The sequence below is a fragment of the Vicia villosa genome, linkage group LG2, assembly GCF_029867415.1.
Source record: "Vicia villosa cultivar HV-30 ecotype Madison, WI linkage group LG2, Vvil1.0, whole genome shotgun sequence".
Classification (NCBI taxonomy): Eukaryota; Viridiplantae; Streptophyta; class Magnoliopsida; order Fabales; family Fabaceae; genus Vicia; species Vicia villosa.
The window spans coordinates 204115900-204187988 of NC_081181.1; the positions used below are offsets into that span (position 1 = coordinate 204115900).

Below are 72089 nucleotides of genomic sequence, written 5' to 3' on the forward strand. Positions count from 1 at the left end.
GACTTCGTGGGCAATTCATGCTTGGATGCTTTCCTAGCTTGCTTTGCTCTACAGCATTCCTCACACACCTGACTTGGCTCTTTCACTTGAGATAATCCATACACTATCTTCTTCAGGTTGAGCATACCCGGACCTCTGAAGTTTATATGTCCATACATGTGGTGTCATAGCCAGTTCTTGTCTTCTATAGAAGTCAAAGCAAGACATTGATGATCAATTGTGTTGATATTAATCTTGGAGGTTTTGTTATCTACCAATGGTGCTTTCAGGATCATCCTTCCTTCCCTATTATACATCTTCATTTGATTCTCTTCCAACTTCAGTTTATACCTTTTTGCAAGTAATTGACCTATACTTGTCGAATTACTTGTCATCGAAGGTTCAAATAATACATCAGTGATACTGACTTTTCGACCATCCTTTCTAACCACAGCTATGTTTCCTTTCCCCCTTGATGTGACATGCCTGCCATTTGCAAACCTGGTCACTTTCTTAATCGATTCATCTAACTTGGTGATCCAATTTTATTTATCAGTAATGTGATTACTGCATATTGAATCCAAATACCATATATTGGTTTGTTCATTACTTGACTGGAGTATTTTCCATGAGTAGCATATCATCATAGTCACTTTCTCCAGCATGTGCATATTGCACTTCTTCATTATCTTTTGCTCTTGATTCCTTCTTTCTTCGATAATCCCTAACAGTTGTAACATTGTACCTCCTTCATGTCAACTTTCTTCCCCCAAACACTTGTTGCATGGGCCTTTCTTATTTAAATCATAGTGATTCTTTGAAGTCTTGCTTGACTTCTCATCATTAGCAATATTCTTTCTTTGCTTCATCTTTTCTTTTCCAAAATTCTTAATGAATATTGCTTGCAGTGCCTATTACGTCACTTTCTCCCTTTCTAAGTTCCTTTGCTTCAGTTTCATCTCACGAGTCTCTAATAAATCTTGAAGTTCTTATAAATTCATCTCAATCAGGTTCCTGGACTCTTCAATAGACATAACAATGTAATCAAAATTTGCAGTAAAAAATCTTAACACTTTCTCAATCTTCTGCAAATTGTTGATCGATTAACCGTACACCTTCATTTGGTTGGTGAGTAACACTAATCTTGAGAAAAAATTAGCAGCTAATTCATCTTCTTTCATATGTGTTATCCCAAACTGTTTTCTCAGTGTCTGCAACATCACCCTCCTTTGGACGTTTCTTTAACTTGTTTCACACTCCTTTGGATGTTTCTTCTTCAATGATCTTCTTGAACACACTTGGATCCACACACTAATGAATCAAGAACATAGTTTTTCCATCTTTCTTTCTTTATTCATCGCTCATCTCCTTCTGAATATCATATGTATTCACTTCTAATGCATGTACTCCATCACTCACGATTTCAGCCACAATTTGAAATCTGAAGATGATCTTCATCTACACAATCCACCACTCGCACTTCTCACCTTTGAAAATCGGTAGATTCATTGGAAATTGCATTGATGTTGTGTTTCTATTTTTCATTACAGATTCTCTTTGAACCGCAACCGACTCGTTGATACTAGTTTGTTAGAACAATTAGAGTTTTCAAGAAAAATGAAGAAAAAGATAGAGAAATTATATTGAGAAGAGGACAATTATTATTGTGAAGTTACTTCTTTAATTCACATCATAATATGCATATTTATATGCAACAAACAAACAATTGACAAACTGCAGTATTCAACTCTGTCAAATACTTGCTTACACACTTCGATACATATGTTGTATTCGACTCATTCGAATATAGCTTAATCCTACTTCAACTATTTTGTCTACAACAATTATGTCGAATACATATTTTCTATTAAAACAATGAATTACATCTTCTAACACACCTCTTTATTTGTGTTTTCAAGGCTTTAACCTAGATGCTTCTTTTCAACTCATCGAACATGACTTTGTTCAAGGGTTTGGTGAGTATATCATATAGTTACCATTCTATCTTGCAGTTCTCAAGTTCAAGCTTTCCTTCATTTACTTAATCTCTAAGGAAATGATACCTCCTCTTTATGTGTTTACTTTGACTGTGACACATAGGGTGATTTACCAGGTCGATAGTTGACTTGTTATCGATAAACAAATTCATTTTCTTAGATTATATGATCTTGAGCTCTTCTAGCAGCATCTCTATCCATACGGCTTGACATGTTGCATATGATGTAGCTACATACTCAACTCCACAAAATGACAAAGTTGCAATGCTTTGATTTCTTGAGCTCCATGAGATTAGAGCATCTCCAATCATGAATAGATAGCCTGCAATACTCTTCTTCTCGTATTGATCTCCACTAAAATCTGAATCTCTCTAGCCATGTACCTCTACATCTACACTGCTATTCTTTTTCCTTGACATCAACACACCATGATCAATAGTACCTTTTATGTATGTCAATATCCTTTTAACTGCAGTTAGATGACATTCTTGAGGTTTCTCCATGAATCTGTTCAACAACCCGACACTTTGACAAATATATGTCCTGGTGTTGCATATATATATTAAGGATCCAATGATTTGCTTGTACAATGTTGCACTTACAAACTCATCATTTGTTTCTCTTTTCAAATTTGCTTCAGTCTCCAATGGTGTGACAGTTGCATTACAGTTTCTCATCTTGAATCTTTTCAAAATATCTTGGGCATACTTCTTCTAGTGCAGAAACACTCCTTCACTTGTGTCTTTAAACTCCATCCTTAGGAAATATGACAAGTTTCCTAGGTCGAACATTTCAAACTCCTGCATCAATTTTGAAATTCTGGTATGACAGAACCCAGATGTCATATACGATGCCGTGACATCTGGTCTGTTATAAACGCAGCAATGGTAGGATAGGATGATCTTTAATTTTGGTTCAACACCTGTATGCTAAACTATCATAATAATACTGGAACCATTTATGCATAATGATAACTCAGTTATCACAACCAGATTTTGATCTGAGGTGGTTCTGTAAAAGAACAAGCTTTGGAAGTATTCCCTGATGTCATATTGGATGTTACGACATCTTATACCAGATTAATAAACCAGTGCAGAAAATAAAGAACAACATACAAACAGTAACGAACACACAAAATTGTTCACCCAGTTCGGTCTAACCAACCTACTCTGGGGGCATACCAAGCCAGGGATGAAGTCCACTATTAGCAGTATCAATTCAGAGCTAAACTCCCAGTTTACAACTCCTCACTTAATCACTACCCAATGACCCTTCTACCTAGGTTCTCCCTAGATATGGAATATCTCCATTCCACTCCCAATCATAGCAACGATGTCTAGCAGTCAACAACTCAGCCACTGCATCGACGGATTAATCACCAACAATTTAAATATACATAATGGAGTAGTTCCAAGAACACAATCTTCACTCATTGCTTCACAGCTTCTGAGTGAATATAATAAACCTCTTACCTACAGGCTTCGAGGCACAAATCAGTGACCATCCCACAACCTGGGTGGTTCACTTACACGGCTAACCCTAAAAACTACATCTTGTCAATACTCGGCTAGCTTCTTAAACTAGGTTACAAAGTTTCCTATTTATAACCTATTCCCAACTGGACTTGGGCTTACAATCACAACATTATTTGCTGTTACAAATCACAGAAAACTTTCTGCTAAAAACAAGGTCTTCAATCATAAGTTTCCTAATTTATCTTCATAATTAGAAACTGCATAATTCTCGAATATTCTAATCTTGATTCTCTTGACCTTTAAACCTGCGCCACATAGGATTGCATAATATTCCATAGAATATTCTGCATCTTTTGAGTACTTACTGAATCTTTATATTCCAGCTCAGCAGGCGCGTGACAGCTAAATATAACAGTAACTGTTGTCAAATACTGATGTCACAGAGCATGTCGTGACATTCCATAGAACATCTTGATGTTGTACCTGTTCTGCATAAATCACAGCAAACAGTATTCTTCACTTCAATTCTCTGCTTCTCACATATCAAGGTGCCAAAAAGACAGCCCATGATTTGTTCTATTACTGATGTACAATCAGCACAATCTTTAGTTTCCCAAAATAAAGACTGAGATAAATAAGGAAACATAATAGAAATAGAATAGAAAATGTAGCAGCTACTGCTGTCAAACACTGATGTCATGACGTCGAGCATGACATCCAACTCACAGCATGTATTAGCTTACACAACCAGAACCTGCATAACCTTTAACACTACACACCACATGTCATGACCTTAGTCAAGACAACAGAATACACATGAATGTTTTACCACAAAATGCAGCCAATCAAAACATCTACAATCTCCCCCTTTGGCAAATTTTTGGCTAAAACATTCTGTCACCACATTAGAGAAACATAGTAGAAAAACAACTAGCAAACTACTAGTTATGCAAAGCACATCAAAACATCAGTCGTGCTGAACAAGTTCCACAAGCTACACTATCACATAACATGAACAGAACCAACCTGTTCAATATGATCTGGGGTGACACTCTCTTCTCCCCCTGTTTGGCCATAAATGTTGCCAAAGCAACGGACATCTCCCCCTTAAAAGTTACTCTTCATGACATGACTACCTTGAGACTGTATATTGCAACTGTGAAGAGCCTTCCAACACTTGTTGACATGCAGCCACTAGACGAGTTCAAGATTTGTGGATACCAGACGCACATGATTAGATTCAACCATTCCCAGAAAAGCTGACTGTAATGATACATCTTGTTAAATAAACCTTTTCATAAGAAACTTCCTCCAACTAAGTTGAAAAAGCTCCTGCTGACTTGGACCACCTTCATTATGATGATAGAGTATAACAGACCAAGATAGTTTTCTAGAATTATATCTTGAACTAAGAAGACACTCCCCCTATCTGAGATAATTTGTGCTTCATACAGGAAAACTTGTAATGATGAATGGAAAATATAAGACGCATCTTCATATCTTCAAGAGCGCACCCTCTGCCCAACTAACTAGCTGACACACTTCACTATTACAAAGTAACTCCTTTACAAAATATACTCACATCAGAATTTAGATGTTATAACATCTGGTATAACATTAAGATACAGTTGAACAGCTCAGTACATTCAACTAACTCCACTTCTCTTTCTTCAACAGATTCAAGTCTACCACCTTATCTCCACCTGAAATAATTAACAAATAACCTTTTGACACTTGATGCTTCCATAGAAAGGTTGCCACAGACTCAACATAAAGAACTGCCACTTCTTCCACTTGTTGATCATAACCCTACCGAGTTGCACTCTGATCATGGTCTGCCAAGATAATTTGAAATCCTCCTTGATATGATGTTTCTCATAATGATTAACATACTCTCGAATTAGAATTAGAAGAATCCTTTTTATCTACAGCTATGTTGATCATCTCACCAAACTTCTGTCTTCATAGTTATACTCACTACTGAAGTCTTCATCATGAAAGTAAACACGAATTGCCAGAACATGTTACCATCACCTACACTGATTGATGTCTTGTCATACTTCATACTCCCCCTGAGAATTACAACATAAGGATGTTTTGAATAATTGTCCTTAACCTGAAGCATTCTTCATTTGGAACTGCCACACTTTCCAAATTTGGAATCCTTAGTTTGCTTGCTACACAAGATCCAGACTGCCACTTCATGTACCTTGAAGTAGAAGAAACTTCTAAATAGCTCTTGAACATGTCTTCAACAGATAGGTCTGAACCTAATCTTTACTGGTGTCTTCAAGTGTTGTGATGTAACATACAAAACAAAGCATCACATACATCTTCTTCTTCTTCCACATAGTTGATGTAAATATCCAGCTCCCATCAAGACACTCACCATCTCCTATATGTTTCTTCTTCTTGAATCAACTCACCAGCCAACCATTGCCTTTCTTAATGCTTAATTGAAGATAACACAGAACTATAATTGATGCATAGTTCAAATCGGACCATGGACACTTCATACACATACTTAGCTCCCGACAGAGTATATGAATCTGTATTCAGGCTGTACATCCAATAAGTACTAAGTCTCCCGTCAAAGCACCTATTAGTCACTCAGATAGAATTTGATGCTCACACCAGGTCCTTCTAAATGATCTCTTCTTCATACATGAAAGCATTGACAATAATGTTACAACATCTGTTATGACATCATTCATTTAGACTCTTTGGATTTCTTATTCAACATCTCCTGTATGACACATGGGGAAAGACAAATAAAGCACGACCAACACCATCAGCTCAGCTACACATCAGTCATGATTAAGGGATAATATATGCCATATCTCAATAAGCTTTTCTTCAGACTTCTCTTTTGACTTTGAGATAATGGATGCCACAATCTGTACCCCATGAGGAGATTCCCTCAACAAGGTTTCTGGAACAGATTCACTTATGACATAACTCCTGGAAATACCTCAGATTCCACACAGTAATCTGACTCCCTTAAATCATCACACAATATTCAAAACCATATTTCACTATGCACGATACACAGTATTCAGTTTTCACCACTAATTGTTCTATGGTTAAGAAAACAATTCACACATCTGGTTCCTTTGATCAAAAGAACATACCAGATATAAGCTCATCTTGAATTTTCATAGAGGTCTTGAAAAGAAAACCTGAATGAATCCTTTCACTTGCACTGAGCTCTACTTCCAACTCCCATAAGTTTATGCCTGAACTAAACTGACATTTGGGATGGAAGGTTCAGTTGATTGTATTCTGACCAATCAACACAAAAAGCAGATGTCTCCTCTTCCAGATCAGGAGTAGGTTCCAAACAAATGTACTCACACTACATAAGTTTAGCACCAGAACATCTGTTCTTCAACTGGTAGCTGCATACCAGTATGCCATCAGTTCCTTCTTCTGCCACTTGAAAGGACTTCCTCCCTTTATAGAACAAGAGTTCAATGCTCTTACAGACCTGGTTGTGAAACCAAGTTTGAGTAAGCAACCTCCATCCCGCAGTTATGCAGTTATGTCATCCAAGCTCACACTTTGATGAATCCCTGCTTCTTTTCCAACGACATCAGACACTCTGATGCATGAGTCATCAGAAGGACTAGTTAGAGACTAATCCTCTAGCTGTACCCAGGATGCCACTTCCTTGAGCAAAGCTGTTTCCATAATGTCAAGAATACTGCCACTTGTTCTTGACTTCACAGTGTGCATTAGCCAATGCACTTCCTTATCTAGATCAGAAATAAACTGATCCAAGTAACCACCATCAAGATTATGATGTCTTCTTCTTCTTGTGCACTCCAAAGCTGAGCATGTTTCTTGCCAAGAAACCTTTTTCAGAGATCATATGCTTCTGCTGCCACCAAAGAGATAGATCTTAGAACAAATGCACTATCCTTCCTGTACATGGTCTTGAAGAAGAGATGTTCCAACCTCTTTAAGAACATCAGTTATCTTGAACTTCCAAGGATAATCAATTAAATACTTGTACTTTGCACAAATAACAATTGATCTTAAATCCTTTCCCAGTTAGATTCACCCTTAGAAAAGAGAGAGATGAATCTTTCCTTACAAATGTGTCACACAACAATCAGAACCCATGTGACACCGTTCAATAGCCAACTAAACACAAGGCTGAATCAGACCTGGGGAGGTTAACCAAATCTCCCCCTCAAACTAACAATCATGGAAATTCCACACCGCTTATCCATGCATTGTACATAAAAGTCTCATCATACAACATCCCTACTAGAGGCAACTAAATCCATGAGTTATACCTATACATACTTCATACCCCAGTTGAGGGGACTATACTTATATAAACCATGGTTAACAAAAATACCGTGCAGCGGAAAGCAACTAAAATTTAACCTCAACAAACCTCAGGCCTAACACAATAACCTTTGCACAAACATATCAATCCAGGTGCACTAGGTTGGGTTTGAAAGTAAATCAATATCCAAACAACAATAACCTACTAACATAGTTGCTCCCTTGGCATACAACAACATGTAGGTTTCATTCTTACCCTGTCATGAATGGTCCATCCTCCAACTTCAAGGGACCATTCAACCAATCATGTGAACCCTCCTTGCTCAGCAGGTTTTTCAGCTACGTCGGCTTCTTTCATACCACACGGATCTCCTTTTAAACCTTCTTGAAGAACACAACGATCATGAGAAATACGCTCAAGCATTTTATAGACCAGAATAAGATTAATACCCTAATCTTTCATCATCCCCAGCTTCATAGAACATAGCTCCAGTGATACTTCATAGCACCTTCAACCTGACAAGTCTTGACTGATCATATATAATAAATTGGTGAAGTGTCTTACGATGTCATGACATTACCGGTGACATTTCACCTTCAGCTTCTCTCTTGATAAGGATTCTTCAGTTTAGAGAAAATTTTCACAAGGTTCATCTTCAGATATCTCAGGATTATATTGGACGCCATAATCATGAAGATTCTCTTAATTAGGTCACCACATATAAGTTTAAAAGATAATTTATCAAGATCCTCACTCCCGCATGAAGAATTTGATATTAACACCTATAGCTTCACCTTCTTCCTTTAAAAAGAATACGAATCCTGGACAACTTGATCTTCAATACCAGATTTGCAGAAAAATCTTCTTCTGAGAAGAAAATAAACCATGTGTTTTCTTTAAATCTGCTGAAACTTCCATGTCATACAACCTCTAGTAAAAACCAGTCGTCTCCTCATCACTTCTTTAACACAGAGATCAAACCGGTCAGACTTTACATCTTAATCAAGTGCTCTTCTTCTCCTTTACCATTGCACCAGAAAGTATCATCCCTTGATCTCATCCTGAAACAGAATAGGATGCCTGCTCTGATACCAATTGAAATTCTGGTATGACAGAACCCAGATGTCATATACGATGTCGTGACATCTGGTCTGTTATAAACGCAGCAATGGTAGGATAGGATGATCTTTAATTTTGGTTCAACACCTGTATGCTAAACTATCATAATAATACTGGAACTATTTATGCATAATGATAACTCAGTTATCACAACCAGATTTTGATCTGAGGTGGTTCTGTAAAAGAACAAGCTTTGGAAGTATTCCCTGATGTCATATTGGATGTTACGACATCTTATACCAGATTAATAAACCAGTGCAGAAAATAAAGAACAACATACAAACAGTAACGAACACACAGAATTGTTCACCCAGTTCGGTCTAACCAACCTACTCTGGGGGCATACCAAGCCAGGGATGAAGTCCACTATTAGCAGTATCAATTTAGAGCTAAACTCCCAGTTTACAACTCCTCACTTAATCACTACCCAATGACCCTTCTACCTAGGTTCTCCCTAGATATGGAATATCTCCATTCCACTCCCAATCATAGCAACGATGTCTAGCAGTCAACAACTCAGCCACTGCATCGACGGCTTAATCACCAACAATTTAAATATACATAATGGAGTAGTTCCAAGAACACAATCTTCACTCATTGCTTCACAGCTTCTGAGTGAATATAATAAACCTCTTACCTACAGGCTTCGAGGCACAAATCAGTGACCATCCCACAACCTGGGTGGTTCACTTACACGGCTAACCCTAAAAACTACATCTTGTCAATACTCGGCTAGCTTCTTAAACTAGGTTACAAAGTTTCCTATTTATAACCTATTCCCAACTGGACTTGGGCTTACAATCACAACATTATTTGCTGTTACAAATCACAGAAAACTTTCTGCTAAAAACAAGGTCTTCAATCATAAGTTTCCTAATTTATCTTCATAATTAGAAACTGCATAATTCTCGAATATTCTAATCTTGATTCTCTTGACCTTTAAACCTGCGCCACATAGGATTGCATAATATTCCATAGAATATTCTGCATCTTTTGAGTACTTACTGAATCTTTATATTCCAGCTCAGCAGGCGCGTGACAGCTAAATATAACAGTAACTGCTGTCAAATACTGATGTCACAGAGCATGTCGTGACATTCCATAGAACATCTTGATGTTGTACCTGTTCTGCATAAATCACAGCAAACAGTATTCTTCACTTCAATTCTCTGCTTCTCACATATCAAGGTGCCAAAAAGACAACCCATGATTTGTTCTATTACTGATGTACAATCAGCACATTCTTTAGTTTCCCAAAATAAAGACTGAGATAAATAAGGAAACATAATAGAAATAGAATAGAAAATGTAGCAGCTACTGCTGTCAAACACTGATGTCATGACGTCGAGCATGACATCCAACTCACAGCATGTATTAGCTTACACAACCAGAACCTGCATAACCTTTAACACTACACACCACATGTCATGACCTTAGTCAAGACAACAGAATACACATGAATGTTTTACCACAAAATGCAGCCAATCAAAACATCTACAAATTTTGACTTGACCCTTTTTATTTATGTTTTGTCTACATCTTTAATCAGCAATCCATCCATATATAAACATAGAATGCTTTGACTATCCTTATATGTATCATTGATATACACTACATGTTTTGAGACACACTTTATAAAACATACCTTGATCAGGAAGTTGTGTTTTCTTCTATTCCAAGCCATTCGGGCTTGCTTCAATCCATATATAGCCTTCCTCAATTTGTACACCTTCTACTTTTGCCCTTTAATTTCGAATCCTGGTGGTTGACTGACGTAGATCTCTTCTTCCACCGGTCCATTCAAAAATGTTGACTTTGCATCTAATTGATATATCTTTCATCCTTTGTATGTTTCAGCCGACACAATATTCTTGATTGTCTCCAACCTTGCAATAAGGGCATGGATTTCTTTGAAGTCGATACCATGTTGTTGTAGAAAACCTCTTGCCACTAGTCTTGCCTTATGCATGGCAATTTCACCATTTGTCCTTAGTTTCAACTGATAGACCCGCTTCACATAAATTGGCTTCTTAATTGACTCATCGATAAACTTTCATGTCTTGTTCTTCTATATTGCCATGAGTTCTTCTTGCATGAATATCAGCCAATTTGAATCATTCATCGCTTAATTCACGTCAATTGGTTTTGATTCAGCCATCATCACCACTTCTTCTATAAGATCACCATATGCATCAATTGCTTGATCTGGAAATATTTCATATCCAGCTAGCCTTGTCGACTCAGTTCTTGTTCTAGCAGACCTTCTAACATTATGCTCAAGTAGTTCTTCATTTCGAGTGGTTGTGGCTTCAGCTTACTGGTCTCCTTCAAGCATAATTGTGATGTTATATTGCTCATGTTGAACTGACCCATGATTCAAATTCCTCGCTTTTCTTTTGTCCACCAGAACATCCCTTTGCTTTTGACGTTGTATTTTCATTTGTCATTACAGATTCTCTTTGAATCACATCCAGCTCGTTGATACCAATTTGTTAGAATAATTAGGATTTTCAAGAAGAAAAAGAAAAAGAAAGAGAAATTATATTGCGAAGAGGAAAATTATTATTGTGAAGTTGCTTCTTTGATTTAGAGCATAACATGCCTATTTATAGGCAACAAACATACAATCTACAAATTGCAGTATTCGACTCTATCAAATACTTGCTTACACACTTTGATGCATAAGTTATATTCGACTCAGTCGAATACAACTTACTCCTACTTCGACTATGTTGTCTATAACAACTATGTCGAACACACCTTTCCTATTAAAATACTAAATTAACAATTCTAACCATTGTTATTGTTATTATTATTATTATTATTATTATTATTATTATTATTATTATTATTATTATTATTATTATTATTATTATTATTATTATTATTATTATTATTATTCAATGCATTATGTTGAAATGAGAGAGTAGGTGGTGGCAATTAGAGCTCTCAAAATGAGCTCGGCCATCAGGTCGATTTATAAGCTCAACAATTTAACGCGAGTCAGGTCGTAAAATATCTTTAAAAAATGCGACCTTACCTTTTTGGGTCAACTTATTAGATCTATATTTTTTATGGACCGGATGATAAATGTGTTTTCAAGTAATAAAGAAGGGTTAAAAAAGGAAAAAGATGAAGATATATTTTCAAAATTATTATTATTATTATTATTCAACGATGATTATGATGAAATGAGAGAGTAGGTGGTGGCAATGGGTTGTATGATAAGATCCAAACAGAATAATAACTAAGGGTGTGTTTGTTTCAAGGTTGTAAAAAAGATTCCCAGGAATATGGCCATGGGAATGCAACATTCCCATGTTTGATTCAAGTTTAAAAAAATTATTCCAAGGCATTTTTTATTCCCAGGATTCTTATTTACACATGACTTTTTTATTTTTATTCCAAGGCTTAAAGGGTGGGAATATAATATTCCCATGGGAATAAGTTCAACCAACTTTAACTTCCCACTATCACTCACACTTATTATTATTTTTTATTTTTTAATATTTTTAAATTAAACAAATTTTATCATTATTCCTAAGAAACAAAATTCTTACCAAACACATGAGTTGGAATAATATTCCAAGGAATACTAATCCTGGGAATATCATTCCAAGGAATAATTTTTCTAACCTTGAAACAAACACACCCTAAGGTCATAGTTTTCCAAACATAATCCAATGTGCCCAACCAACAATTAGCCAACTAACCTTTCCATATGGGATTTAGCTGTAAACCGCATTTTGTGAACAAAAACCTATCAATCTTAGACAACAAAAAAGATAGTTATAACATGTGGAAGTTAATTCTCCTTCATTCTAACAAAAAATTTAAATCAAAACAAATTCATAACACTCATGTGGTTCCATCAATGCCAAGTGGGCTTCATGGCCCATTCCGAACGTTCTTCTCTTCCGACCAACTCTACCTCCAAAACGTGACAAACAAGATTTTCCAAATAAAAAATACTAAGAAACCAATCCTCAAACGTTCGAATTTCAAATTTGTGTTTCTAGCACTATAAAATTGACCAAACCAAAAAGTTAGTCCTTTACTAATACAAAGTCTTGTTGCCAAGTCCTCAATTTGGTCAATCATTCAAACAACCCAAAAACAATTCATGAACCTTCCTCTTCCTCATCTTTCTTAACCTTAACAAACAACCTCAACTTTTTCATATAAAATCTCAAAATCTCAAAACCTCGAAAAACAAAACAACATAGTTTTCTTCGAAGATATGCAAGACACGAACGTTAACCAACAAGCGAAAGAAAGTTTGCTACTTCCGCCAAAGATGTCGGTCTCCGGACAAAACAAGAACGAGGGCTACTTGCCGATGTCTCAGCGGTTCAGACCGGTTTGCACGTGTTCGAACCGGCCCGGTTCGGTTCGATGTGCGCGACATGGGTATGTTGTACCGGGGGAAAGGATGAAGAAGCGCGTTGCGAGCAAAGAGATTTTGAGAAGAGCTTTAATGCCACCGCCGAAACGGTTAGCACTTAGATGGTTGAATTTCAAACCAACACCAAGTAGACTCTCTGTCATGTCTTTGGCTTCATGATCTCTCTCTCTCTTTCTTTCTCTCTCCTAATTTATGTTCTTTTTTTAGTTTTTGTTTGGATGATTGTACAAGTTTAACGATCTAGTTAGATTAGATGATGATGATGATGTATGTGTATATTTAATTTTATAAATTTTTGGTTTTTGCAATTGGGTAATCTAGTTTTGGTTCTTACTTTATGTGTTCAATTTCTGGGTAGCTCACAATGAAGATTTTGAATTTGATTCAATTATTGAATCATTGCCTTTAATTGATTCATCCAAATTTTGCTACTATAGCTGATAGTGATGATGTTGAAAATTGAAATGGGTTTTTTAAATTTTAGGAACATAGCATTTGATTTTGAATACTTCAATTAGGTTAAGGTTAGATTTGTTCTGTTCTTCTTTACTTTACCTTAGCTTTATGAATTATAATTAAATATTGTAGATTTCAACTTTTTTTTTTTGAAAAGAGCAAGAGAATTAATACATTAAAATTAATCAGTCATAAGTCATGCCACAATATATTAGTAAACTACAGCCTAACACCACTAATATAAAAAGCATCAAATACATAACACCTTTGCCAAAGAGGACAGTAGCTAGCAATTACCACCTAAAACAAACTATACAAAAACCAATTTATACCAGTCAACTTATACCAACTGAGATAGACAGAGATACTAATATTTTTCTGCTCAACTTCCACACCAAAGAAATTAGACTTTTCTCCAAAAATCTAGCATCCCATAGACTTGCCTCAGGCCATCCTTGAATTGTTGAATAAGTTCAACAATGTACAACCTAAAATTTAAATTCTTAAAGGCGTTTTGCAAATCGGAGGGGATATATGTTGAACAAATCGGGATCATAGGCAAATAGACGGTATGTGTGAAGGGGTTGAAGTCGAGATATCAAGCAGGACGCGAGGAAGGATGTGCCTACCCGGGGCTGGGACATGAAGTCGGGCGCAAGGAAAGATACATCAATATGGGATCGACGAACGAGGTTGGGTGGAATGAGAGACATGTCTAGTCGGATGGCCGAAGTGCCAAGCCGGCATGACGGTTACAGTAGTTCAAAGGCTGCATGAAAGTTACGAAAATTAATGAAGAAAGTATTACACCTCATGATTGCGACGACGGACGTTGAGGCAGCTTCTTTAATGTTGTACTTGAAGGGTCACTAATGTTGTACTTGAAGGGTCACTGTTTCACGAAAAAAGAGGGAGAATGTTGAGTATAAAATGAGAACCTCCCATAGAGGAAGAGGACAACCAATACAACATCATATTGATAACACGAGCATACTATTTAAAGGGCTTTAGTGTATGTGTGCGCGCGCATCGCCTTAGTACATCAAGACTTACTCTTGCTTATTAGACATATTACTGGTCAGAAAGGCTAAAAAAATAGTGTAAGAGCATAGAAGTTTTTACATCTCCAGCTTCTTTCGACGTTGATTTTTGAATTTGATTTGTCTTATTTTTATCTCAATATTGAAGCTTGATCAACTTAGTTTTTTTATAGCTTTTTTGTAAGATGATGTACATGATTAACTTTGCCTTATTATCAAAACCTCGTAATACTTTAACCTTCACATTACATAGAACCACACAAATAAAAAAAGAGGGTGTTACGCAACTGACGACCAACGCAAAACTTTGTTGAATCTTTATGACATGGGTTAAATATGTTGTATTTTATGTGCTAACATTAGAAATTACAATATTATAGATGGTGTTGGAATAGCATCATTAGAGATGGGAATAAGCTAGGGAGGTAGGGTAAATAGGAGAGTTAGGTTGATGTGCATAAGGTATATCCTTATGCACGGTGCATAAGTCTCGTACGAGTAATATTTAAATTGTTTCGAGTAACATTTTAGTTAGAAACAAGTAATAATATCATAATCCATGAATAATATATGCATTATTTGTACACATCTATTAATTATGAGTAATTATTAATTGTGAGTAATGAGTACACTATTCTGAGTAATATTTACACCATTCTAAGTAATATCGAATTTTAACTATTTTGAGTAATATATTCATTGTTCTGAGTAATATTTATACTATTTTGAGTAATCTGTATATTATTTTGAGTAATAAATATAATACTTTGAGTAATATAAACAATATTTGAGTATTTATGCAACGTGCATAAGGATATACCTTATGCACATCAATACATCCCAACAGGAGGCGTACAAGGGTATATAGCCTGACCTATGTAAGCATGGTATGACCTGATTTATTCAATAAAAAAGTTATATTTGGACTTTTTAAAAACCTATTTAATTAAATAGGCTAGGCTTAGGCTATTTCAAAAATCTACGAAGTCTTATATGTCGACCTATATATATATATATATATATATATATATATATATATATAAAAGAAAAAAAAGGCTAAATAATATATAAAAAATTGTGTTGTTTATTTAAAAAATAGGTAAAATTGACTATTTAAAAGTCGTAATGTGAAACAGACTTTTAAACCGACTTCTAGGGTAGGTCAGGCTATTTAAAAGGCAAGATCATGTCAAAAAAAAGTTTAATAGGCCATATGTCAGACTCGTGCCTTAAAATTTTGTCGTAGGCCAGATGCAGACCTCCTAAGACCTGGTCTGGCTTTTCTCATTCTCACCGCTAAGCACCATGTGGTCAACCATACTAAGTTGGATAAGACTTTGTTTTTTTCGTTGCTGATGGCAACATGATAAGGATGGTGTTTACTCAGTAGCATCGATTTATTATGCCCTTCTAGAGACATACCTTGACATTGATCTTCCTTTAAATAGAGTGAACTCGGTTATGCCCCTTATCTGGATTAGTTGGACCCTTTTTAAAGTGGTTGTTTTTAGGGGAAATCCTCCGAGACAATATTCCTACTAGAGAGAACTTTTTTAAACATTGTCATAATTGATTTGGTATGTACTGGTTATGCTCTGTGAAGTAGATTTGTAGAGTCGGTTTACCATTGTTTGTTACTTGTGAGGTGACGGTATTGTTGTGGAATAGGATTTTTAGGTGGTTGGAGTGAAATTTATTTTTCCTAAGAATCTTTCATCTCTTTTCGAGGTGTTTATTTCGTTGGGTACATTGCCTCGAATAAAAAATGATATCATAATAATTTGATATTCGACTGTTTAGTCTATTTGAAAATCAGCAAAATGATAGTATATTTTTCAAGTACAACTATTAACGTGAATGATGTGGAAGACACAAACTTTTTTTATTTGAAAATTGTATCTTATCGATCTAAGGCCTACTGACTGACTTGAAAGTCTTGTTATATATTTGAGTCAATGACAAATGGAGAGTCTTTGACCCGAGTTCTTGGGAAGGAGTACTCTTTCTATTATTTTTTTTATTTGAAAATTGTATCTTATCGATATGAGGCCTACTGACTGACTTAAAAGTCTTGTTATATATTTGAGTCAATGACAAATTGAGAGTCTTTGACCTGAGTTCTTGGGAAGGAGTACTCTTTCTATTACTATTGATGGTTTATTGGTGCAAATATCTAGCTAATTAATCCTGTTATATACTTGAGCCAATAGCAAATTGTGAGTCTTTAACCTGGATTCTTGGGAAGGAGTACTCTTTCTATTTCTATTAATGGTTGTTATTTCTATTGATGGTGGTTATTGGTACAGAGATCTGGCTAATTTTTTCATCATGGTTCGGAGGTTGTTGGTGTGGTCTTTCTCATTTTGGTTGTTGGTTAGCAGGTGGCTTCTTCTGTTCTCTTGCAGGTGGTGTTTATTTTATATTTGGGGTTGACTTTCTACATCTTGTGTGCCCGTAGCTTGTCATGTTGTTCCTGCTTTTTTAGGACTTTTTGTTTTATGACTGGTATTTTTTTTATAGTAGTATAAAAAGTCACAAACTAAAATAAAATAGTTATTAACAAGTCTCCTAACAACAACTACCATTATAGATGCTTTTAGGAGCAACTATTTCATAGGCCAGGTGAGCCAGTAGAGAAATTGTCATCATTTATGAGAAGTGTATAAGCCATCATTTAGATTGGTCATCTCTGTTTTTATATATAATGTTAACCTGTTTGATAGAATAAATCCTATCTCAACTACATTCTAATACATGCAAAAAGGCAAGTTTATTATATACATATATTGTCTATCAATAAATTTTATCAACAATTACATTGTGTAATGGTTACAGGAAAGTTGATAATGCTACCTAACATACATGAATTTCCAAGGGATGCAACATATACACATATACAATTACTTGCTTGTCAAAAACGGAAAATCCAGAAGCCATATTTTGCACTATAACAATCTTTTTGAGCAAAGACACTTTCCTCCCACTACTTCTAAACATATATCTCTTCTCATTACTCCTGGTGAATATAAGAAAGTCCAGAAGCCATGTGAATATTTTTTAACCAAACTTATCAAACAAGTGCGCACAATAAATTAGTATTAGTTTAACATTTACCTCAGCTGTAGTGGATTTCTCTTCTATAGCCACCGAAGAGCTTCTTGCTTCTGATTTTTCATTTGAATATCTATTAAGTACAAAAGTCCATGTTAGAACCACTGCAGAGATTTCTAAAGACTATAAACTTTATTTTGGATTTTACAAAAATAGCTTATAGTATGTTTGTAAGTTGTTTTCAACTTCTTTCAATAAGCTAGATGTGATAGCTTATGAAAACAACAGAGCATATAATTTAACCACATTCTATCTTTGAGTATGAAAAACAGCTTATACATAAGTGTCTATATGGTAAACATATTCACACTCACTTCCAGCTCTTCTCCTATTCATCATACAATTTCTACATGAAGAAATTTTCGATGCAGCAATTCAAGATAAACCTAGATAAACTTACGTTGAAAGTATGGTCACCCAAATTAGCTCGATCATATCGACCCAAAGAAGTCTTTGCTCAACTGGTATTACACCGTATGTAATTAGATGAGCAAATGGCCACAGCTTCCATCCCGCCTGTATAAGAAAATTTAGACGAACATTAATCGCAAGAAGTTGCAGGATCATAGTTACCACTACTGGTTCTCAAAGAAAAACATGAACTGTTGCCATTCAACAGATAAATAAGAAGAGCCAGAAGGTTCTCTTACAGTCAACATGGGAAAAAACGTTGCCGTCAATTCATTGAAAATATTGATTGGAGAATCAAAACGTAGGAGCCCCACAACCGTATAGTAAATGCTATTCCAAATGGCCGACCATGCGGTTTGATCGAAGGCAACTTTGACAGGAACTACCCACCATCCTTTATAAGGAAATAGCTCCTGGATAAATGAGAATCCACTTAGTATATAATTATAAGCTAGAGAATTCAAGTACAACACAAAACAAGGAAAAGAACATTGTTAGTTTGTTACTAAGCTCTACCTCACAAAACTGATAATAATAATGAGAAAGAGAGCCATGCAGAGCAAAACCAACAAGCCCTGATCTGAACATCCGAGCGCGATCAAACTCGAAAAGAGGTTTTCCTTCAAAGCACTGCAACAATCAGGAGACTTAAGCCATAGCGCGTTATAAAAAGATTGTCTATTCAACTAATCGAGACTTAGATGTACACAAAATGACATACACAGAAACTCACCTGTGCAATCCAGTCTCCTACTGAATAAACAACCCCACTGATCACCATCTTTGCTAATACTGGATTTGTCTTAAGAGCTTCCTCATAAGCAGACCAGTTGTGCTGAGGTGCATATCTTACTATCTCATAGATTGTCCATCCCTACATAGCATTAAAAACACAAGTCCATAGCAGATAAGCAAAACCTCAACCAATAAAAATAATCAAATTTCAATGAACATATAAAGCTAATCTAAATTAGCAACTAGCGCATGCTTAAATTAGCTTTTTCGGAATTAATAATCAACTTGGTGCAAATTCAAATAAACTTTTGGAAAAAAAATCATAAGCTTTGTTATACTTCAGCTTCTTGAAATCCAAAGCAAACACATAAACACACACAATTGCAGATAAATGTGATTGAATTGTTCAAACTTACATGCCAGTAATCACTATCAATGGTAAGAAGCTTAGTGAGAGCAAAAGTACCAGCAGCAAGAACAATACTAGCATTAATACTCCTATCTAGAAGCTTCTCCATACTCTCCTCATTCTCACTACCAACCAAACCAGAAGAAGAAGGAAATCCTTCCAACGATAACAAACCCTCATTCGTTCCAAATCCATTCACCTGCGTCGTTAATTCACCGTCTCCGCCTTCCATCAAACTTTCTTGTTGATCCGTTATATCGTCGCTCTGAACCTGTATCGCGTCGAACTCCTCCGCCGATAGTTTCGTCGCTACCACCAGTTTTTTCTTCGAGAAACTCGGATTTACGGAGAATCTCGACGCCGGAAAGTTTTGCGGCTTGGAAATGGATGAACTTGGTTTTGATTTTGCTTTGGAGATTGAAGGTAAGAAGCTCTGCGGAGAGACGGTGCTGTGAACCGACGCCATTGCAACGAGTTGGTGAGTTCTGAGTTTTAACTTCCCGAGTCACTGAGTTGAGTTTCGTCTTCTTCGAAATTGATGAGTTGGGAAACACGTTCGTTTATAGCGGTTTAGTGATCCTGTATGTCGCGGTTGTATGACGTTTGGTGTGGCTCCGAAAAATACTGTAGTCGTGTGTGTTTTGGGTTTGATTTGAAATGTGATTGGTTGTATGTCAGGAGGTGTAGGTTGATTCAGTGGAACGCGATACATGTGAGTTTAAGTTCTAGTGTAATTGACTGAGAACATTGCCGAAGATAAATGGAGTCCACATGAAACATGTAGATTAGTTGGGTATCATAAAAATTAAAATTAAAATTAAAAACAAGTAGATAAAGTATGCCATGCATCCAAAATGTAGGCCACCACAAATATTTATATCTTCTTTAGAGAAATGTATTTTGTAAAAATAAAACATTTTTTAATAACAAATAATAATATAAAAAAAGGAGGTGAAAAACTTCTAGAATGTATTTAGAGGAAGTATTTTAAAGAGAACAAAATAATTTTTTAAGAAAATTTAAAATAATTTGATTAAAATCTATTATTTGGACAAAATAAAATATAAAAAATTATTAAAATGATTTAGAATTATTAAATATTTTATTTAATTTTAATTTAAAGAATTTCAAATAATATTAAATAATAAAGAATTCAAAATTGCTCTTTAACGCTATATAATACGAATATTAAATTATTTATTATTAATTTTTTAAATTTCGTCATATTGTCCTCATATTTTATGACAAATTCAAATTCACTCTCAAAATTTTTAAAAAAATTATAAATAAGTCTCTAATAATTTTTAAGGCTTACAAATTGATTCCTGCAAATTTTTAAAAGTTATAAATTGGTCCTTATTTTTTTATATTTTAAATTTGGTCTAAAAATTTTAAAATTTAACTATGAATCATTTTAATACTTCATCCAAACAAATTTAACTATGAATTGCTTAGAATTTTGAATTTCTTAAAAAATTTAATTATCTCATCCAAACACAAGTGTTTTGGATGAATCATTTTAATGAAGAAAAATAATTTTTTGAGAGAATTTAAAATGAGTTAACCAAAATCTATTGTTTGAATAAAAAAATGGAGAGTTGTTAAACTGATGTAAATTTATGAAGTATTTTATTTAAGTTAAATTTAAGGAGTTTCGAATGACATCAAAAAGAAAAGAATTTGAAATTGCTCGTTCACTCAATATGATGCGAATGTTAAATTATTTATTATTAATTTTTCAAATTTTGCAAGATGGTCCTTATATTTATAAAAAAAATCAAATTCAACCCCAACATTTTCAAAAAATTGTAAATAAATCCCTAACAATTTTCAAATTTTATATAATTTTCATATTTTAATTTGGCCCAAAATTTTTAAAACTTATAAAAATGACCCCAAAAATTTAACAATGAATCATTTTAATACTTCATCAAAACAAAAGAATTTTAAAATGAATAGATTTCAATTGAATCATATGAATTGTTTAGAATTTTAAATTCCTTAAAAATTCACAACCAAACACACTCTCAGAGTATAACAAAGGAATTTGCCTGACATCAAGAAGTGTATGTAGGAGCTAAAAGAACAAAAAAGAATAGCAAAAGAAAAAAACATAGAAAACAAAAAAAATTCAACAAAAATTACCGACCAAGAGATCCCTATACATACAAAGTTCGTGCTACTAACAAAAATCACCTCACTGGCAATAAGTTAGATCTTGAGACATCAAATTCACCATCAACAAATTAAATCCAATCAAAATAGGACCAAAAACCCAAAATCCATTACCTCCCTCTGGACAAAGGCAAACACTCGATTCACTCTAGGTGCATGTAGATGGCAGAGTTCTAAAACTATTAAGTGAAAGTGCAAAAATTTACCTTTATCTATGCAAAAACTATTTTCTAACCAAAAAACTCTTCTCCACATCTCTTGTTGATTTTATGACTCATTTAAAAGTTACATTATTAAGGACTTTTTAGATTGACCAGATCAAACATGCTACCCCAACCAATTAAAGATTATATACCACAAACAAGACAATAACACAAGTAACAAAGATATGGGAGACTGACTCAGCTAAAAACTCACACAAGGAACAAAAATCTTACTAAGATAAAAAAAACGCCTTTTCTCTTAGACAAATTTTCTTAAAATGAGAATTTATCTTACAAAAGCTGCCAAGAGAAAACTAATATCTTAGGTGGAGCCCAACTGGTCCAGCTAAGGGGAAGAATCCTACTATTGGTTAGGAAAGTAAAAATGGAGACAAAAAAGTGTACCTTAAATATCACCTATGCTGGCTTTTATACATTGGGTTGTTTTGGTTGGACTTGCATCGGGGTAGGCCTTAGATTTTGAGTCTTTGGCCAATCCAAAATAATTGCCCCTAAGGCTTGCCAAGCGTAAATTAGTTGGAGAATTCTTTGAAGTCGTGGTCGGCCTCTACTAGTGGTGTTCACTCTAGGAGAGAAGTGGAAGAGTCTTGGATTAGTTGTAAAAGTACTAGAGAACAAACACATTAAATGCTATCTCATCATTAAAATGTTTCGTTGATTTTTCTTGATACGTGGTTTGAGATTATCAGCTTAGGGCATGGAGCTTTATTATAGTGCACTTGAGTTTGTTTACGTTCCCTAGGAGAAATTCAATCGTAGATTTTCTAACTTTTGCTTCCGTTGATTTGGTTTATCGATTGTTGTAACGCCCCAGACTACTTTCGGGATGATCGACTGACCCCACAGACCAACACGGGTCTTTTCAGCATGCTTTGACCTCACTCACATGCTCCAAGTCACGCTTAACTGTGGAGTTCTTATGGAACGGGCTACCGAAAAAAAGATGCATCTTGTTGGTATAGGTAGTAACCATCAATCCTTATAAACTTTCCTTCAACCATGCAGTCCCATACCTGCATAGCCTCGGGATCCCTCTCATTCCGATGTGGCGACCACCCTTGCCTTCTTTGGCCTTGGGTGTTACATGCAGTGTAACCAACCCTTGCCTTCTTCGGCCTCAGTTGTTACATGCCCACCAGCTTCCGCATGGTTCGTCCACAAACCACATCGTACTGGGAGAGGTCTGGCTCTAATACCATTTGTAACGCCCTAGACTGCTTTCGGGATGATCGATTGACCCCACAAACCAACATGGGTCTTTTCAGCATGCTTTGACCTTACTCAAACGCTTTCCGGGACACTTCCCAGAAGGTCACCCATCCCAATACTCCAAGTCAAGCACGCTTAACTATGGAGTTATTATGGAACGGGCTAATAAAAAGAAGATGCATCTTTTTGGTATAGGTAGTACCCATCAATCCTTATAAGCTTTCCTTCAACCATGCAGTCCCATACCTGCATAGGCTCGGGATCCCTCTCATTCTGACGTGGCGACCACCCTTGCCCTCTTTGGCCTTGGGTGTTACATGCGGTGTAACCAACCCTTGCCTTCTTCGGTCTTAGGTGTTACATTTTACGAATGGTATCAGAGCCAGACCTCTCCCAGTACGATGTGGTTCGAGGATGAACCATGCGGAAGGTGGTGGGCATGTAACACCCGATGCCTTCACATATATATATAATGGTTTTTGATTGTCGAGGGAACTTTTCGCAAACTTTGATAGTCAGTTTCTATTTGTGAGTGTATTTCCTTCTTCTTCTCCAGGAGTATTTCCATGAGTGATTGTTATTCTTTGAACAAAAGTTCCATCCTCCACATGATCTTCACTTTTTCGTCAGATTCTCCTTCTATCAAATACATTACTTACCTTTAACTTTTTCATATCTTAAGTATTTACTTTATTATAGCCAATATGAGCAATAGCCACATTAGTTTGTCTAGCAGTTCTGAGAGTGGTGATTTTTCCTTAATTAAGATGGGAGTATCTTCTGGTCGAAACTCTTCCCACGTAATCACTCATCAACTAGCCCATGAGGTCATATCTATATCCGATCATTATGATTCGGTGAGGCTCTATAGGGGTTCTGCGGATGAGGGATCTTCTTGTAGTAAATCCTCTTTCGATGCTCTCTTATCCGACGATGACGCTGAAGATGATTGCACAACCACTTGTATGCCCACCTCCTCTCACACTGCAGGAACTTTGGCTTCGCTACTTTGAAGACTTCAGAGATTAAGGTTGATATCCTAAATAGGAAGGTGCTAAATATTGCACTAAGTCCTATCAGAAAGCCTATGGTAAAGACCTAAGTGAGGATGTCATATAGGATCATCTAGAACATGAAGCTCGACCAAATAAGTAAGTTGACTTAAACCTTTTGAGATCTTTAAGGCCGACGGGTTGTCCTTGGGAAAAGCCAATTGATGGAGTCGACTGACGCAATCAAATACGATGGGTGGAATCAGTGATAGTGAGGACACATTCTATTTTAAGTGATTAGGCGGTCGTAAATACGACCAACATTATGGTCGCCCATCCCTCTGACTAGTCGATCCTCCTAATGGATCCAGAGAAAAGGATAGTAGCAACTTTGAAGGGTGTTATGTCCCTTTTTACGAGTATTTGTTCACCAGGATAAACCTGCAGTTGCATTTGTCTGAATTTGAGGTGGCAATGTTAAAATACCTGAAGGTTGCCCCTTTCAAGTTCTAGTCGGGCTCTTGGGCTCACTTGAATGTGTTCTAATTTTAGGATGAACATATGTCTTAGAAATCCTCCTACCGGTTGTTCTTCAATCTATTCATAATAATACACACTTCTCATATAACATTTGATATCAAGGACTTATTGAGTTGCGTCCACACGTTCCCTTGTTTGGCCCTTTCTCTAAATATAAAAGAGCCTTTCTAAGGTGGTTTCCGTTGGTGAGGCCTAATACTCAGGGTGCTCACGTTATCTTTTAGAACTCTAGTCCTTCTGAATCTTCTCACTATTGTAAGGGTATGTTTATGAAATACTGGACTTGGCCTCACTTCTTTCTTGAGTCTTATTTGCATGGTGTCAAATAGGCATGGCAAATAAACCCACCCGTCGGGCCCCGGCCGCCCTGCCCCCAAAATTAACGGGGAAACCCGATTTAAACAGGCGCAGGAGCGGGGAAAATCCAGTTTTTATTTATAGGGCGGGGGATTCTAGTACCCGCAACCGCTAACTTAATTTAATTTGTTTTTAATAATTTTACTACTCATTTACACTTTTTAATCTTACAATATCATGTTTATTAGAATTATTATTTATTTTTTTGAAAATACAATTTAAATAAAATGATCAAGAATTATAATTACTCTTAAAATAATCAATTATTTAGTTTAATATATTGATTTTTATTGTTATTGAAAAAATATATATTTTTAAAAAATACAATTTATACGAGTGAGGGCTAGACGGGGAAACCTGTTTCTTGTTGGGGGCGGGGTTGGGAGAACAATTATTAGCCCCAACCAAGTTTAGGGGCGGGTCCGGGTTTGGAAGGTGGGGTGGGTCTGGGTCTGCTTAAACCCTCTGACGCCTGCCCCGTTTCCATGTCTAGTGTCAAACTGGACTCTCTCACTGTTAGAGAAGTTTTGATGAAGAGGGACATGTAGTCTCTCTACTGTGGACTTGGCTATGAGGTGAGATTTGGCATTAATGAAGTGTTGTCTTTCTTTCAAAGGAAAAAGTCTATTGATACAAGCGTTATAGTGCGTGCAGTTGGCCGTTGGGAAAGGAAAAAGATCTTTAGTGAGGATGGCCTCACTCCTTTTTCTGACATGGATGTTTTACTTATAGATAAAATGGATTCGATGCGAAAGGTATATGTTATTTTCACGTCTCAAAGTGTCAACTCTGGTCCCCAAACTCATAATTCTACTCTAACTCCTATATAAGAGTGAGAATAGACCAGACCGGCCTACAAGGGCCTATAACCTAGCCTATTTAAGATCAGTTCAGGCCAGACCTATTTAATAAAAAGGTCAGGCTTAGGCTTTTTAAAAGGCCCATTTAATTAAATAGGTTAGGCTTAGGCTATTAAAAAAGCCTATGAAGCTTTATAGGTCGACATATGTTTTCATATCTATTAAAAATAGACTAAATATGTTGGTCTATATATGCATATATATTAGAAAAAAAAAAGCTAAATAGGCTGACTTATATATGCATGTATTAATGACTAAATAGGCCGACCTATATATGCATATATAGGTCGGCCTATAAGACTTCTTAAGCAATATGGATTGATTGAAAATCTTAATGATAAACAAGATTTTAAATAGTCTTTCTGGTCATAACAAACTTTTTAAAATGTCAGGTCAGACCAAACAAGAGAGCCTATAATAGGCCATAAGCTAGACTCGAGCCTTTTAAGTTTATCGTAGTCCAGGCTCAGGCTTTCTAAAGCCTAGCCTAACCTAGTCCTACAACTCATGTCGTGTCTTTTATTATATAGGCCACCTCGGTTGTACCTAGAGTTGACCAACTTCTTTCAGTCAATGTTGCTCTAACTGTGGAGGATCAACCTCAGTCTCTTACTGCCTCGATGAAGAGAGACTAGAATTGGGATTAAAGTCCCCTTTTGGAGGAATATTCTCTTAAATGAGCTCATATATCAGGGGTGGTGCTTAAGGATCGGCCCCCTCTCTTCTCGAATTGCCTGTCATACGGATTGCCTGGATTCCCTGCATTCCCGGGGAAGTTGTTGTTGCTATGTCAAAGGAGGATATGATCTACCTTCAAAATCTTGTTAAGGCGTAAAAAATATAACCTTTTTCTACGATTACCATTTACACTTATCAGGCTGCCTATTTGTTTTCAATTGTTCCTACTAACTATGGCGATGTTTTGGCCATAGGTTATCCTTCCAAGGAGAGGGATACTTGGAAGGAGAAGTGTGAGTCTATGGAACAATAATTTTCCAAGTTTCAGGAGGAGACATTTGCTCTCTTGGAAAATGTTTGTTGTGCCTATGATTTTCAAAAATAGGCAAAGATCCACAGTTTTCCTAGTGTTGAAGACCAAATGGCTCATGATGACCAGGTGGTTGAGCTGAAGAAGAGAATCAAGGAGTTCGTTCAGCAAACTCTAATTAATGTGCACGAGGCTTTCGACCAGGTGGTTGAACTAGAAAAGGGCTCCGCCCAGACATCTCAATTTCTCGCACAAAACTGGACCATTTCAAAGGTGGGGCTTTGGTAGATAGATGGGGTGCAACATCTCAGATCGAGGAGACTTTTTCTTCTTTTTTCTATAATGTTAACAGGGCATTGTGTCTTTGCAAAGATTCCTGCGCATTATATATTTTATTTCTTCTATGTGGTCCTCTGGTCCATCATATGAGTTCATGACTTTTGGGCTTTAAATCAATCGATGGGTTATGTTCTTGTTAAATCAGGACTTTCTTATCTTTCTAGACCTTTGAATTTATTTGCCACATGTGCGTTACTAACATTTGGCATGTCTACTAAACTCTTTGGTCCTGATCGGGCAAACGACACCAAAGGTTCGTTGTTACTAGCTCCGATTGGGAAGAGTTTGTGTCATCCTCCAGCATCACTTGGAACCGTCCCCAGCCAAAGGTAGGGTTCTTGTCTCTGCCTTCAGGTTTTCCTAGTTTGGGGTGGATTTTTTCGGGCTCCACTATCTACGCTCTTGAAGTGGCTAGTTCCTAAAAGGGGGTGCCACAACTACGCTTGAACTGCGTCCACCAAATGAGGAATCTACCTCGGAAAAGAGGATTATGCCATCTCGCGAAGGGTTAAAAGAACTTTTGCACTTGTAATGTTTCACATATTTATTAAATTAATTATTGAATATTGCGTAAAACTTTACAAAATACTTATCTTGCCGATAATATTGCAAAGGGCGTGAATTTTGCTTCTCTTTGATCCTCTCTTCTACTGATTGTATAACCGAGGGTTATTAGTACTGTAGAAGCGTATATCGATTGAATTTACTTTACAAGGATGTGTCTTAGACACAATGGGTGCAACCCTCCTCTTTAGATACCCGGTGACTATGTCTGTCTCATAAAGTGTCTCGTCCATGTACCTTAGTTCAAGGAACATTATTGTGCGACTAATGTCTTTGTAACTATCTTTCCTTTCTATGGTTGTATAGGCCATTTCATCGTCTTTGAGTGAATGATATCGATTGTCTCTTATGAATGATGAGTGAGTTGTTTATCCCTTTTATTTATTTACCTTGGGGTCAACGTTGGTTTCTATTGATCCTCTGAAATTTAGTTAATGGTGTGTTCAAAACGGAGGTCGAAGAGCACCTTCACGAATCCTACATGGCTAACTTTGATATGACTTTCTTCGAAATCGTTGTTGGAGAAGTGATTAAATTTCTTGAATGCGACTTTTATTATGCGTTCCTTTCCAGTCGGAATAGATTGAGCTTGATTTTCTTTCGTGCTATAATATCTCCATGGGAATTTGCAATGCCAAGGCGTTTAACTTGCTAAGATAGACCTAATGAGGACGTCTTTGATGGTGTCTCCACACGAAATTACCAAAAAGATGAGAACACATTTCCCTTGCCCACTCCTTTTCTATTAATGGTGTTATATTTGTTCTTTTGTGAGGGTAAGTCATTGAATCATAGAAGGCCAATGGATCTCCTCCATTATATGCAGTATGATATGATTAATGGAGATTTAATTACTCTATTGCATTAGGTCGAAAGTTGTTACGCGGATTTCGTTGTCTACGAGGTATCTCATATGCATTTTTCCAGCAATTGAGACTATGATAGCTAAAGGCAACTCCGTACTCAAGGTTGTGTTTGTCTTCTCAAGTCCTAGACATCCTAATGCCACTCAATCCTATTCTTAATTTAGTATCAATTCTTGTTTGGAAGAGGTGTTCCAATGACGAAACATTGTCGGATTTTGTCTTGTTATGGATCTCAATGGTGACAATTAATTAAGGTGGAATAAAATCAAAATATTTTAAAAAATCTCCTCATTGCTATGTATGAATTAATTGTATTCTTCTCTTGGCTCAGGTAGAGATTTGATTTTGGATCGAGGATAATCTATTTGTGTAATTTCCCCTGAATTAGGAGTTAATTCCCATAGAAGGCGCCAATATAGTTTGGGTCTTGAGATTAGAAACACATTAATTAAACCACTTCGTCTTTTTCAAACTCTCGTATTTGAGGGACTATGTATTAGAATAAGTTTGTTGGGCCCAAAAGTGGATAACCCATTAATAAGCAGCAAATGATGCAATACACAAACAATAAGAGATTTCCCAAGTAGGCCCATTGGTCGCCCAAAAGGGCCCACAACTGCCCAAGACGGCAACACGGATCACCCTGTTAGGCCTCCTAAACTAACTCAATTACCCATTTACTAGATGAATATGAGATATGACATATCTAATTAGTAAAAAAATTGAGAAAAGGTTTAGGGAAGAAAGTCATCTCCTCCATGATTCAAGGGAAACGAGTCATTCCTCTCCACATTTATGATGAGAGAAGTGGTAACCACTCTCTAGACCAGATTCAAGTATCCTCTATAAATACCTCATCCTTAAGGTTAAGAAAGTGATCCCCATTTTTTTAAAAAAGATTACGTGCAAAACTTCTCAAAATCCTATATGAGTTAGCCCTAAACACAATCATATACTCAAAAATAGTAAGACAACCCTTTAAACATAGAGATACCTTTATTATTATTTTTTAAAACGACGATTTACTAAGTATTAACTAACAAAAAAATGAAAATTTCTATAAGTAAAAAAAACACCATGACATGACGGCTAATACATGGGTGTGATGAAATAAAGTGTGTGGTTATCGAGATTCGAGTAATAGAGGAACAAAGCAGCCCTCAAAGGATCTGCACATCCTCTATGCCGAATCAACTAGAAGAGCCGACCAACCGATGGGTTTCCGCCATAACATCAGCATTGGCACAACAATGTTTAAAGTGGAAGGAGTCCTTAACACTTCAACGACCACCTAATAGTATTTGTTCACATTGTACAATTCAACTAACCGAAGTCCCCTTTAGTCCAGTTCATCAATTTTAAATTGATCTTTGGGACTGATATACAATACAATGTGGGATATTCACTGGTAATCCAAATAATTCACGATTTCACCGTCGCTAGACTCGCGACCATTCCTCCTTAGATAAAATTGGACGAAGTCATCGACTTGTTCCCTCCTTCGCTAGGAAGCTTATATTTATGCCTCAGCCAAGACAAGAAGAGACATTGGTTTCTGAACATGATCCTCACCCCCTATCGATTTTCCCTAAAAGGACAATTCTTGAGGAGTTGCTGGAAGAAGCTCTATCAAAAAATGAATCCCCATACACTCCTTTTATTTTGGAATCTCCAATCATAGAAATTATCTCTGATTCAAAATCCCCATTAGCAAAAGGAATTAAATGTAATTCAGGTTCCATTTTCCTTCTTGGAGGGGAAGAAACACTCATCTTAATAAAGATATAATAAATGCTAGAATGAAAAAGATTGAGTCAAGAAAAGGTACCTTGAAAACGAAAGAGAAGTCTGAAAGTCAAAACTTTGAAGCTTTGAATGTGTGATGACACCGTGACAGTTACTCCTGGAAAAACACTCTTAGAGAAGAGGGAAAGACTCAAAGAAAATAAGGGGAATTCAATCTAAAAGATTGCAAAAATTTATACAAATTTTGTCTATCTTTATATAGGCGAAGACAATCGGACAAATCGAATTAAAAGTAACAAGCAAGTGCACTTGAATACACGGTAAGCAACACCATGCCACTCTCAGCCTTTTCAGGTTACACATCAAAAGAAAAATGACGAATCATTTCAATGATGAAACTGCATTTAATGCTGATGTTCCCCATTACGCTTTGAGAAAACCAAAGCAATGCATGTCAGTTGGCGCATGGACAACCCTTCCTGAAGGCTGACAAAGACTGTTAAAAGACTCCCCTGACATCTAGAATACCTAACAAGTCCTTGGGGGAAACTATTCTATGTCGTCCAAAGGCCCAATAAGATAATGCCCATCATCCCTCCTGCTTAATTGAGCCCAAGGTGTAAATACCTTCACAAGGGGTTTTCAGATACACAACTTTTATTCTCCACTCTCACTATGATTATCTTGAACCCCAAACTGACTTGAGCGTTGGAGTGCTAACCATTTAGATACCCCTTCTTTGGTTAATCGTATCGAAGATTAGCCACGTATATTTGAGATCAACATCTCCAACTCAAGAGACATCATGATTGCAACCTACGTTCCAAGGTGTCACGTCAGTGAACTGCTTAGTTAGATAAAACAGAGTCGAAAAAGGCACCAATCTAAAAAGAACAAAGCTTTTATGAATTGATCAAACTATCGAAGATTAGCCCTTCGTATTATCAAAACATACTTGCCCAAAAAAACTCTATAATAAGCTTTATAAATACCTCAACCTATATAGCTTCTCAAAACCCTACCTGTATTAATCTTCAAACACATTTATATACTTCAAAACATTGAAACAACCTTCCAACACAAAACTTCCCCTATATTTTTTTTTAGCAAATACACATAGCATACAACCATTTACTAACTAGTTACCATAAAAAGTGAAAAGTTCTATAGTAAAAAAAAAAGCGCCATGACATGACGGCTAAGACATGGATGTGTAACGAAATGAAGTGTGCGATTGTCGAGATTCGAGTGTAGTACACCGCGAAGCACTGGATCTCCGGGGCGTAACAACTTCTGAACTCGATCACCGAACTCTCACTGCACTGCACTGAACTGCACTTCCCTTCTCTCTCTCCGATTCCCATTCCATGAATCTCTGCTAAACGTTCCACAGATCCATCATGGCCAACTTCCTCTCCCAGTTCCAAACCATCAAGAACTCTTCCGATCGCCTCGTCATTTCAGGTACTTCATTTCTTCCCTCTGCAACCTTAGATCTGATCTCGTTTTCTTCACGATCCATCTATCGTTACGATTATTTAGGGTTTTAGTTCAATTCAATTTCACTGCAATATTACGAATAACCGTGTTAGATAGGCTATATACTATAACTGTCAGTCATCTAGATTGAAATGATTGTGGTGTTCTTCTATTGATACTTGATTGAAATGATTGTCAGTGGAGGATGTGAGTGATTTGTGGCCAACTGTCAAGCCTGCATTTGAAGCGCGGTTGCCGTTTAAACGGGCGAGTTTGAATAACAAGGCGAGGAATGCTGTATTGGTTGAGAAGTTGCCGGCTGAGTTCATATTAACTACAGATTCGAGGCTTCGGAGCCGGTTCCCTCAGGAGCAGTTGTTGTTCTGGTTTCGAGAGCCGTATGCAACTGTCGTTCTTGTTACCTGTGAGGTAATGTGTGTTCCTGTTGATTGCTTTTTTTGGATTCTTGCAGAAGGTTGTAGTTTTTTGATAACTTCTGAGGTCAGATGGGGGAGATCCTCTGACTTTTGGCACAGTTTAATGTTTTCTGCTACAATGCAATTCATCTGCTTCTTATGGATGCTTTGGGATATAACTAAGCAATGCTAATTTTTGTGTTAATGTAAAGAACAGAAACATAAGTAAATAGGATTAGCTCCTATGAAGTGAAATATGACCACTCTTTAAAGTGAGAGCTAACTTAGAAGTCAGATTCAAATAATTATAGTGCAAAGCATATTGATCAGTGACTATTGTGTAATGGCGGCTATAGTGACACTATAGAGCTACTCCCTCTGTTCCAAATTATAAGTCATTTTGCCAAAAATGTTTGTCCCAAATTATAAGTCACTTTACGATCCCAATACATCATTAATGACTTTTTACCTAAACCCTCTACTATTTATTTCTCTTTCTTCTTTCAATTCTTTTAATTTCGCTTTCCAATGTAATTATTGAAGACCATTTTTCTAAGAGTAGTGCTATTTAGTACGAAACAATTTAAAGAAGAATGACAAGAATGCACACATGTCACTATTTTAGAGGTGCATTTTAAATTAATTTTAAATTTAATTTCCTTTTTAATAGAGATCATAGGGCTGTGGTGATAATGAATGGTTGAGATTTATTCTTGCATTTCTTATTTTCATGTTTTCTTACTAATAAGCATTTTCCTTTTTGTAAATTCATACATCATTTCACTTTTCCATAAAGTAATAATTGTATTTCTTAACTCGTGTAAAATGGCCTAAACGTCTTATAATTTGGGACGGAAGGAATATATTATAGTGGGATTTGAAAAAAAGCGATATTGTTCTGTGCTACGTTGTTTAGTATAAAATATTGTCAAATAGTGGCTATAACACTGATGCAAAGTGGAATTTAAGCAAACCACTATTTTCCGTGATCTGCTATTGACAACGTTGGTGTTCATGAATTAAGTATAACCACGGTACATTTCATAGATACAATTTGGTGTTCATGAATTAAGTATAACCACAGTGCATTTCATAGATACAATTTGAATTGTCTGAACCCAATTTATTAGCATCTCTAGTATAGATGCATTCTTGGGCTAGCACTTAACTTGTAGGCTTTAAGGAGAACTAGTTACTTGCATTGTATCGTTGCCTTTTTAGCATCGGGTAATGAGAGAGGGTGTTATTGTTATGCTTGACCAAGCTTTAAATATAGATCTTTAAGGTGAGATGGCATATAATAAGGGGAAACCTCGTTTTTGTAGTATTTACAGCCATGATAGTTACTTTAATGAATCAATTTTAGTTTGTAAGATTTTTTCTTAGTTTGTAAGGTTTGTAATTGTTGTTGGACTCGAAGAGTACATTTTAAATGCTATTTAGGTTAGCTATCTTCTTGGTTGTGGGGAAAATCAGTACTGATTTTTTGCTCATTTTTTTGGGGATTCTGCAAATGCTGGAATAGTAATTATTGGCAATATGATGATATATTCCATCATAAGGATCTTTATTTCATGCCGTTGATCTAGAATCCTATTGTCGATTTGCCATATTCTAGCAAAAATTCTATGCTGACTTTAGACCATTTGGGAAAAAAAATCTAAATCATCAATTATTGTTTCTTTAATAATTTTTGGTTTATAATTTTTTCATTGCTTCTGTTGCAGAATCTATTATGTAGTATAACTCTTATTTTCTCTTCCCAGGATCTTGATGAGTTTAAAACCATCCTTAAACCACGCTTGAAATTAATTGTTCAGAATGATGAAAGGGAGTGGTTTATTGTATTTGTATCTAAAGCTCATCCAGCTAATGACCAAGCAAACAAAATGGCAAAGAAAGTATATGCTAAACTTGAAGTTGATTTTAGCTCCAGAAAAAGAGAAAGGTAAACTTGCTAAATAGGACTTGTGACAACTGTACTCTCCCTACCCAACATAAATTAGAATGACTTGTTGTTGGTTGACAATTTTTCCAAATTATTTGTCTGTAGATTTTGTTAACATTTTTTTAAACACTACAGAATACAGTCAATGTACTTTTCTTGAGCAAGAATACAGTCAATGTACTTTTCTTGAGCAAGAATACAGTCAATGTATAGCAATCTTAACAATCATTTGTTTGCATACCGTTCTCGTTATTATAACACGACGTGGCAAAAGTTAGTAGAAAGTGGTTTCTTGAAAAAAAAGAGGAAAGAAAAATGAGAGGTAATATCTGAGAAAGGGATCTATTAAAGAAAGTGAAACAGTCTGTAACTGATTAATTGCTAACTGCAACAGTTCTATCACAATAATATCATTTACAGAAATATATCAACAAAACAGAGACTGATCTAACTAGCTCTAACAGATAACTGTTGCCGAAGCACATTAACAAAACAGAGACTAAACATACATGCAGAATAATCTGCCAATGGAGATTTGCAAGTTTAGTTTAATGGGTTAAGCTCATTATTGCTGTCAGTGAGATCATTCTTCCCTTGTTGTGTCCTTCACTCAACATAAAGGAAAGTCCATCAATACTGTGGAATCAACCGTCATCTGGTAATAACACATTTGAGTGGTTGAGAATTAGAAAAAAAGAGAAACGGTAAGAAGTGATTCATATTTTTCCTTCTCATTTGTTCCAAGGTACTTGTATAGCTGTAAGACTGGCGATGTTATATGGGGGTGTTGGGCAGTAAAAAGCAGCACTCAAATAAAATGAGCGTTGCATAGATGAAGATGTTGTGTTGGATTGGATGTGTGATAAGACTTGGATAAGATAGAATTCGAAATGACAACATTCGAGAGGTAGAGTTGAGGTAGCACCTATAGTAAAAAAGATGGTGTAAACCTGACTTAAGTGGTTTTGGCATGTAGAGAGAAGACCTGCCCGTTTTGTAGAAAGGAGAGCAGATCAAATATGGAATAATCAAATCACTAGAGGCAGATGAAGACCAAAAAAACTATAAGAGAGACTATCAAGAAAGGTCTCGAGATTAATGAGTTGGATAGAGACATGATATATGATAGAACGGTATGACATTGTTTGATCCATGTAGCTGACTCCACTTAGTGGGATAAGACTTGATTATTGTTGTACTCATTCCAAAGTAAATGTTTAGTTTAATTGCATTATTATTGATATTTGATAAAACCTTATTTTCTTCCCTTTTGATGCTTTGACAATGTAATCCTTGTTTAGATGCTGCAAATATGACATGCATTTCCCTGAAGCTAATTTTTGGGAAGATCTGGAATCAAAAATAATGGAATGCATCAGAAATACACTTGATAGGCGTGTACAATTTTATGAAGATGAGATACGGAAGCTCAGTGAACAGCGTCTCATGCCAGTCTGGAACTTCTGTAATTTTTTCATTTTGAAGGTCCATCCTTTTCTTATGAGTTGTGGACTTGAGAGTACGATAATTTGTTCTGAAAGCCCAACCTTTGTTTATTAATTTTCCGTTTCTACTAATTCTTGGAGATTGTGGCTTTTCGTAACAAATTTGTATTCTGTACTCAGGAAAGTTTGGCTTTTATGTTTGAAATGGCGCACCTTCATGAAGATGCCTTACGGGAATATGATGAACTAGAACTCTGCTATCTTGAAACAGGTGCATAACGGTTAATTTTCTTCTCTGTTGTTGTTATAGTCAAGATCTAGATGATGTTTAGATTGACAGTAATATGATTTAGACGCCTTTATGGAACATTAGATAGTGTTAGCAGACTGATCATTGAACAATGGAAATTGGTCAAACATATGATGGGTTTACTGCAGTTAACATGACTGGAAAGCAAAGAGACTTTGGTGGGGTAGACCATGGTGATGATCAGGCAGCAATTATTAATCCAGGAAACAAAGCATTGACGCAGATTGTCCAAGAGGATTCTTTTAGGGAGTTCGAATTCAGACAGTATCTGTTTGCCTGTCAATCAAAGGTTTGCCCTAGCTAAAGCACTCTTAAGTTATTTTACATGAAACATGTTACATATGTTAACAACCTAGTTGTAAAATAAACTTGATTGATGTATCTCGTGTCCTCTTTGTTGTTTATAAACTGGAATGCTTCTACTTGTAGAACTTATGATCTAAGATGGATTTTACAGATCTGCTGAATTTGTCCTCTTGCATTAAATCTAAATTCATTCATAATAATATGCATAGAATATTTTATGTCTTTGGTAAGTCATTTGTTTTTTTCATTATTTCCGTATTCCCCTGTTCAATCGCTTTATTAAAAGTTTAAGTCAGGACAGTCTGAAACAATTTTTATACTAAGACACTATTGAATTCCTGTAAATTTTTTTTCTCATTTATTCTTTTTGTTTAGTAAAACTTGATAGTTAATCATGTCATCTAAAATCTGGATGAATCTTTGTTCATGCACAAACAGTATTGTTGTATTTAACCATGTATAAATGCTGTATAATGAGTCTTTTCTGTTTTTATTTGAGAATATAACAACACAAACTTTATTATTTAAATAGCAGACCATGACCATCTGTCGGATAACCAGTGTATTTCGTACGTACTAACGTGTGCTTTTCTGACCATTTAAAAGGAATATATTATTAGAAGATTGAAATCTCCCGTTTTTGCTATGTGAAATGTTTAGTGAAAAGTAGGGGGGAAAACTTTCACTTTCATAAATCATAAGTGCCATCTCATTGAAAGTTTAAACAAAAATTTTAATGGTTAAAGTTCCTTCCATATTTTGGTTCTTAATTTTTTTTATTTATGGTCTTCATTGCTGATTTAGAGATTTTTTTATCTTCTAAAGTCGTAAATTGTAATGTCTTGGATTCTTTGAAAACTATGTAAATGAGTTCTCATTGACATTGAGTTTGTGCTGCTATCCCAAGGAATGCTTATTCAGATCCTTGTGACATTCAGCAACTACTTATTTGTTAAGCCTCCTAAGTTTTAATACTTTACTATCATTTTGCAGCTCTTATTCAAGCTAAATCGACCTATTGAGGTAGCATCACGAGGTTATTCGTTCATATTAAGCTTTTCAAAATCCTTGGCATTGAATGAGGTATTTTATTGTGTTGTTCGCAAGTGCTCACCTGTATATTCCTAAATTAGTTCAATTTGAACCGTATATTTATCTTTTGTTTGTCCGGCATTGACTTCTATATACTGTTTCTTCTCAGCGTATTCTTCCTTTTTGTATGCGTGAAGTCTGGGTGGTAACTGCTTGCTTGGCTTTAATTGAAGCAACCACTTCCAACTATAGTGATGGACTTGTGGCACCTGACGCAGAGAAGGAGTTCTTTTGTCTTCTTGGTGACCTATATTCTTTAGCCAGAGTTAAGGTGAAATGCTTGTTTCATGAAGTCATTAAATAGACAGTCTATCTATTTTGGTTTGATGATGACTTAAATCCACCACTGAGTTGTAAATGGAGTTGAATTAAAGACATCATTTTTCTCCTTTTTTCCCTTCCGTATTTTGTTTGCTTGGGTTATTACTGAATATATTGATATTATGTGCCATACCAATGTTAACTAATGTTGCTTAATGATTTTTACATATATTGGCAGTTCATGAGGCTAGCATATTTAATTGGGTATGGTACTGATATAGAAAGAAGTCCTGTCAACAGGTACCCTTTCATACATGGGAATCAAGTATATTCTGCATTTTCATAATCTGATCAATTTTGATTCCTTTCATGAATTTTGTAGTTCAGCCAGTTACATCATGTTTGGTTTTATTCTCCTTGTTTGATATCATGTTTGGTTTTATCCTCCTTGTTTTATAGTTTTTTCTTCTATTTCGAGCAGTGCTTCCCTCAGCTTGCTACCTTGGCCTAAGCCAGCTGTTTGGCCTTCAGTCCCTACTGATGCATCAGCAGAGGTGCTTGAGAAAGAAAAGGTAATGTATAATTATTATAACGAGTATGTCATCACCGAATTTCCCCCCTACCCAACTGATGTTTTTTAGTTTTAGATAAAAGAATGTTCATACTTGTATAATGTTTTTTTAACGCCTTCTGTTAAATATTTCAGTTGAATGTTACCAGTGTGATTATAAGCAATTGATGATATAGTTCTCCCATCTGGAGATGAAATAAATACTATATAAGTTATAATTTATAACAATCACTGTATTTTTTTTACTGACCTGCCTGGCTTTCATCAGTTAGCAAAACAATTTTCATCAATGCGTTGGAGAATATATCATAGCTAACAAATTGTTGAAATTTGAAATTGAAAGATTCTTTCCTTAAAAAAATCCTTACATTTTGCCTCAGCCAGAATATATCATAGCTAACAAATCGTTGAAATTTGAAATCGAAAGATTCTTTCCTTAAAAATCCTTACATTTTGCCTCAGCCAAAGTCACCAAGAACAGCATACCTATCTAGTCATGAAAATGCTTCAATTTTGCTTTTTTCACAATATATTCACTTAATTATTGGTTAGAGGCTCTTGGCCATTTTTTTATATCCTTTATAAAGCAATTTACTTAAATTAACAGGAGAGGAAAAAGTTCTTGTTGCTCTTCATAGAATTTGAAGTTTACTTTAAAAGAGGAAGATATTTTTTATGCATATGGAGCCGGTTGGGCACATATTGTATGTTTCAGTATTATTGTTTTAATTTCTCCTCTGGGTTTTATCCATTAAATATTTAGCTAACATTATGTGGTTATATCTCGGCAGTTGATTCTCCAAACAACTCCTAGAATCAAGCACTTTGGTATCCAGAGGAAACCCCTGCCCCTTGAACCAACTGTGCTACTACGAGAGGCTAACAGGCGGAGGGCTTCACTTTCCGCTGGAAATGTGTTTGAAATGTTTGACAGTCGCCAGGGTCCGATGGAAGGGTAATGAAATGCTATATACTTCTCGAGATGGAATCACTTACAGTAGACTGTTTTAAAATCCTATAATTTCTGTTTCAATTTGGGTTTTTATCAATCTGATTTATATGCTGACAGATCAGGTTTTGATTCACCTCCCAAGATGTCACCACAAAAAGTACTCTCAAATTCGATGACACGCACTAATTCTTCTCCGGGAAACTTTGATGGCTCAATTGGCCGACCTATGAGGCTTGCTGAGATTTATATAGCTGCCGAACATGCTTTAAAGCAAACAATTTCTAATCTTGGGATGTTAAAATCATTATCATCATCTGAGGAGTTTGAGGTATCATCATGGGCCAATATCCATGCCTTTGGTTGTGTACTTTATCATTTTTCTCCCTTATGAGTTACATCTAATGTTCTTTGTGTTCGTTTCTTGTTATGGGCAGAAAAAATATCTAGAACTAACTAAAGGTGCTGCTGACAATTACCACCGTTCCTGGTGGAAAAGACATGGAGTTGTCCTTGATGGTGAGATAGCTGCTGTTGCCTTTAAACATGGACATTTTGACCAAGCTGCAAAGTCATATGAGAAGGTTTGTGCACTGTATAATGGGGAAGGATGGCAGGACTTGTTAGCCGAGGTCCTTCCCATTCTAGCAGAGTGTCAAAACATTCTTAATGATCAAGCTGGCTACTTGCTATCCTGTGTGCGACTACTTTCTCTTGAAGATGGATTATTTTTGACGAAGGAGCGTCAAGCTTTTCAAGCAGAACTGATTCGTCTTGCTCATAGTGAAATGAAAGACCCTGTACCTCTTGATGTATCATCCTTAATTACATTTTCTGGAAATCCTGGTCCTCCATTAGAGTTATGCGACAGGGATCCTGGTATCCTTTCAGTAACTGTCTGTAGTGGTTTTCCAGATGATATAACTCTTGACTCAATCAGTCTTACATTAATGGCAACATATAATGCAGACGAAGGTGTAAAGGTATTTGTTGTTGGGTGTTATTTGTCTAAAATCAATAGGTGCACGGGAAATTTATGGCTTATAATTATTTCCCTGAATAACTCAACTTTTTAATTTTGTTAGGCATTGAAGAGTTCTACAGCTATTGTGTTACACCCTGGACGGAATACTATTACCTTGGATCTACCTCCTCAGAAACCAGGATCATATGTTCTTGGAGTTCTTACTGGGCAAATTGGGCAGTTGAGGTTTAGATCTCATGGTGTTTCAAAAGTTGGTCCTGCAGAGAGTGATGATGTTATGAGTTATGAAAAGCCAGCTAAACCTATTTTGAAGGTAACCTCTATTCTAGCACTATGAAAAGGAATGTGATGATTCAATAGAAGATATGGAGTCTGTTCATATGAACATGTTCCTCCCTTTGATGTTTTCCTCTTGATCTTTCCTATTTAACTTTAATTTTCTTTAGGATTTTGGTAGATATATTTCTACCATTTGTTTTCGTTAGTACTTTTTATCTTGTATCAACAAAATAAGTTAATGTCTATGTTGTCAATAGCACGCTATAGAGGAATAGCGTAGCGGTGGTAGGGTTTGGCACAATGCTATTGGTATAAATTTCAATCTGAACCCTTCGAAGATTAATGTTATGTTCTTGCTCACAAATAATTCTTCTGTTCTTCCCACTTTTAGTTCAGTTCTATTTTATTCTTCTCTGCTTAAGTTTTTATTACTCTACACGTTAGGTTCTTTAACTATAAGTATGATGATCTCTTTAATTTTGTGCATTAGTCAGTTTTTGAGTATTTATATTTACTTTATGCACTTATTTTTAGTCTTTGCAATAGTGGCAATCCCGCTTTCCGCTATGGCATTTTAAGGGGTCGGTACTCCGCAACACTATATGAGATTAACAACACAGGTTAATGTCAAATATCTAAGATTGTCTTATCTATTTTTAGGTTTCCAAACCTAGAGCACTTGTGGATCTTGATGCTGCTGTTTCATCTGCTTTATTAATAAATGAACATCAATGGGTTGGTATTTTAGTTCGACCCTTAAATTACTCCCTCAAGGCTGCTGTCTTGCATATTGATACTGGTCCAGGATTGGAGATTGAAGATACAAACATAGTTGAGATGGAAAGCTATGCTGGTGTATCTGACAATGATGAGGACGTGGTGCAGAAAGATGGTGCTCAAATAGAATCTTTGGATTCTGAGAAAAAGTTTGAACGATCAACTCTTCGTGAGGGTAAAATAGTGTTTCCGAATTGGGCAAGCGACACTCCTTCTATACTCTGGGTTCTAGTTCGTGCCATCAGTGACACACTCAACAGAGGCTCATCTTCAGGTTGAGACGGTGATAGAAAATCTTATTGGTATTCACGTTATTTATATTAAATCTTATGTACTTATTTATTTTAGTTGTTCTTTTCAGTCACAACAAGGAGAGAGAGTATTGTAGATGGAATGAGAACAATAGCTCTAAAACTTGAATTTGGAGCATTCCACAATCAGATATTTGAAAGGTTTTTTCATTTCCATCAGTCTTATATGTTAATCATCATAAAGATACATCTCTGAAGCTCCCCACGTCTCGTTTTTACTTTATTGTTTCTTCTGCCATTATGTACTTTATAATATTTTACCTTGTTATCCAGGACCCTAGCAGTGCATTTTACACATCCTCTCTATGTGAGGACACATGTTACTGATAAATGCAATGATGGTACCTTGCTTCTGCAGGTATGGGTCCTTATTTTCATAATTATATAATGGGTTACATATGTTTTTGGTCCCTACAAAATTACCAATTTTGAATTTTAGTCCTAATAAAAAAAAGTTGTGTTTTAGTCCCTACAAAATTAGTTATGCACGTAGTTTTAGTCCCTGTAGAAGGACTAAAACGTCATGCAAATCCAAATTTATAAGGACTAAAACATGACTTTTTTTATAGGGGCTAAAAGTCAAAACTTGAAATATTTATAGGGGGCAAAAACATATTTAAGCCTTATTTAATTAACACTTGATTATGAACAATACTATCTATTTTATATGCATAGACACCATATATAATTTAAACACTTTTCCTTCTAGTGCTTTCTGTGCTAAAATTGGAAATGAAAAATGCACTGACTTTTTACATATGAAAGAGCTAATGATCACTCTTTCTTGAGAAAAAAAATTTGACTGATTGAATTTGTAAATCTGAATGGAGTTTTCATATCCCTCACAATCATCAGAAACAAAATGTATTTTCAGCATTGAGTTTTACACGCCTCTATGCAAATAGCTTAATATTGAGATTGTTGGTTGGTTTATGATGCGAGGTATCAAAACCTCTATTACCATGCGTTTGGGATTTAGGTTATTTTATCCTCATTCCTTCTAAATAAAATTTCAACATAAAGTGGTTATGCATTGTTCACCCACCAAGCACAAAGGTCTCTTGTATGTGGGGCATGTCAAACATGAAACAGCTCTAGCTTCTGAAATGGTTTATGAATACATTCAATTGCAATAATATACCAAAAGTGTAAACTGATATAAATTCATTATACTTGTTTGAAAACTTTTATGCATCAGTAAACGTTTTTAACGATATTTTGTCATGTATGCAATTACCACTAAAATTGGCCAAATACATCCCTGCTGTCCTTTAAGTTTGATGTTTGTAATTAGTTGGTCCTTTAAGTTTTTTCTTGTAATGAGTTAAACAGTTAGTCCTTTTAAACAAATTCTGTTATAAAAAAAGCTGATTTGTCCGTTATTTATATGACTTGATGTTTGTACATCAATGGACTAAACCCACCATTCTTGCCACATAGCGTAAATAATGAGCACACTAGTTTTTTTGTAACAAATGTGTTTAATAAGTTAACAATGTCAATATTTACAAACTAAAATGACGAACTTGTTACAAAATAAACGTGAAAACTAACTCGTTACCAACATTTAACTTAAATGACCACAAGATATATTTGACCACTAAAATTTAGATGACCATCTTTTATATATTATTTTATTTCTTTTGGTTGATAAGCACCCACTGGTTCATGTGACTTCTAGGTAATACTTCACTCTGAAATAAAGGCTACATTGACCATATACGATGCTTGGCTTGATCTTCAAAACGGATTTGTTCATTCTGGACAAACTCAGGGTAGACCTACTTCAAGCTTCTTCCCACTAATCATATCTCCCACTTCCAAAGCAGGAATTTTGTTTAGTATCTTCCTTGACAAGACAAATGCAGAAGGTAATTGTATTTGGCCCGAGATCAATGAAACAATGTTATTGTTGCTTTTTAATATACCACCCAATAATTTGACCAGTCCCCCTAAATATCACATTATGCAAAATTCAGAATTTGGTTATCATAATAAGAACCTAGCGGGTCTTTACATTTAACTGGAAGTTCATTTCTATAATTCTATCCTTTTTCAGAGGTTTCTTGTTGGTTAACTTATTCTTATTCAAGTTTAATGATTTGTGACCAGCTGTTGCCGTCAATATTTTGTCTAAATGTTTTTCCTGTCAAGATTATCAATTCCTTATTAAACACTAATGATGTAGTTTCCTGTTTTTTATTTTCTGAGTGTGTATGGAAATTGTTCCTGTGTCTTAACCTTCAGTTCATATTAAACACTAAACAGTTTCCTGTTTTTTATTATTAGTTGCACTGGCACTGTTGATGAGTAGTTTTGATATGACCATGTCAGTACAAACATTTTTGTTTATCATGTTTTCCTTTACTGAGATTTACCCATCAAGAATGAGGGGCATGCCAAAAGACTGTTGTTCTTTTGTCATGAATTTTTTATAACCCCATTTTTTTTTGTTTAAACTGATATGTTTATAGCTAAGAATTTATGCTTTTTTCTAAATTGATAACCTTAGTCATAGCCGATTTGCCCATGGCACACCTTGTTGTTCCAATATAACTACTATTTACCTGTGAAAATAACTATAGCATGCTTTTTGGCTTTTTACTATTAATAAGCGGGTTTGATTTTTTTTATATAAATAAATTGCAGAAGACATAGAGAAACCAGAAAGCATATTAAATATTAAATATGGAATTTCTGGTGATAGAACAATTGGAGCCCATCCTCCTTTTATAAATGAATCTACTGGAGTTGATGGTGGTAGACAGGAGCTGATCTTCAAGAGTGTAATTGTTTTGCAAAGGCCTGTGCTTGATCCATGCCTAGCTGTTGGTTTTCTTCCTCTCCCTTCAGATGGCCTGAGAGTTGGACAGCTAATTAAGATGCAATGGAGGGTGGAAAGGTTGAAGGATTTGAATGAGAAAGAAGTTTCTGCACAGAATGTAAGTACCCCCAAAACAGACGAAGAATATTTGCCACTTCATCATTTTTATGGTATCTTAGACTCATTTCTATTGTGGATTTTGAACTTCCAACTTCAATGATTTTATTTGCATAATTTCATTTCTAATTTCTCGGTGAAGTGAACATAGTCACTTCCTTTCGGTGCCCCTCCGTAGGATCTAACGGCAGGATGCTTGAACAATCTTTGACGGTGGATATTTGACAGCATTCTTTTTATTTGTTTGGGTATAAGTTTAGTGGACAGTAAGTAAAGGTTTTCATTTCTTTTGAAAAGAGAGGAATGCTTTTTCAGGGTGAAAGCAATTATTTTTTTCATACTTGTTTGTGAAGCAACTGAGCCAACGACGATGATAGAAAGTAATATCTCTTTGCTGGGGGGACAACAAACAATGAAAGAAAGAAAATTTGTATGGATCTTTCATTGGAACGTCCTTGTTCGATGGACTTAGTTTGTCTATTATATTAATAATAATCGTTCTTTTAGCTGTTGGATCTATCCTTAATTCTCTTAATTTTTCCAAATATGGGTAACAAATCTCTTGCTTTTCCTTTTTGTTCTTTAAAAACTTCATTTGTCCAACTCTTCCCAAACAGCAAAGCGTACATGATTGTTCTTCTAGAACGATGTCAACACATTAATGTCTCTCTGTATTTTCTTTGGAGAAACAGGAGAAAAATTAGTTAAATATCTGGTTTCTGAAGAGTTGCTTCAGTTCTGAATCAAGATTAGTGTTGGACAAGTATTGTGCAATTCTTGTTTACTATTCCTGTATTCTGTTTGATGCTATAATTGTTTCAAAATTTGACAGGACGAGGTGCTGTATGAGGTAAATGCGAATTCTGGAAATTGGATGATTGCTGGAAGGAAAAGAGGGCATGTATCTCTCTCCAAAAATCAAGGTATATCCATCTAGAGCACAATTTGCATCAGGATATGTCCTGCAGGAACTACCTGTAATATGCTAATGCTTTTATTGGTATTTGAATTTCTTTCTTATCATGATAGGTGCAAGGATAATTATCACTGTATTATGCATGCCACTAGTTGCTGGTTATGTGCGTCCTCCTCTACTCGGGTTGCCAGAAATTGACGAGGCAAATATAAGGTGCAAACCTTCTGGGCCACATCTAGTTTGTGTTTTGCCACCAACACTCAGCTCATCCTTCTGCATTCCAGTTAATTCATGATCTTACACGGTGTTTCTACTCGAAGCATGATATTGAGATTGTTCCATAGACAGTTTGAATTTTTTTCTAGTTTCATTGAGAAATAGGAAAGTGTATTCTTCAACTTATCATTACATGAAAAATCTCTTTTAGTTAGATATGTGTTGCTTAAGTATTCTGAATCAGTGTGTTGGCACTCTGGTTTATCATGTACAGTAGAATTTTGTGCTCTTCCTTGTACGATAGATAAAGAAACCATATCATTAGTGTCTCATTATACTATAAATGATAAAAATTGGTTGGAATCATAAACATTTGAGTTTTACATTCTTTTTTAAACTTGTAAATAATTATTACATGATAATGATTTTTCATATGTCAGCAATCACTCGACTTATATAATTTTATTCCCCAACAATGTTGCTGACTGGCTTTCGTTATTTTCTCTTCCAATTTTTTCCAGCAAGTATTCATATCTGATGACCTCGTATATTAGTAAATTTAATTATTTTTTCTCATGACGTCATTTATAAAATATCTAGTGAGTTTTAATTTTTTTAATAACTATTTTTTGGGTATGGTCTTTAAAGACTATTTTATTCTTTTGTTACATTTTTTCGAAGAGCTTAAAGGTAGTGCACTGTCAGTGTAAAATTTCTACACGTTCAGTGCATCACAACCCTTAAAAATAATTACTTTATGTGATTTAAAGAAAAAGTCAAACGTTTACAAAAATTAACGGTTTAAATTTTACTGAAAGTGTAAAACTGCTTTACACTGTGTCGGTGTATTTTCATTAAATCCGTTTTCGAATAGTACTTTTGAAAATGTTTATTTTTTAATGAGACCAAGTAAATTAACTAGTGTCAAAAAAAATTTAAATCAACTACAATTTTTTATGTTTCTTAACAAGTGTCGATTTAACTATTGTTTGTAAACAAGATAGGTGGGAGAATAAATTCGGCGGGGAGAATAAATTCGGCAGGCAAATCTTAGCAAACAATTTGTCCAATACACTCCATGATGTGGTACTCGCAAGCCCCTATGGAAACTCGGAATTATCCTTTCGCATTCAAATACAACAAATCTCTTTATAAAAATGTACTCTCATCCAAGTAAAAATATATTGAAATTCAGATTCCAATCTCTGAATGCACCTCTATCCAAGAATAAAATTACCTATTATGCCTGGGTGTATGTGATGACAAAGGGGGTGGATTTGGATTTTAATATTAGAACAAAACCCATGATCGAATTACCTATTCTGCTTGTGTGTATGTGATGACAAAGAGGTGAATTCGGATTTTAATATTCGAACAAAACCCATAAGTAAGTATTGTCTGAGTGTGTAATTCATAACAAAAGGGTTAATCCGGATTTTGATATTTGGACAAACCCCGGAAATGAATGGTACATATTGTTAAGATTAGTATTTCATAACAAATAGGGTGAATATGAATTTCAATATCCGAACAAACCCCTATACCAAATTCTAAGTATTGTTTGGGTGTGTATTTCGTAACAGATGGGTTGAAACCAGTATTATTCAGACAAACTCTGAACAATATTATGAACCCTTGAACAATATTATGAACCATACGTTATTCAATCAATAAACCATACACCTAAGTCATTCATAACTAAGAATAAATTTTCATAACTAATGCGTAAATCAAACATCAGTTATACATAATTCAACCATTCAAAATATTTGCATCAAAATTCAAATAAAAATATAACTACTGAGTATATCTAACGCACTTGTTCCCCCGGCCTCATATACTTCAATGCATTTCGTGTCTTTGATAATATTGCCTATAAAGTGACCCTCTTAAGAGTGCCTTTCTGAAGCTCTCCTCTAGCTATGACATCTGTCCTAATAGCAAAAATACAATGACATATATGCAATACACCCACGACATAGTTCGCCTTTGTTTGTTCCTCTTCTAGTAACTCCTGATGAGTTAGGGAGACCTCGTTATGGCTCTAGTTTCATGTAAGGATAAGACACTCTATACCGTTGAATGTAATCATATATCATACTCCATGGATGGGAGATAACACGTTACGTACATCCTTTGGCACTAGATGCTTATGGTAGCCCGCAAATATCATATCAATATCTCTGCGGAGGACAATGACAGGAGCAACAAATATGGGATCCCTATGTATACCATGCAACTACCGTAGTGCTTGCTCAAGTAGATGTAGGTACATAAGTCGAGACCCAGAAGGCAGTCATTTAAAGTACTAGGATATCACCTTCAAGGGTCGTGTCTGACGGTGTTCACCGTATGGTGTGAACAAATATCATCAGGTAGGATACACTCAAGAGCATGTTAGGATGACTCGGTCGCTAAATTTCCTCTGAGTGGTATAATCAAGCACGCACGTGGAGGCGAATCATCATTGTAGTCTTCAACATAGTCCCAACGGTGATACATGGAAAATGCTGAAGGATCCATGCTTGAAAAAATGACTCTGATGAAATATTTGTAAGGATGTAACACAAGTATTATGAAATTAATATCAGTAAGGGTGTAAATAAATTACCTGAAATAGATAGTTACTTCATGTCATCTGTCTCGTCTTTCATAAACTACCTTCATCTAACTTGGAGTAAATGTAAACCCAATAAGATGTCTCCAATTGTACTCGTGAATCCTCCCCAAGTCCATGAAGTATTTAATATAGACAACGTCGACATAGGCCACACTTTTGTCCAAGAATATGTCCGTCCCAACCAAAATCTGGAAGTATGTCCTCAATGCACATACTCTATGATAGGAAACCTATGCATCATCACCCACAACATCCACCACTGCATTCAGGTGGTCAATATAGTTTTCCACCAGGAATGAAAATTTACATGACATTCTCTAGTGTCTTCTATCTCCCTTTGGGCTTTACCCGATAAACTCCTAATCGTGAGACTATAAGTTTGACTGCCTCATGAATAAAAATTATAGAGTGATCCAACAATCTTCCTGTCATCGGAAGATGTAGCAGGCACAATACATCATTAAGAGTTAGAATCATCTCAGCGATAGGAAGATGAAATGACGATGTCTCTACGTGCCATCTCTCAACAAATAGAGACAATATACCATGGTCAACATAACTATATCCAGTTCACACATCATATTTAACATCATATTTTGCATGCATATTTTCACACATCATATTTTGCACGCAAGGTTTCTCCATATAATACTATCTAGACAAATCCCCGACTTATCTATAAACCTTATTTCACATTCATACTTTTAATGTAGCGTGTATTTGAATAACATTATCCAGACAAATCCATGAATCAACTAATAATCAAGTTCAAACATCATATTTTGCACACATGGTGCATATGGATAACATTATCAAATCAAACCCCTGACTTAATAGAAACATGTTATTCGAATAACAATGCATTGTTTTAACATACATAAGTCAAATATTTTTAACACAAAAAACAAGATATTATACATGATTGTAAATTTTCTTAATATACATAAGTCGACTAATAAAACAAGATATCCATCTGACACTCCTTAGAAAAATGTAATAAATCATAACTCAAAATATTTACAAAATTGCAAATGGCCTATAACTACTGAGTCTGGTGCACACCCCTGTTCCTTCGGTGCCTCAAATACTAAAGTGCACACCGTGCCTCTCATGACATTGCCTGTATGGTTTCCAACTAGGGGGTCTTTCTGAAACATTCCTCTATTGGTGGAAAAACCGCTAATAGTGACGATACGAAGGCATTTGGGTAAGATATTCATGTCATGGTCCGCCTTAGCCATTTCCTCCTCTAAGATCTCTAAATGAGTTGACCTTGAGGGATCCCCGTCTGGTGTTTGCGACATATACAGGTGGAACAATGTGTAATACCATTGTACGTAACAGTATAACGTACTATATGGAATAGCAGTTGGGACACTACATACATCCTCCAGTACCAAATACTCATGGTAGTACACTAATATCTAATCAATATCTCTAAGATACACTATGGAAGGCACAAATAATTAGGCGCCCCTTGGGATATCATGCAAATACTCGAACTAAGAAATGACCCCATTTTTTGATATTGCTATTGGTCATACACATACATACACTTACCAAACCCAACAAAGAAATTTTATCTTGAGAGTTTTATACACTACTAATAATAAATGGTCGTTGTAATGTTTTCGTCATTTTTATGCAATTCTCACATACTGCGCTTCTATATTAGAAAAAACACTTCATATTAATAATGTATCTTATTATAAATCAAATATTAATGATGATAGTCATTTTTCTAATTTTTTAAGAGTTTAATGGTAGTACACTGTCAGTGTTAAAAAAGATTACACATACATCTAATTAAAATATTTTAAAGTAACACATCATAAAAGTATTTTTAAATTTACAGTGTGACTTGGCGCTTTACATGATCGTCATTGATTGACAGTCTAAAAATAATTTACCCTCTCAGTGCACCATCATTTTTCTCATTTTTTAATGCTATACTTACTACGACGTTAAATTTCTCCAAAAAAGAAAAAAATTAAGTTTTATGATTATATGAAATTGATTTGTTCATATTCACCCGATTCAACCATATAGAAAATGTCACTGATTGAATTTTTGATATCAAAGGCATGCTGTTATATTATTTGTCAAAACATAACGTCATCCTAATTATATCGAAGCTTTAAAATTAAGAACAAGAAGAAGGACACGTATGAAACCCATCATATTCTATTTTCCAGAAATAATTTGTAACAAGCTGATGCAGGATACAAAATAAAAACTAAAATGGAAGGTCCCACCGAGAATTGAACTCGGGTTACTAGATTCAGAGTCTAATGTCCTAACCGCTAGACCATGGGACCCTGTTGTTTTTCAGGTTACAGTAATGTTATATATTAAAACAATAACGGTATACTTTATAGAAATAAAATTTTTATTTAACCTTTTATTTTACGAGTAAACCACCAAATCTGTTCATAAATTTATAAAATGCTTTTAAATATAGATCCATAAAATTTTATAAATTTCACAAAAGTTTTCAATTGTCAAATTTCATTCACATTAATCCTTCAATAATAATGTTAGAGACTAAATTTGACAATAAGAGACTTTGTGAAATATTGATAAAATAAAAGTTATGGGAATTCTATTTTGTGATAGCCTCCACACAAAGAGAGATAACTTCAGTCAAAGAAGTTTACTCCTCGCAAAATCAAAGAAGACCTCTTAGTACTAGAATCTGACATCAACATACTAAAAAATTGTTACCATTTTTTTTTCACTAAGTCTATATCTATTCATTTTGTTTCCATCTAAACCGTTCAATCAAAGTTGATTTAAATAATAATGTTCTTTAATTTTGTTTTGATGATGATATAATGTAACATAAAAAGTTATTATCTAATATGTGTTACATACATAGAAAGCAATTAAATAGATTATAAGTAATCTATCTTTGGTAAAGAGTAAGAAAATTTTGCTTTTAATAAATGATTATTTAGTCTTAAGATGAATGAAAGATATCATATGACATACTGATTGTTTGGTCTCAAGATGAATTTGAAATATATTGTCTGAAATATTGATGTGGTCTCAAAATAAATCTGAAAGATGTCATCTGACACATTGATCGTCAAACATCATGGTATAGTATTTGATAAAGTATTATTTGGGCACATGTTATTAAGACTTCACTCTCTTTTCTTTTAGTAGGTGCTTTCAACGTTATTCATTCTTTGAGCATGAGTTACTCAACAAATCATTATGTTCCTCTAGACAACTCAACACTACAAGTCAACATTTCGATCCTATGCTAGAAAATCAAGTTGATATCCACTCATAATTTTTATTAACTGGTGATCAATTAATAAAGATTCTAGAGATTTATTTTTTAAAGAATGACTTACATGATTTCACTCCAACATAAAGAATTAAGATTTGAAAGAGAACAAAACATTAGTATACAAGGTACAAAGGTACAAGTTGCGCCCAACAATATGGTACAAAGCAATGTGCGACATACAATGTTGTAAAATTAATCTGGTATAATAGTACAAAAATTACAACGACTCCTTTAACAATATTCATATTAGGCAACACTCAACTAAAGGAAGATATATATTTTCATTTTCTCATTGTTTTGTTTACCTAACTGAACAACACTTTCAATATCTGAATAGTATTTTGAGAATCAACTTGAAAAATTAAATATTTTTAAAGAACAAATATTTAGAGAATAATCTCTATTCAAAACAAGAATAAACTCAAGCAGCAAGTGATTTCATTGTATAAATACTTTATGTTGAAATTTTAAACACTTGTATTTATGCTAAAATTTGCTTACATCCTCTATTGGGAGAAATTTGTATACACCCAAACAATTATCTATATTTGATTGTATTTTCTCAAAAAGAGTTAAAATGTAGCTAAATTACTTGAGATCATAGAGAGAATCATTTGGGGTAAGTTCCTTGTGTTAAAGAAATCTAAGGTATAATCCATTTGCCCCAAGATATATCAATGAAATTGCAATCAAATAGATTATAATAAATGTCTCAAGTGGGAGAGGACAAACCCTATCTCCAAGTTGGATCACGTTCATCATTTGTTTTTGACGTGGATTTTATTTTAAACAAACATATAAAATTTTATACGCCAACACAATTTGAACCCGTAACTTGTGTAATTTTCACCTTTAGTTGACATAAGTGATCAATGGAATATTCATTATTTTTCGTGAGTATTTTAGACTTAATTTCTAGAAGTTTGATCTTCCTTTTTGTACGTTTCAATTCCTTTTCTTAGTTTTTCTTTGTAGTTTAGGTGTTTCAGATGAAAGAAGATAAGACATGACAAGTTGGAAGCAAAATCAGGACAAATTACATAAAGTTTGTACGAAGAGGAGGTCTCGATTGCAAAAAACTAGATCCCACTACGGTCTGGTCGTAGCAAGAGTTACTGGCCGTTGTGGGAGCCTACATACATAAAAGTACAGGGTGTTACGGTTTTCCCAATGCCATCATTATTGGCCGTAACCAACATTACCCCATGCCCGCCAACATTACTAGTCGTAGCCTGCATTACCTTCTTCCCATAGCCATTATTACTGGCCGTAATAGGCCTAATACAAGATTCAAATTCCATTTTTATCTAATGTTTTCTCTTTCTTCTTCAATTCTCACTAGTTTAAATTGTATTCTCTTACCATTAAGCTCATCATTAGGATGTTGTATTATCCGATCAACGACGTAAGAGGAAATGGATACTAGAAGATAGTATCTGTAACTTGACGTTTCAACGAGATACATACTTGAAAGAAGTATAAATACTTATGTTTCTCTTACCGGGATAGGTGATTCCTTGAATGCCTTTAGTCTTCCTGACTCATTAGTTGACCAGGTGAAGTCTTGGAGAGTGAAATAGAAAAGAAGAATAAAGCTCCTGCCTCAGCTCGAGTCATTTTATTTTCTACGAAGGCATCACTTTTTGCTGTCCGGAAAGATCTTGAAAATTTTCCACCTTTAGAATGGCTCTCTAGCTCACTACCAATTTATCGCCTATTTGAGAATGCTTTGCGGCAAGTGGAGTATTTTTACTCTCCTCTGCATATTTCGAGGGAGCAAGTACGACTGAACCATATGCTTAAAAATGTAAAAGTAGTTTCACTTAGGGATTATTTGTATCCCTATCCACCATTTTTTTGGTAAATGTAATACCCTAAATTGGGAAGTTTGAATAAATAAACTTGACATTCAGATATTGCTTTAACTTGTTTAAGGTGCATACGTTAGATTCCGAGTTAATTGCTCAGAGATTTGCATTAACTTACAAGGTTTTTACTTTAATTTTATTGGACGTATCTAGGGTTCTGCCTGTCTAAGGGTTAACACCCCCCATTTGAAAACTTGGTCTGTTGTTGAAGTGTGGTAAACCAACCACGATATTTGGAGTGGATAGCTACCGAGGGGGTGCCTATTATATCCGTTTTTCCATTTTCTTTGAATGTGAATTTTACATCGCGGGGTTTTGAATGCTGTAATCACACACCTATGATATTTATGATAGCACCCACGAGTCTTTGTGCTAGGGCTTCTATCTTCTTAGGTCATAACCTAGTCTCGTTGTTACCTGTCATGTTCACAAAGAAAAGAGATATTTTAGAAATTAAATTTCTTTTATTAAGATGGAAATATTGCAGTATACTTTGGTGAGTTAATCAATTATATAAAGAAATAACAACCTAATAAGGTTGTAAACATAAGCAGGTGATCCTGCTGGCACTTATACTCCATGTTTTGTAACTTGTTGGATCAACACCATTTCTTACTTGCCTGTCATGACCTATTCTTCCTATGGGAGACCAGATGTTCATGCTCCTTAGATGGAAGGTGAGAGAAGCTACGTTGTTCTCCATGTCCTTGACATCTCCTTGGTCTTGTTGCAGCGTCTGGTATATCCTTTTGCCTTATTCGAGATTGACAATAATTATGATCGAATTGCCATGAGGATTGTTGAATTTTAGTGTGAAATGAATCGGGAACTCTACTTCCCTAGATTCGCCATAAAAGGTCTCTCGAGTATGCAATTATAAACTCTCTTGCAGGGAACTATAAGGAACTGTGAGTCCACAATCCTAACGTCTTTTCCTTCTCCCATGGGTATCATTAGCTCAATATATCCCCAAGGACGAGTTGTTGTGTCGTCGAATGCTCGCAATTCAGATCCTTCATATGGCCACAAAATTTTCTTCTTCAGGCTCATCTTTTCAAACAACTCTAAATACATTATACTGTAGGATCTTCCACAATCGATTAACATTTAGGATACATCGAAGTGGCTGGTTGTGGCAGTTATGAGTAGAGGAAATATATCATTCAAGACTCCTCTCACTTTCTCGGTATCCCTGAAACCCGGCATTGGTCAATTCAGGGTCTTAGATAAGGTGCTCTAATATTTCTTAAGGATAACCATCAATTCCATAATCTTCATCTTCATCAGCGTGGTAGTAATTCAAACAGTTAATAACGTATTGCAAATGCTTGCCAGGATCTGCCTTCCCGTTGTACTCCTTCAGCTTCAATGGTTTTTCCAACGATTTTGGTATCCCGTTGTTAGATGGTTCTTCATCGGTGGTTTCTCTACTTGTTCCTCAAGTGGAAAAAGACTACCTCTGATTCCTCTTGAACTGTTAAATGGAGTCTTATGTTTCTGGCTCTTTTGTTCAATTGGTTGTGAGTTTTTATGTTGAACCATATTGTACATGTTGTTCAACAGTTCATTCACGTCTTGCACGCTTAGATTGACTTGCAAAAATGAGAATCCAAGATGTCATTTTGGTCCTGGTACTACTTGCGGTGCCAGAGGCCTAAATGAAGGTCCGCCTTGCTGCATCTTTGGAGAGGAACGATATCTTGATGAAGCTGATTGCTTGCGAGGACTTGATTGCCTCCATTTTTAGGAGGAGGTGGTGAATTTCTTTCGGCTTGAGCAGTTGCAAAAGCTTTGTGCAGCGCTGCCGAGCGAGTGACTTTGGAACCTACCATTCTTAGAGGATTTAGAAATCAGGAATCTGAGAAATTGATGATCAGAGTTGGATACGATTAGAGTAGATCAATAACATAGATCTGGTGGTTGGTTTGAATTGAAGAAGTTTTGGTTCGGTGAATTGAGATTTGGATATTGAAATGCGAAAAATGCGAAAATCAAATGGCGGGATTCCCACAGGCGGCGCCTTTGTTCTGTTAGAGAACTAGAATTGATCGGAGATTGGAAGTTGCGAAATGCAATAATGGACTTGAGTTTCTGATGGGGTGAGAGAGAGTGATATGCAAGTTTAACATTGCAACACGCAAGCCAGTATGTGAGTAAGATGGGTGAACTTTTTTTGAATTTGAATTGTATACTTGGAAAATGACGCGCTTTCCCTTTATATAGTGAAGTGGTTATAACAACTCACTATTCTTCAAGTGCGGGATGCAGGAAACTATTAGATAGATCTAAATTCAAATCTCCTGTACCCTGCTCTAGGATAACACTCCTACCCTACGAATGACAACCTTCTCTATACCGTGACTATAAAGTTTTGTCGCCTGCACGAACAACTATAATTCTCAAACCTTCTCTATACCGTAACTATAAGGTTTTGTGGCCTGCACGAACAACTATAATTCTCAAATCTATTATCATATTTGATAGAAGAAAAGAATACTAACAACCCTAACTATTTTATTGTTCATTCAACATAACACAACAATTTTTGTTTTGTTTTTGTTTTTGTTTTATGTGGTGCAATAAAAGAGTACAATTGGAACAAGTAAAAAATGCAACTCTCTCCTTTGTTTCTTCTCCTGTGTGGGAAGACTATAAAAGTGGTGGAGTTCAAAGACTTTAATTCTCTCCTTTTTTTTTTCTCTCTCACCAAAATCAGACAAGAGAAGTGATGGTCTTCTTTTTTATCTCTCTCTTCAACTTCTCCTCCATTCCATGCCAATCAGATCAGTAATGCTAGCTACTACTATAAGATAAATATAGGAGACACATGAAAAGGTGATGCATTTGGAGTTTTGTGTTGTGTAATAATGTAAAGTAGACAGATGCTCTAATGGCTTGATGGTTGTGATTGTCATGATTGCTTGATTATGACTCATGAGTGCTCGCTTCTGTTTCGCAAGTTGCCACACCAAATTATTCATTTTCATATCCTTATCCATTTTGTTTCACTTCAAATTTGAATAAAACAAGAGACTTGGACTTCAATGTGTTACAATTTAATCACCTCTATTGTGGACTTTCAATATAAAAAGTATTTATAGTGAGCACTTGGCAACTTGCTTAAATAGATGATGAGAGACTATTTGTCAATGGTATACAACACATTGTGTTGTGCATATAGAGACGAAAATACTCCATGTATAGGACTTTTATTAATAATTTTTTTATAGTCTTTCAATCAATTTAAAAAATCAAAAGGTAGACCAATTGGTTCTAGCAAAATTATTGATCTAACTAATGAAGACATTTGTGCTTTTTTGGATCTTTCATGTATGATTGATTGGTCAAATATTGTTTATCTGTAACCAAGAAATTGAGGACCCCGTTTGGATGGTTTTTAATTTTCTGTTTGGAAAGTTGGAAAAAAAAATAATTTCCATTTTAAGTTTTGGGTTAAAATTCTGAGTTGAATTTTAGTTTTTTTTTAATATTTAAGTTATACAACCTTTTTTGGTTTACCTTAGCTTCATTATAAATTCATCCAACAATAAATATATTAAATCATTAAAATATTGAACAATGACAAAAGAAAACTAAAATCAACTTTGACACCACTAATTTGCAAATAATGTGTGAATCAACATCAAACAATTATATATTCTCTTTGTTCTAAAATAAATGTCACATTTAGAAAAAAAAAATTGTCCCAAAATACTTGTCACTTTACATTATCAATACAATTTTATATTTAATCTTCAAATTGTACCCTCTAATAAATCCTCTTAATTTATTATTTTCTCACTTAATATTAATGTTATTTCAAATACACTAATAATTAATCAGGATAATTTAGTAAAATCATAATTCCCTCTCTTTCATTTATTACTATTTATTAATCTGTGTAAAGTGGACTATTGCGACAAATAATTTAAGACTGAAGTAGTAACAACTATCAATAGAATTATTTTGAAAAAAATTATTGCATCAAAGTGCATCTAACACCTTACTCTTTACACATAAGAATTTTGAGTTATAACCATTATTTAATTAACAAAACTTACAGTGGTCTAATTGTTAATAAGTTTATGAGTGAACGCATATATGTTGTAAAGGTTATTGTGTAAATACCATAATTCAATATTTTAATTTAATAAATGGTCAAATTAGAATATTGAAAACAGAGTAGTAATTTTAAGGGAGTTATATATATGGGTTATGGTACACATTTGTAGAATACAATCAATATGGTTTATCAGGTATTCTATATTCATCTCCATCAGAAGAGAATAAAAAAAATTCTAAGATTCTCTACAAATCAGAAAATCACATACCCGCAAACCTTCAACGATTCTAATAGAAAACTCGTATATGCTTCCGCTCTCATTCTCATATTGTATTCGGGTATGAGTTCTAAGGACATGAGGTCATAGGATATGAACTCGAAGGGATTAGATCAGAATTTTATTATTGATTTCTATATGGGTAGATATACATTTGGTAATGACCAGATATAACCAATGATATTAGAGCTATTTAAGCCTGTTTCAATTTGATTTTGGAATTTTTTAAAATAAGGGTTCTAAATTTGAGATTTACTTTGATCTTTCAATTTGTGTAAAAACTTATGTTTATATGTTGTAATTCATGTTTTTGGTCTTATTTGATGTTGTCTTCATGAAATTTGTGTTGGATTGCATGATCGTGCCCCTTAGTAGTTTCATCCATTAACTTTGATACAATTTCGTTCAAGTTTTGTCTACGGTTTGTAATTTTATACAAAGTTTAACATTTTAAGTGAGTCAATTAAATTAAAATGTCACCAAAGTAAACTTTTTTTTATATTGCTTATGAGAAATGCTAAACTTTTTCTTTTGTGTGTATGTTTATCCATGCAAGTATCAATTGACCTAAAAGACAGTTGATGTTTGGCTGATTTCATGCATACCTGTGATGTTAAACATGTGATAATTATAAGGTTTCACATGTGAATGATAAATCAAACCAAATAGGGGTTTATTATTTGGCATGCTTTATTATCAATGTTTGACCATTAAAACCAGAGTACCATCACTAGTAGTTTATATAAATGTTCAAAGACTCGATATTGATGGTGCACTAGGTATCTTAAGATGAGTTTATGCCATTATTTAAACATATTCATGATTTTGTTTTTATTTTAAATGAGTATATTTATAGTGTTTATTTTGTTTTGTATTTTCATTTACAATTGCTTTGATATCTGCTAGTCTGAATTCAGTTCCTGTCTTTAATGAGACAAATTTTAAGGTTTGGAAATAGAATATGAAAATTGTTCTTGGCTGCATGGATCTTGACCTTGCATTAAGGATGAAAACAACTGTAACACCCCATTTTCTACCCAGTAATTATAATAAAATCAGAGTGTCAAAATTTCAAAATATAAAACAGGATGTCACATTTCAATACAAAACAACGAACTTCATGTATTTCTTTTAACATTGATACATAGCTTTCGGCATCTACAACTTTAAAATTATAATTCATACACAACTTTATTCGACTAAATAAAACTTCAACTTATAATTATTCATCAACTTTTATTCAACTAAAAACAACTTAAACAACAACAATTACTTCTTATTATTCAACTTAGATTTTCAAAAGCTATAATAAAAACAACAATAATAGAACAACAAATACAATCATAATCTCATCCCGAGTGCTACGTATCAGAGCAAAACACCGACTCGACTAACAGCAACTAAAGACTTTATAAAGTTACTTCGAACTTCCACAGCTAATCTTGAGTACTTGTCCATTTCCCATGTTAGGGGAAACATCAGCAGAAGGGGTGAGATATCGAATCAATATAAACAGATGCATGATAAACAATATATTAGATTAGATCATACAAATTTCACCACTTCATGACAGCAACTATACAACAACAGTACAACGACAATCAATAAGCAACGAATAATAACAGCAACTTTAACATACGACTCAATATGCAACTCAACTATGCAAATGCATGTGGTACCATTTGGAGCAGAACTCCCAACTTAAACAAATATCAGTTTATTGAGGAATTAACAAGGCATGAGCCTTCAACGTGGTGCCATTAAGGCCAAGGCATAAGCCTTCACCTTTCAACATGGTGCCATCAAGGCCAACTTAATCATGCAATGTATGCCATGCGACCTCAACTTCAACAACAAATACACAACAATGCAACAACAACATCACATATAACAACAACATCACGAAACTTCTGAATATGTCGTGTTTGCTCTCACAGAAGAAGCATTTTTAGGTTTTTTTTTTTTGTGTAAGCTGCATTTTTAGGTCACTACAAAAGTATCTATCTTAATCTTTCTTTCTATTTACTTTTTTTTATATTTTTTTTTAAAAATTTTATATCTATTATTAAAATAGACCAAATTATATTATTATATATAACTATATATTTTTTATATTTACAAAAATAGAAAAAATTATGAAGTAAAACTAATATATTTTTTTAACATCTCAATTATATTTATTATTTTATTATACTAAAATACATCATAAAAATAATTACTAACATAGAACAAATAATGATTAAAAATAAAAATTAAACTAAATAAAAAACACATAAAAGTAATTAATAAAATAGAAAAAATAATGATTAATTTTTTTTTTATAAATAAAACAAAAATTACTAATATTTTAAGAAAACATTTAAATATGTTAAATCAGCAGCAAAATCCGCAGGAAATTTTCCTGCGGAATTACCTGCGGATTTTGTATTATAGTTTGTTTTTATTAAAAATAGATACCCGCAGCAAAATCCGCAGGAAATGTTCCTGCGAAATTACCTGCGGATTTTATACTGTAGTTAGATATTTTGTTTGAAATATATATTCCGCAGAAAAATCCGCAGGTATTCCTGCGGAATTTTCTGCCAATTCTTGATTCGCAGGAAAATTTAAATAATTTAATAATGTCCCAGGAAAATTCGCAGGTACACCTGCGGAATTTTTTCCGCAGGAAATTCCGCAGGTAAATCGAGTATTTCTAGTAGTGTTTATATAGTCTCATATAAAAAGTATATAGTGTTATAAATATATATATATATATATATATATATATGACGCTACAATGCTATATCAATTTGCCATATCTATTAATTGTTATTGACCCAATTGTCATACTTAACAAAACACAGTCCACTACAGTGGTCGAATAGGGGTATGATAATAGTACAACATACTTATTAATGAAAAGTTGCGATACAGTGCATATACATATATATATATATATATATATATATATATATATATATATATATATATATATATATATATATATATATATATATATTCAAGGTACCGCTCAGCACATATGCTTCACCAATCAAATATCACAAAGACAACAAACAATTTTATGGCACAATTTTATACAATTCAACCCACATACGGTCTATCATATACCCGGTTATAGAGATTGAATCCCACCCTTACCTTATATTCGGAGTCTTCTCTAATATCCGATCGAGTGCAAGCCTTTATCTGTTCCCCGAAATCCACGATCAATTCCTCTGTTGCCAAAGCCTCGTTCCTCTTCGTCGGCAACTTCGAACTATTTTTCAAAAGCCAAAACCTTCTTTTTCCACTGTGATGAAAACCTCTTTTCCTATAACTTCTACATGCCTCTTCCCTTACACAAAACCTAATTCCTCATTAAAATAAATCTTATTTTCCTTTTCTTTATTCCATTAATCCAATAATAACAATAATAATATTATTATTATATCTAATGGGCTTAAACTTCACACCTCCAACTTGCTATTTAACACACAACCTCAAAATCCAACTTAATTAAATAATCCAATATAATAATATTATTCTTCATATTATTTCTCCGACTAACCGACTAAAATCTGACTTTAACTTAATAATCCAAATGTGCCTGTTAAAATCACACTGACAAATCCAACTACTCTGATACATTCTCAAACTTCTTCTAAATCCAATAATTAAATCCTTCAATAATTTAATTAACTAATTAATTAAATTTGAGGCGTTATAACTCTCCCCTACTTAGAATATTTTCGTCCTCGAAAATCTATGCAACACAACCACTCTCAACGTCACATCCCGCTTCAGCTGCGCCACTCTGATCACCCATCTTAATTCACCGTCCTTATCAAAGTTCCTATCAACTTATACGGTTCGCAAGCTTCAACCAAGTTTCAGACTTTCTTTAGCATCTATCACTTTGAACATCATTAAGATAGCAAGATACGTACATAGCATCCAATACAATTTCGTCTACTATCAACAAGAGATTAAGGGTGATCAAGTCCTCAATTTATCAATAGATATCCGACAATCATAATGGAGTATAACCATCATTACTTACTACAATAGTGTTCCTCTAAACTTATACTTACTAAAAGTACCATACTTCAACAATTTCCAAAATCATCCGAACACGCTAACACCAACGTCTTGCAGCTACATACTACTACACATCCTGTGATAATATCCAATCAAAATTCATTTATGCTTTCATCAACACCTCTTATCCTTGAAATCCTATTCTTCGCATTCCCAACAACTTCAACAACTCTTATAATTACATACTAATAATCCAAAACAAGACCTACAACAGTTCGTCACTATAATCGTTCTCATTCAACATAAATTGCACCTCCATGCATTTTCCGCCACCATCGCATTCTTAAAAATACTAACGTTTCATTCCTTATCAATATTTTACATTCTTCTTCACCTTTTCAATTTTTAGCAAGAATCACTCAACTTCAAACACAATTATCTCTTCCAATACAGACCTCCTAATGACAAAGTTATATTCCAAAATTAAGGAAATTTTATGTAGATTCCATAACTTCAAGAATCGCCCAAATCCGAGTTACGATTAAAAAGTTATCATCCTTGCAATGGGACTGATTCAGAATTTTTGTATCCAGAATTTTCCAAAAAGTCAGCATCAGACCCAAATATTAAAATGCACTTTTCTCCCTCTTCGCAAACTTCCTGAAGACAATTCTTATATGCAAAATGTAGGGAATTTCGTAAGCTTTCCAAAAAGTCCAGAATCGCTTCAATCAAAATCAGGAGTAAAAAGTTATGGTCCTTTTTCTGACAGCTGCTCCATAATTGCAAAAATCAAAATTTGAGATTGATGAACATAAGTTTCATCTCTCTCTCTCTCTCTCTCTCTCTCTCTCTCTCTCTCTCTCTCTCTCTCTCTCTCTCTCTCTCTCTCTGCTTCCATGATATACCAACATCCTTTCTTTTCATCCAAATACGAAAATCACCCGACTTTAATCCGACTATACTCAAGACATACCATCTACCAAATTAATCCATCAACTATAATTTCCATTGGAATAATTCCTCATTCTCAATCGATTCACCATCCATAATCTACGCACATCTCAAACTCGACTGATACGAATTCATGAGTCCATACTCTCTGCGGTTCGCAACAACATCGCTTCAATAACGTTTGCACTCTCACAATCAACATCACCTTGAACCGAATTCTACATACTAACAACACGTCCGGGAGACAAGCCTCTCCCCCACTTAGCTTCAAACCCACGCCTGCAACAAACAACTAGAAAGCAACAAGTACCGACAGTGTTTCAAACACTTGTCGCGTACAGGGGAATAAACAACATTAGACAACACTGGTCGGACAGACCGACCTGCTCTGATACCACTAATGTAACACCTCATTTTCTACCCAGTAATTATAATAAAATCAGAGTGTCAAAATTTCAAACAATAAAACAGGATGTCACATTTCAACACAAAATAACGAACTTCATGTATTTCTTTTAACATTGATACATAGCTTTCAGCATCTACAACTTTAAAATTATAATTCATACACAACTTTATTCGACTAGATAAAACTTCAACTTATAATTATTCATCAACTTTTATTCAACTAAAAACAACTTAAACAACAACAATTACTTCTTATTATTCAACTTAGATTTTTAACAGCTATAATAAAAACAACAATAATAGAACAACAAATACAATCATAATCTCATCCCGAGTGCTACGTATCAGAGCAAAACACCGACTCGACTAACAGCCACTAAAGACTTTATAAAGTTACTTCGAACTTCCACAGCTAATCTTGAGTACCTGTCCATTTCCCATGGTAGGGGAAACATCAGCAGAAGGGGTGAGATATCGAATCAATATAAACAGGTGCATGATAAACAATATATTAGATTAGATCATACAAATTTCACCACTTCATGACAGCAACTATACAACAACAGTACAACGACAATCAATAAGCAACGAATAATAACAACAACTTTAACATACGACTCAATATGCGACTCAACTATGCAAATGCATGTGGTACCATTTGGAGCAGAACTCCCAACTTAAACAAATGCCAGTTTATTGAGGAATTAACAAGGCATGAGCCTTCAACGTGGTGCCATTAAGGCCAAGGCATAAGCCTTCAACTTTCAACGTGGTGCCATCAAGGCCAACTTAATCATGCAATGTATGCCATGCGACCTCAACTTCAACAACAAATACACAACAATGCAACAACAACATCACATATAACAACAATAATAACTTAAACATGCATCAATTGCATCAACTTAACTCAACACTGGTCATTCGACATTTCGACCTACAACTTAAACATGTCCGGAATTCGGGACGATTCAACTTATTCAACATCGGCCATAGGCCTACAACTTCATCATCGTATCGACAACAAGTTATAATAACGACATCTCAACAATAACAACATATAAAAAAAACAATTCAATTTAATAAACATGGTTTATAATTCCTACAACTTAATAATGTCCATAAACGAGGACAAATCATCATAGTTCCACTTCACCTGCAAATCCATATTTTTTTTAAGTTCAAAACATCTCTACAAACATTTTTATTAATTTATTCTATATTGTTAACTTGTAAAAAGTTATAACGATATATAATTATAACTCGACAGAGTTTCCAAGGAACTCTAAACAACTCTACAATAATCCCTACAATTCTAAAGTGCCCAAAAATACTCTACTGACAACTCTTACGGGTAACTCTTATGAACCTAATTGGCTAATGGTCTGACTCAAATAATAATAAAACAACTCTAAAGGGTCAAATATCTTCAATTTTAATCTTTACAACTTATCAGATTTAACTCTAAACAATTCAAAAGTAACTCTAACAACCATATTGACAACTCTAACAACCCTATTAACAACTCTAACCGGATTGAAAATTAATTTAAATTAACTCTTATCTCTAACTCAAATCTCTCAAATGTTATTATTATTATTATTATTATTATTATTATTATTATTATTATTATTATTATTATTATTATTATTATTATTATTATTATTATTATTATTATTATTATTATTATTATTATTATTATTATTATTATTATTATTATTATTATTATTATTATTATTATTATTATTATTATTATTATTATTATTATTATTATTATTATTATTATTATTATTATTATTATTATTATTATTATTATTATTATTATTATTATTATTATTATTATTATTATTATTATTATTATTATTATTATTATTATTATTATTATTATTATTATTATTATTATTATTATTATTATTATTATTATTATTATTATTATTATTATTATTATTATTATTATTATTATTATTATTATTATTATTATTATTATTATTATTATTATTATCATTATTATTATTATTATTATTATTATTATTATTATTATTATTATTATTATTATTATTATTATTATTATTATTATTATTATTATTATTATTATTATTATTATTATTATTATTATTATTATTATTATTATTATTATTATTATTATTATTATTATTATTATTATTATTATTATTATTATTATTATTATATGATTTACTAGTAAACATGAGCCTTTACACTCTCTTCTCAATTTATCCCACGCTACAGTAGACCTGCAAAACTATAATTGAAACTTACAGTGTACTTATAATTGGAAACGCTATAGTGTATATATATATATATATATATATATATATATATATATATATATATATATATATATATATATATATATATATATATATATATATATATATATATATATATATATTCAAGGTACCGCTCGGCACATATGCTTCACCAATCAAATATCACAAAGACAACAAACAATTTTATGGCACAATTTTATACAATTCAATCCACATACGGTCTATCATATACCCGGTTATAGAGATTGAATCCCACCCTTACCTTATATTCGGAGTCTTCTCTAATATCCGATCGAGTGCAAGCCTTTGTCTGTTCCCCGAAATCCACGATCAATTCCTCTGTTACCAAAGCCTTGTTCCTCTTCGTCGGTAACTTCGAACTATTTTTCCAAAAGCCAAAACCTTCTTTTTCCACTGTGATGAAAACCTCTTTTCCTATAACTTCTACATGCTTCTTCCCTTACACAAAACCTAATTCCTCATTAAAATAAATCTTATTTTCCTTTTCTTTATTCCATTAATCCAATAATAACAATAATAATATTATTATTATATCTAATGGGCTTAAACTTCACACCTCCAACTTGCTATTTAACACACAATCTCAAAATCCAACTTAATTAAATAATCCAATATAATAATATTATTCTTAATATTATTTCTCCGACTAACCGACTAAAATCTGACTTTAACTTAATAATCCAAATGTGCCTCTTAAAATCACACTGACAAATCCAACTACTCTGATACATTCTCAAACTTCTTCTAAATCCAATAATTAAATCCTTCAATAATTTAATTAACTAATTAATTAAATTTGGGGCGTTACAACAACCACCTTTTCCCACAGAATTTATTACCTCTAAATAGAGGAAAAATTATGAGAAGTGGGATCAGTCTAATCGCATGAGTCTCATGATCATTAAATGTGACATTCCTAAGGTCTTTAGGGGTACTTTCTCAGAAGATATAACAAATGCCAAAAAATTGCTTGCTAAAATTGAAAAGCGCTTCAAGAAAAGCGATAAAGCGGAAATGAGTACTCTTCTTCAGAACTTGATTTTCATGATATATCAAGGCAAAGGAAATATAATGAAATACAATGTGGGCATGTCAAATATTGTTTCAAAACTTAAGGCACTAAATCTTGAGCTGTCATAAAACTTACTCATTCATTTAGTAATACTTTCTCTTCCTTCACACTTCAGGCAGTTTAAGATATATTACAACTGTCAAAAAGAGATATGACCTCTTAATGAGTTCATTTTATTTGGTGTGCAAGAAGAGGAAATGATAAAGCAAGATAAGACAGAAATGACCTCTTAATGAGTTCATTTCATTTGATATGAACGAAGACCAAAGTTAGAAAATCTTTAAATTTAGTAGAATGATAGTTTCCCACTCTAAACTTTTATAGGTGTCTTGAAGTTTATTCTTATGGATAACAACTATTAATCAAGTTGTTGACTCAACAAACTTCACCCAAGAAACTCTTTTCTAATAGCCACAATTTTCCAAAATTTTCCAAAATTTTTTAAATTCTATCCTAAAATTGCGTATTAATTAATTCCCTTAGAATTTTGCATTACTCCAAATCTTCAAATTAAACATGATAAAAACTAAAATAAAAAATAAAATGAAAAAACTAGGTTTTATGGGTTTCTTCCCATCTAGTTCGTTCAACATCATTAACTTGATATCTCAATTTCCAATTTAGGGAGGGTAATTCATTTTTGGGAACAACTTCTCTACCCATCTCAAAAAGTTGGGTAGAGTACCTTCAACCAATCAAAAGATTCTATTTAATTTTAACATATTTAATTAATTATAAAATTATATAATTATTTGATGTTTCCAAGAAATTTTACATTGGAGGTAACTTTACCCAACTTTTTGAGTTGGGTAGATAAAAATTCACCTTCATTTTTATTCTACAATCATTATTCTGCATTGTTACCATATCAATTTCTTGTCTCACTTTATGCTTTGGTACAACTGGGTATTGAAGCTTTAGAAAATATGGTGGAATTTGATTAGGCTCCATTATTTGATTATTTTTTCTTCTAAACCATAACCTTTAACTTTAAGCATATCTCTTGTTTGTTCTTTCGTTATCCAACTGATACTATCTTCTTGTTTACTTTTGAGTGGATACAAATCTTCGACATGTTTGTCCCCCGCTTTTTTCTTTGTTGAAAGTAGGAGTTCTTTCTTGCCAGTATCTTTCTTTCTCACATTCATAATACAACATTTGGGACTTTCTCCACATACTTTTAGGTCATCATATACTTTTATGATTATTTTGTCTTTTAAGAATTTTAATTGTAGTTCCCGTGTCTAAATAAATGTTGGCCCTTGTAGTGACTGTTAACGGCCTACTTAAAATTATGGGGACTCATGTTTCCTCTTCTATGAAAATAACCACAAAATCAAGTATAAAAGTAAAGTTCCCAACCTTGGATAACACATCTTCCATCATTTCATAAAGGAATACATATGACTTGTTCGCCAATGTTAATATCACATTCTTTGGCTTTGCTCATCTACCTAAGTTCTTTATAATTGAGATCTCCATTAAGCTAATGCTTGCCCCCAAATGACATAATGCACCTGAAATTTGTAAGCTTCTCATAGTACATGGAATGCTGAATATGGTAATGTGACATAAGGAATGATTTCTGAGTCTTTATTTTTTCTTCTTTCATCATATTTTCAATCAAATATTTTTTCTTCCTAGCCTTTTCTGACTCTACTTATTATTTCTACACCCTGTACAATTTCATAATTACTTTCAACCTTAATTTTTCTAATGACAACATTTGGTAGCCTTTTCCCTTTAACACTTTGGAGAATTTATTCTTCCTCAAACTAATAGCATAGCACCTTTCATTCTTCATAGGATTATCCAATGTATTTCCCTCATATTATTTAGTAGATTGGTTTACAAATTGTTTTGATAATTGTCCAATATAAGTCTCTAAGTTCTTAATAGATGCTTTGATGTTCTTGCTAGTCGTTTCTTGATCTAGTTTCATGTTTTTAAAATTATCATGTGCTACTTGTATGAAGTGGCTTAAGGCATCCTCTATTCGAGAATACTTTCTTGGTCGATGGTGTTGTTTATTTTGATCTTGGTGTTCTTATTGTTCTTGATCGTGCTGATACTGTTGTTGTGGTATTTGTTGAGATTGTTTTTGATATTGTTGAGATTGTTGATGTTGACTTTGGTATATTTGTTGTTGTCTCTAATTTTGGTTTTGATATTGTGATTGATATTGTGGACCTTTATTATATCCTTGCCCAGGGTTGTCACTCCACCTTAAATTTGGTCGGTTTCTCCATGCATATGTGCATGTGGTTGAAAATGGATTATTCCTCTGATAATTTGTTGTGTAATTAGCTTATCCAACGTGGAAACCTTCTGAGTTGCATTGTCCATTTTCATGACTACTAGCGCAATAATCACATATGAGAGTTTATTGTACATGCGTTTACCCGGTGTTGTCTCTTTTGGAAGTCTGTTAATTGTTTTGTAATATCAGGTATAGTTGCATATTATTTCCTTGATGAAATAATCAACAATCCCTAGAAACAACACAATTTTGTTAGCCTAAAAGTAGAAGTGTAATATAATTTGTGTCAGAAAAACTTCACATGTTAAGAAAATATATATTGTCTCCACGAGGATTGTTTATAATTTGACAATATTGAAAAAATTGTATTTGCTATCAAAAAATGTAAATGATATAATAAAAACGGGGTTATGTGTAGCGCGTGGAATTGGTTTTGCAAATAATTGTAAAAATCAGCTAAAATAAATTAATGGGTGAAAATTTTGAATCTTTTGTCTTTTCACGTGGTTAATTCATTCTTGTACCCATAATGAGTCTTATTGTATAATGACTATTTTAAAAAATAATTACACACGATTTCTCTTCACGCAATTTGCTTCGTCTAATTACAATTCCTCAATATCTTGGGCAAAGTCACGATCAATGAAGGTTTAATCGAACGTAAAATACATTTATCACGATTGAGTATGCCCCGTGTCTACCGATCACAAACAACATCCCAATAATATTCAGTTCCAATAACGAAATCCATGGGTAGTTCTCAGTCGTTATCTAGATTGATCCCTCTAATTTCGTAGACGAGAAAAAACATTCATCAAAAAATATTATTGAGTAACTATAAGAATTTCATCATTATAGATATCAAATCTAGATGGTCCATATGGTTTACATTATTGGGAGAAAATTCATCTAATATAACTTAATCTAAAAGAACTAGTCACTCATCCTTGAATGATTTATGTCCAATAACCTATAAAAAGAATCATTAAACATTACAAAAAATTAGGGATGAATCCCTAATGATGTTATTAACAGAATAAACAACTTTCCCTTTGTAGTATATCTATTAGTTATATTTAGATGGTTCTTCACATTGGGCCTTAAGGGTCTTTTTATGTAAATAGAGGCCCAACCTTCTCTTATATAAGGTGGACCATTCTATACTCTTGTACACATAACAGTAATAATAATCATTTCTTATTCATACATTGAAATGATCCAACAGGCCAATATTCAATTTCTTGGGCTGTAATATGGTATCAAGAGACCACAACCCATTTCTTTGAAATTCCTTTCTTTCCTTCCTTTTTCTTCCCGCGCATCACCTTCTTCATCTCTCTGCATATTCCTTCATCTCTCTTCACATACACAACACACTCAACAATGGCAGACGCCGATTCAGACACAGAAAGCTCCGTCAAAAACGACTCACCCAAGGCACCTCCATCAACAGATCCCACCCTCAATCCAAGAAACCCGTATTACGTTCATCCCGGTGAGAATCCCGGCGCAATACTCATCGCACCACCATTAGATGACCACAACTACCATAACTGGAGCAGATCTATGCGACGCGCCCTCACATCAAAGAACAAGATTGGCTTCATCAATGGCTCTCTTCCGAAACCGGCTTCCACAGACCCCAATCTTGATGTTTGGGAACGAGCAAATAGCATGGTCATCTCTTGGATCAATCGCACTTTGTCACCTCACATCGCACAAAGCACCATCTGTTTCGATTCGGCATTCGAATTGTGGACAGATCTTCAAGAACGATTCACCAAAGGGAATCACTTCCGTTTTTCAGATCTCCTTCGCGACCTGCATTCAATCAAACAAGGTGAACGTTCCCTATCTCAATATTTCACTGACATCAAGATCATATGGGACGAACTCGAAGCACTTCGCCCAATCCCTATTTGCATATGCACAAATCCTTGCACCTGTAATCTTTCCAAATCAGTGCATCAATACAAGCATATGGAATATGTTGCTTGCTTCCTCAAAGGATTGAACGACACCTACAACAATGTTCGCACACAAATTCTGCTTCTGGATCCTATGCCCAGCATTAGTCGCGTTTATTCCTTGATCGTTCAACAAGATGTCAATTCCAACACACCAACCATCCTCGCTGCCAATTCCAATCCTTCAATTGGTCGCGGCAGAGGACGTGGAAACCCTAAAGCTTCCATGGTTTGTACCAACTGCAAGAAGACAAATCACACGGTTGAAACATGCTACTTCAAACATGGCTTCCCTCCGGGTTACCGCAACAAAAATCCAAGGAAAGAAGGTACAGAAGCCAACACTACGCCACCAATGGAGAAACTGCACAACATATCCAAAGAAGAATACCAACATTTAATCCAACTATTACAACAAACAAGAAAATAGTCTACTTCTACAAAACCTGATTCCTCTACTGCTCAGGACAACCACATTGTCTCAGGTATGATTCAAACAGGTAGTAACTTAAACTCTCCTAATACATGGATACTTGATTCTGGAGCCTCAGACCATGTATGTCCCCATATCCAATGTTTTGCCAATATATATGCTATTACACCTGTAAACATATTTCTCCCAAATGGACAATGCATAACAGCCAAATTCTCTGGCTCTATTTTACTTGCTAACTGTATTCAGCTTCATCATGTTTTCTACATCCCTGAATTTTCATTTAGCCTTATCTCTATTTCCAAACTATGCCATAATTCACCCTTTAGAATCACCTTCTCACACAATTCCTGTTCCATACAGGATGTGTCTACAAAGAAGATGATTGGTCATGTGAACCTTCATAAGAATCTCTACATTCTTCATCAAGAAGCTTCACATCACCCTACTTGTAATCCCCTTAACACCCTTTGTAATATTGATACTTCTAACACTTCATTAGATTTATGGCACCAAAGATTAGGCCATCCATCCAATGATGTTCTTCACCACATGTCTAAAGAATTTTCTGATATATCTTTCAATAAAAATTCTGCTTGTCACACTTGTCACTTAGCTAAACAGTGCAGACTTCCTTTCCCCATAAGTCATTCTATTAGTTCTAAAATTTTTGATCTTGTTCACATGGATATATGGGGACCTATTGCTATACAATCTCTAGATGGCTATCAATACTTTCTTACTATAGTTGATGATTATAGTAGATACACATGGACTTTTTTAATGCACACAAAAGCTGAAACAAGAAAACATGTCAAAAACTTTATCATTTACTGCAAAAATCACTTCTCATGCAATATTAAAACAATTAGAACTGACAATGGTATTGAATTCCTTATGCATGATTTTTATGCTTCACTTGGTATTGTTCATCAAACATCTTGCATTGAAACACCACAACAAAATGCCACTGTTGAAAGAAAGCACAGACACCTATTAAATGTCACAAGATCCTTACTTTTTCAAGCTAATTTGCCTAAATGC

General features: G+C 34.4%; 3 protein-coding genes and 1 non-coding gene across 4 annotated transcripts; 2 read left to right on the top strand and 2 right to left on the bottom strand.

The window, feature by feature from the left end:
* Positions 1-12715: 12715 nt before the first annotated feature.
* Positions 12716-13580, top strand: LOC131648002 (uncharacterized). Its single transcript, XM_058917802.1, has one exon. It carries the CDS (start codon positions 13108-13110, stop codon positions 13429-13431), a length of 324 nt encoding a protein of 107 aa, XP_058773785.1. The 5' UTR covers positions 12716-13107; the 3' UTR covers positions 13432-13580.
* Positions 13581-17523: 3943 nt separating this feature from the next.
* On the bottom strand, positions 17524-20130 carry LOC131648003 (uncharacterized). Its single transcript, XM_058917803.1, has 7 exons — positions 19442-20130; positions 19024-19164; positions 18807-18920; positions 18530-18703; positions 18280-18395; positions 17883-17952; positions 17524-17784 (listed from the first exon to the last, which is right to left on the bottom strand). The coding sequence occupies exons 1-7, from the start codon at positions 19898-19900 to the stop codon at positions 17779-17781; spliced, it is 1080 nt and encodes a 359-aa protein (XP_058773786.1). The 5' UTR covers positions 19901-20130; the 3' UTR covers positions 17524-17778.
* Positions 20131-31425: 11295 nt separating this feature from the next.
* Positions 31426-45932, top strand: LOC131653661 (trafficking protein particle complex II-specific subunit 130 homolog). The gene is made up of 21 exons (XM_058923914.1): positions 31426-31758; positions 31973-32202; positions 33956-34137; positions 35439-35622; positions 35763-35853; positions 36021-36181; positions 37192-37281; positions 37400-37561; positions 37790-37851; positions 38033-38123; positions 38914-39077; positions 39192-39402; positions 39509-40054; positions 40157-40369; positions 40996-41386; positions 41474-41564; positions 41697-41781; positions 43105-43294; positions 44073-44365; positions 45197-45287; positions 45394-45932. The coding sequence occupies exons 1-21, from the start codon at positions 31695-31697 to the stop codon at positions 45573-45575; spliced, it is 3774 nt and encodes a 1257-aa protein (XP_058779897.1). The 5' UTR covers positions 31426-31694; the 3' UTR covers positions 45576-45932.
* A 4430-nt stretch (positions 45933-50362) lies between these two features.
* On the bottom strand, positions 50363-50434 carry TRNAQ-CUG (transfer RNA glutamine (anticodon CUG)). Its single transcript has one exon. It is a non-coding gene; the product is annotated as a tRNA-Gln (tRNA).
* Positions 50435-72089: the final 21655 nt, after the last annotated feature.

Coding starts and splice junctions, on each gene's coding strand:
- LOC131653661 (XM_058923914.1), top strand. CDS start 31,695: ATGGCCAACTTCCTCTCCCAGTTCCAAACCATCAAGAACTCTTCCGAT. Junction 40,370..40,995: donor CAGCTAAACCTATTTTGAAG/GTAACCTCTATT, acceptor ATCTATTTTTAG/GTTTCCAAACCTAGAGCACT. Junction 44,366..45,196: donor AAGAAGTTTCTGCACAGAAT/GTAAGTACCCCC, acceptor AAAATTTGACAG/GACGAGGTGCTGTATGAGGT.
- LOC131648002 (XM_058917802.1), top strand. CDS start 13,108: ATGCAAGACACGAACGTTAACCAACAAGCGAAAGAAAGTTTGCTACTT.
- LOC131648003 (XM_058917803.1), bottom strand. CDS start 19,900: ATGGCGTCGGTTCACAGCACCGTCTCTCCGCAGAGCTTCTTACCTTCA. Junction 18,921..19,023: donor TAGGAGACTGGATTGCACAG/GTGAGTTTCTGT, acceptor TGATTGTTGCAG/TGCTTTGAAGGAAAACCTCT. Junction 18,704..18,806: donor ATTATTATCAGTTTTGTGAG/GTAGAGCTTAGT, acceptor TCATTTATCCAG/GAGCTATTTCCTTATAAAGG.